Genomic DNA, 71,696 nt, shown 5'->3' with positions numbered 1-71,696 from the left:
TACCAAACTGTCCTATCCATCTTCATCACACGCTTTGCAGGGACTTAACAGAATATTTATAAAATCTGGGCTCCTTTGTGGTGCAATGCCAAACATGTTAAAGTATATGCTGTCATTTGATCAACTGCAGGACTACAGCAAGTTTGATTCAAGGGGTGGTGTCAACAGGTTTTTTTGAGATCTTCAACACCAGAGCAGCATATCTAAAAGCCATTAGTAATCCCGGTAAATCAATTCCCCAACAACATTTACTCTATCTGTCAGTGGATAACGACAAGTCATTTGCTCACTTAGGCTTACAAATAGGAACTATTACATGTCATGAAATGCCTTTTAAAATTGTTGTTATGGTGCACTGAGTTTGTCACTTTGTGAAAATCTGTGTACCACTACTGCCACTTTCTCTGCAAGCTAAGTTTGAAAAGATGCTGGGGGGGGGGGTTCCTTGCCTGCCTGGGTGGACGGGCTGCTCCACGGAGCTGGTGCAGAAGGTGCTGAATGAGGCACAAACACACGAGCTCTGTGATTTCCCTTTTCACGAGCTCCACTGCACATGTGTGCTCTGCTTTTCTGCAGATGTCTAGTAACAAGGTAAATGCTCACAATACCAGCAGTTAGGTCGCTGGTAGCGGAGTGACACAGCTACTAATGAAACACTTGAAATGGCCATTATTTTTACAGAACTAATGAGAATTAGAGTGGAAAACTCAGACTGAGTCATTCACACACTGATATATTTGTATAAATGAGATCTACCTATCTGGTCTGCTTCTATCATCTACTTTTGTTCAAGGCGGCTTGGGAGTCAAACTGAAAAAAAAAAAAGATTGTCTTAGAGTGAGAAATGATGTGCAGAATAATTAATCTTTTTTTTCCTTACTTGCTTACAAAACACATTCACGTAAACGAGCACTCTCTACCTTTTTCTTATGTGCATACACACTCTTGTTCTTCATTTCTGTCTAAAATATTACTTTCCTCAAGAAATTACAGCTATAAAACATTAGACTAACATCCATCAAAAGTAATCAGAAGAACTGCTAATCAGCTAACACTATCCATGCTAGCATCCAAATTAGCATCAGACTCATAAATACAAGTTAGTTTGAAACTACTGGCCCTGCAAGGCATGAACGGCTAAAAGGTCTTAGTTTGACATGACGCAGATTGCCATCAAAAAACCCACATGCTCTTCATCTTTATAAGAAAGTAAGTTATAATGAAAAAAATAGCACACATTCTAATATTTAATTGAGGGCAAAAGCATTTCAGCAAAATTTCCTCTTCACAAAGACAGGGATAGAGAAGAATTTAATTACAAAACTTATTGAAAACATGTTGGCCTTACTATTCTCCCTCCTCTGTCATGTTTCTCCATTAAGCATAATGAAAAAGCTTGCAGACCAGGTATTCTAATGAAAGTGGCAGCTTATGAATATAATATAAGCTTCTGAACATAATGCAAGCAGCAAACCATTTAAAAAAAAAAATCTCCCTTTTTCTCCATGACAAATTATTTCTACCTACAATGGCACTGACATGCTAAGTATTAGACTGCTAAGCATAATACGTAGCACGTAGAGCATTGCGACTTATCTTTGGGTCTGGTTTAAGAGGATGTAACATCATTGATTTCAAAGGAAATTTTTTCAAAGTTGCCTTTCATCTTACATCCTCACACCAAAATCAAACAGTAAATTGGTTCTAAAAAATAAGCACCTTCGAAAACAAATCTCTGCTCAGTAAGCCAAAGTCACCAACCTACTGAGATTATCAGAAGCACTACAAAATCCCACAGAGGCACCCACACTTTTCAAAGTTTGGTCAAAATCCCACTGGGGCATCTGAACAGGAATGACACTGGCAGCTCTAAAATTCTCAGTCTCATGAAGATGCCCATGAACATGTCCCATTCATTTCTGTAAAACTACAGGTGTGCTGCCAGTTAAGCGTGTGCCGGGCCACAACAGCATGTTGTCCAGTTACTGCTTGGTAATGCCAGCACATGAGTGAAATACTCAATTAAGTATTTAAAGAACAGATTTAGACATTCCTCCAGTTCATGTGCTATCCTAGAAAAGGGCACCAAACCTTAGGAAATACCTTTGTTATGCAAAGGATCCTGAGGTCAGATATTCCACAGACAGACCACTGACTATTCCCAATCACTACGACGGTGTGGCACGTTCTCTGTTGGCTATTTGCAATTCATGCTGTATCACTGATTACTTAAGACACCGAGTATTACTTCTCCTCCTAGAGAGCTTTCAAAATGGTTGATTAGCCTTTGTAGAAGTAATATTTTCAAAACTACTACCTTGCCTGGATATTTGCTGGTAAATATTTTTTTTCACAAACACACGTCCTTTCTCAAATTTTAGAAATTAAAAGAATGCAAAAGATAAAAAAAACAGCTTCAAATCTAGTAGGTCAGTATGTCAGCTTAATTTGATTTCAAGTAATAATGATTATCTATTCATAACAACAGCATGAACAACAAATGTAAGAATCATAAAAATTAATGTCATAGTTGTGGGACTATGTGAACCAAAACTGCAGAAAGAGAGGGTGCAGTGCAAAGAATTATTGCTCTAAGAAAAATTTGTTTAATATATTATTTTACATCTATAATGAAAAAAAAAAAAACAAAAACCAAACCCAAAACATTCTTCATTCTTCTTTGCTTTCTTTTCCCCCGAGAGTCCAAAAATTATTTCCTTATTTTGAATATTAATTTAATCCAAAGGGATGCTATATTTGAAATAAAGATGATAAAAAATATTAAGCCACATTGGGCTTTATGAAATCAGAGAAGGAACTCATTAAAGATTAAATCCTGCCTTCAAGGTAATTTTCAATTGAGGTATTAGACTTTGGGAATATGTCTTCCTACCCAATTCACAGAGCATAATTTTTCAGCTCCCATTTAGAAGTTACCCAACACCTGTTCTGCTTCTAGTGGGAAGGAGCACACCACCTCAGGTACCACGGAATGGCTATTGAGAGCCATCTTCCTAGCTCAGGCACAAACCAGTGCATGTGACCTTCAACGTCTTCCCCTGATTACAGGAAGAACCAGGTGCCTTGACACTTTATGAAAAACCTTTCAGTCATATTGGGAGTGAAATAGCTTTAAAAGTCATGACTTTGGGGGTATCAGTGCTTCAGTTCCTTCGCTGCAAAATGGGACTGACTGCACACTGTTCAAGACAGCATCTAAATAGATAAAAAAGAAAGTAGAAGAAAGACAATATCAGAAAACCAACCAACAATATTGCAAAAAAAAAAAAAAAAGGCAGAATATGTTATTTGCCTCAGTTCAGAAGGAATGAATAGCAGAGCTGGGAATTGAAAGCAGAAAGCAGATCTTCTGGCCTTAATTTTGAAAATATCTGTATCCAGCACTACTTTTCCCAAATGAGAATTGATGGAAAGGCAGCTGTTTGATTTCTTCTTCCTCTTAAGGAAAATCTCACTGTAAACAAGATGATAAAGTGAGGCAGGATCTAATCAGGACCAAGACAATGTCTGGCAGGGCTATCAGTCTTGATGCTCCAAGAGCTCTTCAAGGACTCAAGGGAAGGCATTTGCTCCCCAGTCCATGAGTCTGTCTCAAAGGTTAGCTTTGCCCAGCAGTTATGGTAATTGGATGAAATAAATCCCTAAGGGAGCTGGGAAGGAGTGTGGGTGGTAGAGAACGACTTATCTTCAGTAATAACTGATGTAGTTGGGCTTCAAAAGCCATGCTAATCTTCACAGAAAAGATTTTTTTAAAAGCGTTGCTGAAAAAAAATAAGTTTAAATTAAAAAAAAAAGATATGGAAAGCATGTCCATAATCAGTTTAAAACAGCCTGATTTTTTATGAGATTAGAGCCATCCTACATCTTACAACAGCAAGGAACCTAGCCTCATGACAACAAAAGCCCTTCACTCCTGTTGCATTCCAGAAGAATTGCAAAACCAGTAATATTATAAACTCACTATAACAAAACTATGTCTGCCAATTTTAACACAACTAATCAAGAGTCTAGAATAAACCAAGGTGCAGCCTGACTCCATTTGCATTGAAAACGCTGTATAGCACAGAGATCTTCCAATGTGTGACCACCTACTAAAACAGTCTGTACAGCCTCACTACTTCAGTGTCCAGACAAGTTTTCAAAAGCTTCTGGTCCTTCCATTGTTTTTCCCCAGAAGGGCCTCACAGGCACATCCTGTTTTTTTTTTTTATTTTAATTACTTGGGTTTCCTTTTTTTTCGCCCTGTATATTTAGAATTATAAGCAAATGTGACTATAGCTGTTTTTCTTCTCCCCATCACTATCTTTTGTGATATCTGCCAGATTTACATATCTCCTTTTCAGCAAGCTAAGGAGCTTTACAGGCTACTTGTCATCTGCAGATTTAGATTCAAAAGATCTGAATTCTCTTACTGTGCTTCAAATTAACCACAGTAGGACAGAAACACTTCATTCTGGAAAGGTGGACAACAAAGAGTGCAGAGATTTCACTGGCAACGAGATACTATGATATATTAGATAAATAGACTCAGGTATTTAGAGAGTATAGATAGAGTGCCCAGCTTTAAGAAACAGTTGATTTCTTCCTCTCTAAAAATTTCAAACCTACCACAAAATACAACCAAATGACAACGGCACTAAACTGCTTCCCTGCTTACAGGCGTTATCACAAGTAAGAAAAAGAGGAGACACATAAATAGTGGTAGATGTCCAGTGAGAAAAACTTCTCCAGATATTGCCTGAGAAGGGGGCAGTGCAAACCATCATAGAAGAGCGAGGCCCTCCCCAGAAGCACAGGTGATGCCGTCAGATACAAAAGTGAGGGCAATTCAAGACACAGTCCAGTTAGATTCATAATGAGCAGCTCTTCAATGCCAACAGAGGTCTTTGGTCATGAAGGATGGCGAATCTGGGCAAGATACATTTTCAAGAATAAGGCAAGTTCTGGAAAAAGATATCTGATAACACAGCATTTCTAAGAAAAAGCAAAAGCATTCAAAGGGATACAGTACTGTTTGCCATTTACTTTTCCACTGCTAAATGATGATGAATGGAGGTAAACCAACGGTGGTGGATGGGAGCAGACCAACTTGGAGGAATATGGAAATACAAAGAGTAACCAACAGCAAAGGGGAAAAAAAAAGAAAAAAAAAAGAAAAAAAAGAAAAAAAGGTGCCTTTGAGATGAATAACATGCCAGATCCCACGGAGGAGGCAGAAGGGAGCATTCCCAGAAAAGCAGAGAGAAAAGCATTACATTCAAAACTGAAACAAAGAACAGAGCTAATATTGCACTGTACCCATTGAGAGGTAATAAGATGTCATTTCCAGTGTGTATGATAAAAGAGGTCAACTGAAAGGAGTCAGTAGAAACTCAGAGAAAGCAGAGGCTAGCTGGTGACAGCAGGAGTAAGAATAACAGAATATGTAAATTAATTGTTTACTTTCCTGATCACACGGGGAGATGAGGAACTGATGCCAAGGAAATGGAATTTTATTTTTTAGGAAGAGATAGTAGGAACTAGGACAAACCAGGCTAGTAACAAAAAAAAAAAAAAAAAAAAAAAAAAAAAAAAGAAAAATGCTAAGTTCCTACGAACTTCATCTTGGATTCTGGCAGAGACCCAAGGAGGACCTAGAGACTGTTAAAAGGGTAAAATTTGATCTCTAGCTGTGGAGAGAACATCAACTAGAGCAACAAGATGGACTCTAATACAAAACTTAGCCTGGAAAAAAATACATATTCTACATGGATTTATGAAAGAAGACATGTCAAAATTAAATCATGCATTTTCAATTATTTTCCTTCTAGTAATCTTAGAAAATAAAATGAACACAGCATGAGCAAACAAAGCAGAACAAATACATTTTAAAACATGTAAGTATTAGTAAAACAATTTTCCGTTAGGTGGGGGGAGAAAGGCAGGTAGATGACATATTTTATGTATTTATGCTGTAAGCTGCAGCACTCAAAAGCTATCAAACCTCACTTTAAAGGAGTTACCTTAGGTCTTGAAGCCCTCCCCCAGCCCGGTGCACAGTCTGGGGTAGAATACCTTGTGGCAGCAGAAGTGGAACCAGTCTGCTTTGAGATCCCCGCTACTTCATTCAGGCTGCAAGCCCATAAACTGCTTTAGCTCTCAGTGGTCTGAGTTGACACTGGGTTTTTTTTTTTTTTTTTTGCTTTTAGTGTGAACAATGATAGGTGAGCAGTTGACCAACTGATGAGACAATCCACTGAGTTGGTGGAAGCAAGAGGCTGGTAATCCCCACTGGTGTTGGAAAGGGGTTTCCTTGCTGTTTACAAGCAGAGGGAAAAGTTTTCTCCCAGCTCAACATCAGCTGAAGCCCTCTTGACCCTGCTCTCAATGAAAGCTTGCCATCTCTGGGTTACATTGCACAGGACAAAACAGACAGGTCCCAACTCTCCATTGTGCAAAACCTTACGTACTTACATGAGCAAGAGGTAGCTTGCAATATTTCTTGAACATTAACATTAGTTAAAACAGAGTCTTTACTAAACCTGCATTTTTCCATTCAGGTGCATTATAAAGCCTCGTGAAAGTGGTGACCTCATGCTCCCTCTCATCTCTGGTGGGCTGGGTGCTCACCAGGGTTCACCCTTTCACGGCCCTGGCAACACAGACCCAAGCAGGCTCTTAGCCCACGAGAGAGAGTGGATGTGCAGGTCAGACCGTGCTTCCTCTGTCACACCCACACAAAAACCTCTGTTTTGGGCTGAACTCTGAAGTTTTCTTGTTGCTTGTAGAAAATCTGTGAAATTGTTTTCCCAGTAGCTTTAAAAGCTCTATGTTCCTTAGGAGGGCTCAAAGCACATTCAGTCATCCCTGGCATGCTTTAACCCATATATCCACATTAGAATAACGTCCTATTTAAAATTAAAAATGGCCAGATCTGCAGCTGTATCTGCAGATTTCTGACACAGCTCAGAAAAAATAAGAATAGTGCTGAAACCATCGCTACAGGATAGCATGTTGGCTAATGTTATAGAATGGTGTTGTCACATTTTGTATTAGAATCATAGAATCATAGAATGGTTAGGGTTGGAAGGGACCTTCAAAGGTCATCTAGTCCAACCCCCCTGCAAGGAACAGGGACATCCCTGACTAGATCAGGTTGCTCAGAGCCTCATCCAGCCTGGCCTTGAACGTTTCCAGGGATGGCACCTCCACCACCTTTCTGGGCAACCTGTTCCAGTGTTCTATAACTCGCATTGTAAAAAATTTTTTCCTAATTTCTAATCTAAATCTACCCCCCTCTATTTTAAAACCATTACCTCTCGTCCTATCGCAACAGGCCCTACTAAACAGCCTTTCCCCATCTTTCTTGTAGGCCCCCTTGAGGTACTGGAAGACCGCTATCAGGTCTCCCCGGAGCCTCCTCTTCTCCAGGCTGAACAGCCCCAACTCTCTCAGCCTGTCCTCATAAGAGAGGTGCTCCAGCCCTTTTATCATCTTCGTGGCCTTCCTCTGGACCTTCTCCAGCTGGTCCATGTCCTTCTTATGTTGGGGGTTCCAGAACTGGACACAGTACTCCAGGTGGGGTCTCACCAGGGCAGAGTAGAGGGGGAGAATCACCTCCCTCGACCTGCTGGCCACGCTCCTCTTGATGCAGCCCAGGATGCGGTTGGCCTTCTGGGCCGCAAGTGCACACTGCCTGCTCATGTTGAGCTTCTCATCCACCAGCACTCCCAAGTCCTTCTCCTCAGGGCTGGTCTCAATTTTTTTTTGTTTTGCTCATCTTGTTTTTTGTTTTGTTTTTTTTGTTTTGTTTTTTTGTTTGTTTGCTCATCTCTGGCTGTCCTATTAAGGATGAGAAATTAAGCAGTCAGAGACAAATCAAGTGAAAACTGCTGATTTAGAAAACTTAGCTGTACAGAAAGTCCTAACAGCTCTAGCCCCCATACCATCTCCTTGTGAGGGAGCAAAAAAATTGACCTTGTAGTGACATACAGTGGTCTGAAAAGAGTATTCTTGTCTTTACAGACAAGAATTTATGTCATGGACCAGAGATAAAATACAGAAAGGGCCAAGTTGTCAAGGAAGTTCAGTAAAATATCCTTTTGCAGAGACCTGCTAACCTCCTGTGCTACTATATCTGGAAAGGCTGTTAGGTAATTTTGGTGAGCAAGGATGAAGTGAGTGCGCTACTGCCAAAATGAAGACCAGAGGTCTTACCTAGTGTTCGGATGTTTTCTACCTTTTCTAGTTCTTATGATTTTAGATCTCATGTCTCTAGTTCACAGAAACCGAGGGACGTTTTTTTTTTTTTCATTTTCTTCCTTTTAAAAAAATCTTATTTCTACCTAGCTGCAACCAGTTTTAATATCACGATCAAATGTTAAGTCCTTCAAGGGGAGGTTTCTGTATAAAACAAGCTAGTCTAATGCTCAAATGAATGAGTACAGAGAATCAATCTGAGGAGTCAATATTTAAGAGGCTTGATGGACGGCACTTTCGGTTATTAACTCTGACTGTAGAACAAGATGTTTTTGCTTAAGAAATTAATACATGGCCTTCAGTCTCTCACACATTTCAGTATCTCAGAGAAGAGAAAGCTCCACCTTATTGCAGCCTTTCAATACTCAAATGGAGCTTATAAGACAGATGGGGAGAAACTCTTTAGCAGGGCCTGTTGTGATAGGACAAGGGGTAATGGCTTTAAAATCGAAGGAGGTAGATTCAGACTGGACATAAGGAAGAAATTTTTTACAGTGAGGGTGGTGGAACACTGGAACAGGTTGCCCAGAGAGGTGGTGGATGCCCCATCCCTGGAAACATTCGAGGCCAGGTTGGATGAGGCTCTGAGCAACCTGATCTGGTTGGAGATGTCCCTGCTCCTTGCAGGGGAGCTGGACTAGATGGCCTTTAAAGGTCCCTTCCAACCCAAACTATTCTGTGATTCTATGATCTTTTTTTTTTCTTTTTTTTTTCTTTTTTTTTTTTCCCAAAAATGGTTTCCATTCTACAATGACCATGTGGGAATTCCCCCTCATCACTGTCATAAACATCTGAAAATATGACAATATTGTAGTACAATGGCATGTAGAAATCACAGCTTCAACCATGGCCTCATTGTAACAGTATATTCACAAAGTCAAAAATATTCCCTGTTACCATCTTGTTGCAAAATTAGAGATTGAAAGTAAATTGTAGAATATAGGAATGTTGAGAATCAACAGTAGTTACAAAATTATAACCTTAAATTAAGGAAACTGTAATTGACACCAGTTTGCTGCTAGGACACCCCTACCTCAGAGAACCCCCTACCTTTTCCATCTCGATCTGGGTATCGAGGATCCTAATCAGTAGAGATGGGTAGGATTAATAAGATAATTTTTGTTAACTATAGAACTGTAGATACATAGGTTAAATTTTATATGAAATCTATTTGTCCTTAGAGGGAGTGGGAATCTTAGAGGTATTACAATATCCCGTTTGTTAGAAGTTAAGTCTAGCATGTCTGGGGTAGTTAAGAAGCGTGTTAGAACAATGGTAGGTCCCAAACACCACCTGTGAAAATAGGCCCTGAGCCATCACTTTGGAGCCAGAAAGTTTCAAGGACAACTTGTGCTTGAGACCTTGTGCTCAAGACCATATATGGAGATTTCAAGGAGGAGTTCGACCAGCGAATTCAAGGAGGGGGCACTCTGACGACCCCCAAGACCACCAAAAGACCCTCGACTCAAAAGACTGAGCATGCGCACGTGGGTGGGGAAATATTACAATGACTTCCAGGAAAGTTAATGTTTATGTATAATATTTCTCAGAAATCTAGTGAATATGTGTAACAGGTGTGTATTTAACCTTCGCTGTTGATCGAACAGGTGCGCACACTAGGTAGAGCGATCCCCCATGTGCCCAGCGCTGCAATAAAGGAGTGCCTGCTTCTTAACTTCTCATTCTGTTAAGGAGTTTTATTCTGGATTTCGGTAACAATCTAAGTATAGGAAAAAAAGGAAAATGGAGAAATAAATAATCTAATTTTGTAGCCAAGGAACCAAAGCTCTAGGACATTCAGAAACAGCCCCTTGGAACAAATGAACATTTTTAACAGTCTTCAAACAAGACTCAGTCTTATGTGTCACAATATCCAAAAACTGCATTTCAATTTTCAGACATTTCTGCCCCACCTAACAGAGTCCCTGAGCTGAGCACCACATTATACACTTTTTCCCACCCTCAACTCTCTCCAGTATATTAACTTCAGTGTGGTTGGATCACGCAAAGAAGAATAGATCCCATATCCTACAATGGCCTCCAGTATGCCATGAGAAACTACTAGAAGAAATAATAAAATTAAAAAAAAAAATCTCTGCCTTAAATCTTTTTCCTTCTGCTTTTCCCATCTCAACAGGTCTGTTCACTTGCCCAAGTTCATCTATCAGTCCTTTGATCTTCAAAGCAGCAAAACATCCAAATTTGTCTCTGCATTGTCTATCCCTATTCAACCAAGGAGAGAGACATACATTTCACATTAATGTTTTGCTTAAATCATATTGGTGCCAATACCTTTGAAATGTGTTCAACAAGCAATAGAGATTTAATTTTTTTCCGTATTAATGACAGATACTTGATAAAAGATGCTGACTACTAAATAAATACATGACAAAAATTCCCCCTCTTTTTATCGACAGTAGAGGTGACGATGCCCGACTCTCCTTATTAAAAGGCTTTCCCTGGCACACAAATTCATTGACCATAAAGCACTGGAGAGTAAGCTTCTGGACTGCTTTTTAAAAGCGACAAGAATAGTAATGTACTTTAGCATAAGTCAGAGCAGGGGGCGGGGAACATTTCTTTGCTATTTTAAGTTTTGAAAAACTTTTACTGAGAAATCGCTGAGATCCCATGATATCACACAAAGTTCAAAGGATTATGATATTATAAATTTTCAGAGGTTATTCCAGTATTTGTCCATGCCTTTGCCACTCTGGCAAAACATTACATAAACTTGGCTAATAAAACATCTCTGAATAAAATAACTTAGACATGTTGTGTAGAGAGAGAGTTTGGCAGCTACATTCCCTAAGTATATTATTTACTCTTGGCTTACTCTGTTATAGGCTTGCAAAGGAAAATCCAACTTTCCTACCTGTGTTTCTTCTCCAAAGCACAAAGTATTGGGTAGTCACGCAGGGAGTTCAGACAGCGTGACTGGGAACACAGGCACATAAGGATGCTAGCTGACCAACCTCTATCTCAAGAATAGTTTTTCCTCCACTACCCTTACAGGAAGGTCACTTCAAAACCTCATTTTTTTCTGACAGCTGTGTAACTTCTAATTTTCAACCAGACTACATGTAGTAGTAACAAACACCCGTTACTTTTTGCATTACTCCTCTGTTAGTACAAACAGCTCTGTTCCATCCTGTTGCCTGCTACTCCTCCATCCCCAGACAGATAAATGCTCCCAAATTTGTCCCAGCAGCAAATTCCAATAATGCATTCTTACTTTTCTGCCTATGTCACTAAACAAAACATTAAGTAAAAATAATTACAAAAGCAACAAATGAAAACCAACTAGCACATTTTCTTTCAAAATACCTGTCATAGTTTAGCTCCGCTCAGGACCAGACTATACAGTCTCTCTCTCTCCCCCCACCCTCAGAGGGAACAGGAAGAGATAATATAAGAAAAAAAAAAGCTCAAGGTTTGAGATAAGGACAGGGAGAGATCCTTGAAGTCACCGTTACAGGCAAAACAGACTCGAGTTGGGAAAACTATTTTTTTATTATTAAAACCGTAGCAGAATAATGAGAAAGAAAACAAAGTAGCTTCCCCTCACCTCTCCCTCCTCCCGAGCTTCCCTTTATATTCAATTATTTCTAACCCCCACCCCAGCCCTCCCCCAGTCCCCCTCAAGCGGCACCGTGGGGAGGAGGAGGGAATGGGGGTTATGGTCAGTTCATCACACATCGCTTTACACCGCTGCTTCCTCCTCGGGGGAAGAACTCGCATTCCTCCCCTGCTCCAGCGTGGGATCCCTCCCACGGGCTACAGTCCTTTATGAACTGCTCCAGTGTGGGTCATTTTTCCACCGGGTGCAGTCACCCTGGAACGGCTGCCCCCGCAGGCCCTCCTCAGGCTGCAGGGACACAGCCGGCCTCACCGCGGGCTGCAGGGGGGCGTCTGCCGGGAGCGGCATTACTCCTCCCCCTCCTTTACTGACCTTAGTGTCTGCAGCTGTTCCTCTCACAAAAAAAATTTCACAGTCGGCTCAGGCAGACGCCTCTCAGGATCTCTTCATATCTCCTCTCCTCTCCACTTCTTGCAGCCGGGCCCAGCCGAATCAGACCCAGTCAGCTGCCCGGCGGGAGGCCACAGGGTGAGGCCTGGAAGGCCCACAAGGCCCGTGCCTCCCCTTCTCTGCCCCCGCTTCAGTTTCTTCACATCTTCTCTCCTTTTTTTTTTTTTTTTTAAATTTCCCCCCTTCTTAAATACTTTATCGCAGAGGCGTTATCAGGGAACATTCTGCTACCAATTGGCTCAGCCTTAGCCAGCAGCGGGTCCGCCCTAGGCCTGGGCGAGTCCACTGGACAAAGGGGAGACAACTTCTAGCAGCTTCTTACAGAAGCTGCCATGGTACCCCTCCTCACTAAATAAAACCAGCACAACTCCGTGTTACCTCCCCACTCCTGTTCTCTCCAGGACAAAATCACAAGAACATACCCAGATTGTCTTCCCCCTTGTGCACCATCTTTAAGGCCCATTTGCATCCTGAGGGCTCCTCCCCAACAGTAAAATTAAACATTGCTTGGTGTTATACAAGTATTTTGAGCAACCACTGACTCTATTGCACAATTTTGCTGATAAACTGTAATGGCTTTGGAAAGGAATGTACCTTTGGCATTACAAGACATCTTTTCTAAGTCCAAATCATTCCTCAGAGATAAATAGCTGTGTGTGCCTGCATACATTCCTTCCACAGGCCAAGAAATCAGAGATTTTTCCAAGTGTAACTGATAACAAACACATCTATTGGCCTGAGATTTATTCATCATGTTATACCTATAGTTTCAGGAATGCCATCAACTAGCTACCTAGCAACCATGAAAATCACAGGGTCAAATAATTTGTGCTGATCAGACACCAAATCAGTTGATTAGCTCAAATTAATTTGGAGTTTGATTTCTTAATTTTTCAGCCACCTGTTCTCAACAAGAAATGGGTCAGCTAATACCGCTGAATTTTGCATAAATCTCTTCCTCTCAGGAATTAAGATCCATACTGCTTGTTATATATACAGGAATAAGAAAAAAAATAAGAAAATCCATGTGCAAAAATCCTTAGACACAGGAAATTTTCTTGGAGGAACTGCAATATAGCAAACGCTGCAGTAGCACATGAAGTTTCTGTGCACACTGAGTAGAAAATATTCAACGGTATATTTTTTTTAGTCAGTAATTTTTCATCCTTTACACTTGGCCAACTAGAAAAAACAAAGCTTTATATTTATGAATTTGCCCAAATGCTGTTTTGCCATGCTTTACATTCACAAACAAACTATATTTTAGCTGTCTTTCTAGTGGAAACAATACATGATTTCTGCAGGCAAAGTTTCAAAGCTATAGCAGAGAGATAAAAACTTGCAAAGACGCCACAGAAGCATTAGAAGATTGAAATTCTTTGTCCTCTTCTTCAAACACTTCAAAATAAATGCAATCAAGTTGAACTTTGCATGGTCCAATAAACTGCCAACAATCAAATGGCCACAAACTCCCACAATTACAATCCCAAATTTTGCACAATTCCCTCTCTAATATGTTAAGGTCCTACAATAAAAGGAGATCATATAGGGGAGGTTCAGTTTTGGCTCATATCTATATAAGTTTTTTAAAAATCATTACACTGAAAGCGATTAAGATGTTTCAGGCATATATACAGATGCCATATACCAATTCTTGGCAGCACTGCTCATTCTTACAGGGGAAAAAAAATCTGCAAAACCACAATATATATTTATTTTAAAGATCCAGCAAGTTTTAAATACTAATTTGTAGAGAAAGTAGCAATGATCCATAGGTCATTAGAGAGAAGTCCTCTCAAATGCAACTTGGTATGGGGAATATAAGGTGGAGATCACTGGAAATGCACAATTAGCTGGGATACAATTGCCGGTCTACAAGGTCTGAACGGTGCTTCCTCAGCTCATGGTAGTGAAGAACCACTTGCACAGAGTCCCGTTGAGCTCAGTGTTGTGTTTCAGCAGCAAGTCACCTTAGTGAGGAAGGAGAGATGTTTCATTGCACTGAATTCACTCAGGAGTCAGAGAATTCAGCTGGTAAATCCTGGTCAGCCTCTGGTGATAACGTGCAAACTGCAGCAGAACCAGGACAAGCTCAGAGCAGCGTCTCGGTACGGCACTTGTCTCACCATTAAATGTTAAACCATCACTTCATGCTGGGTGAGGCTGAAGATCTCGAGTAAACTGAAGTAAGGGTTTTACCATGGGCAAAAGCTAAATATTCTCCTCTTTCCTTATTCTTGAGAACAGCAAAATCCTTTTTGCTGACGCTTTCCCACAGGGCTCAGAGAGGGGCTGACACCAGCCTTGGGAAATGTCCCCACCAGCAAATACAGCCTCACAAGGCTGTGACCAGCCTAAAGCAGAGCCCACACAGAGAAATGCTGACAGCTTTCTGCACAGGTAGCACTACCTGCTCTAGCTAATACATGTAACTAATAGTTAATTGAAACCATTTATAATAAAGGGAACACACTGAGAAGCAGGCTTTGCCAATAGAGCTGTGATGGTGAAAGTTTCAAAGATAAACTAAGCATCCCAGTCATTTTTCTGAGGATTGTGCCTGTCTTTGTAACAACAACCTTGTGCTAACACCTAAGATTTCCATATCACACAATCCACTGTCATTCAGTTTGTCACCCAACATGGAAGCACTGAGAACCCTCAGCTTTCCATTTGCTGCCAGAGAAGTCAAAAGGTGGCTGCAGACCCCACAAGAAAAAATACAAAGAGAAGGAGGAAAAATTAGACTTATTACTGTTAACATTGCCTCTGTCCTGTCAGGAGAGAGGACAAAAAGCTCCTGCTACTTACAATAAACAAAAGCTGTTTTTAAAAGTTATATGGAAAAATGGATGGATGGTTATTTCATTGTCTGAGTGGCAGAAAAAGGGGTACATGATGCCCTGTAAAAGGCATAGGTGTTACAGGAATCTGAAAATATGAAGACTACTAACATAGGATATAAATATTTAGGTACCTATATAAAAAATCATTCATTTATATGATTTTGCTTCAGGTCATGGTAAATTCAGACTTTGGAAGAGAGCTGGGACCATGTGCCCTCCTGGGCTCTCTGACCTGCACGACAGGTTTACAGCCAGCACCGCCAATGAGGACATACCAGCATTCCTGCTAGCAACTGAAATCTCTCCACTCCCTGAGTGGCACTGCATGATCCCCTCTCCCCACTCGCCACACACCCCTGGCACCCCGGAAGAGGCAGATGAATAACCCAAACACAACCCAGCTCAGCTGCCAGGAACAAGCACAGCAGTGACTCGGCCTCATCACAAACTGCCCCCCTACACCAGACACGCTCTCACAGCATTTCGGGACTTGACATACCTCCCCTGTTTCAGACTCCGCCTCCATTTCTCCCCCAGCTTCTTGGAGGACACCAAGCAGAGACTGGGGTGCGTGCAGCAAGGCTTCTGCCTCGTGCTCGATGTCTGCTGGGACAGCAGGGACACTTTGCTCTTCCGAAAGCAGATCTAGGAAGGAAAAGCACGTGCAACAAAATCACTTCTTGGAAGTAAAAGACAGCTAAAGCCAAACCCACCCAAAGCCCTGCACTGCCTATGTTCTCGGCCCTCCAGTGCCCTGTCTGCAGGCTTGGACTTGTCTTGCAGAGCAAACCGTCTAGGCCCCGAGAGGCAGCGGCCGCACAGAGGCCACGGACAAGCCAGGCTGAGAGGACAACACTGGATGCCCAGACCCGCCACAAGCAACGCCCAGGTTTCTGGTGTCCCTGGCCCCAGCCTGTGACAACCGTCAGTCCCTCCTCTTACCTCTGCATCTCGCCATGGGGTCTGGTGACTCTTCGGCTGCTGGGCTGGCAAGCTCCGTTGTCTCCTCCACGAAGATTTCCCTGCAGTTCTCTGTCAGGAACTCCACCAGCACCTTCACCTGCACACATCAAGCCCCTGGTCTCAACACAGCTGCCTGAAAAGGCACCAAGCAGCCTGACCTTGCTCCTGCGCAGAAGGCTGTGGCTGTGGGGCCGCTCTTCCAGGCAGCTACCCCAGCAGCATCTGCTCAAGACAGGAGGCATCCAGGGACCTCTGAGCAGCCCAGCTCTGATGGGACGCGAAGGCTGCAGCCGGCCCGTCCATGCAGCGTACCTTCTCCGTCTCCTCCAGCATGGCCTCCAGCAGGAGCTGGTCCTCGTTGGGCGGGCTCAGCAGGTTAGGCCCAACGCAGATGGCCAGGTTGCTGCAGTTCATTCTGCTGGTGGCTGCGTTGTGGCCGATGTGCTGCAGGAGGAACAGCAGCCGCTTGAGGAGGAGGAGGTTGGCCCGGGGCAACTTCTCGGCCACCCTGAGGGAACACGAACACCAGCTTAACAAAGTTGCCCAAGGCAGCCCTCCCCCAGGCTTGCCCAAGGCAGCTGGCAGCCAGCGGCCATGTTGCGCAGCTTTCCAGCTGCTCTCAGCCAGCGGTCAGGGCTCCTGCTCAACAGGCAGGCTGCTGCCCACGCTTACGCTTTCAGCTCGGAGATCTTCTCCTCCTTGGTGCTCTTCTGCATGGCTGCCATCCAGTCCTCATAGAGGCTGTTCACCAGGAGCTTGGAGGGGATGCGTCGCAGGAAGTCCTGCAGCGCCAAGGGCTCCAGCTGAGCCTCCCAACACTCCAGGCCAAGCAGGAGCTCCTCCAGCGGTAGGGCAGAAGGGCTCACCTTCAACACGACGGCCAGCAGCAGCACAGACTGGCTTGCCAGGTCCACGTCTGCACCACGGTCCATGGCCTCCCACAGCTCCTGAAGCGCGCTCTCGCTAACGGCTCTGCGGAATACTCCCTCCGTGGAGGGCCCTTGCTGCTGCAGGACAGCCAGCAGCTCCTGCAGGAGAGACAGGAGGACTGCTGTTTGCCTGAGGAGCTGCCTTCCAGCAGCGCTGGCCAGAGCACTGCCCCACACCTGGCTCCTTGCTGGGGCTGAAAAGCCCAATTCCCTGTCCCCGCAACTCCTGGGGACACCCAGCACCTCTACCCAGCATCTGGAGGACTGGGGACGCCCTGTCCAGGCTGGCTTACCTGGATGGGCTGGGGCAGCGTGCCGTCCTCCCCGCAGAGGGCTTCCAGGGGCTGCCCAAAGAGTGCCCTGCTGCAGCCGGAGCCCGCCTGCCCTGGTGCCTGGGCAGCCACCGGGCTCTGCCACAGAGCAAAGGGCCAGGGCAGCCCCCTCTTCCTCCTCCTGCTGCTCCCTCCTGCTGCAAAGGAACACCCAGGAAGAGCTCGTCAATGGAGACTGCAGGCCAGCGCTCCTGGAGCCTGCCGTGCCCCGGCCTGCCCTGCCTGCAGCGTGGTACTGAGCAGGGTGGCAGGACGCGCAGGGAGCCAGGAGCCCCAAGCACAGCAGGCCACCAGGACAGCCCAGCCCAGCCCTCAGCATGCCCTCCTCCAAGCTGTGGGCAGCAGCAGAGGCTCTGTGTTCCTGCAGAACCGTGTCCAGCGGCCACTGCACAGCGGGCATCCTTGCTCCTCCAGCTGACCTCCTCCCTTGGGCTGTCCATCCTGCAGGGCAACACTCAAGGGACAAGTGAGCACAGTTCAACCGCTTGCAGGAGGTTGCCTTTCTTCCCAAAACTCACCTGCTGAGCAACACAGTGCCCCTCCATCGCTCGACAGGACCCTCGCAGCCTCTTGCTTGGGATCAGCCTGCAAGAACCAGGCTGCGCTTAAAAAGGAGCCCGGTAGCAGAAAGGGCTACCGGCGAGCTGCCACCCGGCACCAGCAGCCCGAGCGCCGGCAGAGCTGGGACCCTCTGCCCTCCCAGGCTCTCTCCCTCTCTTCCTTCCCTCCCTCCTGCACAAGCTCACCCCACTCCCTGCACACCCCTGGCACCCCGGCACAGCCAGAGGCAGGGGAAAGGCAGCCGTTCTCACCTCTGCCTGGCCCTCCATCAGCCTCTCCAGGCTCCTGGCGCTCAATGTCCTCCACTGGGCAAGAGAGAAGGCGTGGAAGATGGTGAGCAGCGATGCCTCTGCTGCTCAGCTGGAGGACCAGCGCTCGGGGACAGAGCCCAGACCAGAGAGTCACTCACGGCATGGCGGCGCCTCAGCTCCTTCTTGAGGACCTTGAGTGAGGGGATTCGGGTCACTCGCGCTCTCTTTTCTCCATCTGCAGTCCTGTGCACCAGGACGGGACAGGGAGAGAGCTGGCTGAGCCCCCAGCCACCTCTTCTCTCTTGTCAAGCAGCTCTGCCCGAGAGCTGCCTGCAGCCGTGGGGCACCTCTCCCCAGCTGGGGAGCTGTGCTCCCCCGTCCGGCTGCACCTGCAGCGTCCTCCCAGCTCACCCCAGGAGTGTGCGCACCCACAGCTCTTTCAGCGCCGGCGAGCTGCAGAAAGAGGGGAGAACCAGCATCAGGCCCCGCTGCCCCCCAGTCTTTGCAGGACGAAGCCCCGTGGAGCAGGACACAGCTGCTGCCCAAGCCCTGGCTCCTTCTGTCCTGCCAGAACAGTTCCTTTTGGCCTTCCCTTCTGGGGTCCAAAAGGGGACCAGGGGAAGCACCACATGGAAATGCCCCCAGCCCTCCCTGCCAGCGGGCTGCCTGCTCCCTGCCCAGGCTCTGCACAGAGCCCAGAAGCCATTCCCTGGATGGCGTGGGCATGGTTCGCAACCTCTCCTGCCCGGCCGTGTGCCCTGGCACCATGACTTACTCAAAAGTGACAAGGCAGGAGCCGCTGGGCCAGATGAAGATGAGGGAGGTGCTGTCCTCATTGCTGCCTTCCTCCTCTTCTTCCTGCCACGCTGTCTCGTTTGCGCCGCTCAGCACCCACAGCTGGTCCAGGGCCAGGCGGAGCTGTGGGCGCAGGGTGGTGCCACGTCTGCAGAGAGGAGAGGCAGGCAGTCAGCTGGACGTGGCCTCTTGGAGGTCCCCCACCTGCCCTGGGCACGGCCATTGGTGCGTTGTGCAGGTGGTGGTCCTGAGGGCGGGTGCCAGGGTGTCCCTGGCCTTCTCCCGGGGCCAGGGATGGGGGAAAGGCAGCTGGGCTCTGAGGCTCTTACTGGAACTTGGCCATCACCACTTCCTCCTGGAGGAGGAGAAGGCGCCGCTCATGCCTCTTGCGGCCCCGCGTCAGCCGCACGTCCGTGCTCAGCACCGGCTCAACATCGGTGAGAGCCTCCCTGCAGAGCAGAGAGCAGTGGGCATGAGAAACGCCACTGCTGCAGCCGCAGGGCTTGGCCATGCCCGTGTGCCACCAAGACGCAGGTGGAGCTTACCTGGAGCCACAGCAGCAGTTGGCCTGGCCCATCCCACCCGGGACAGGAGGACCCTCGCCGTGCACCAAGGACGTGGCTCAGCTGCCCACAGCGAGGATGGGAAGCTGGCCGCTGCTGCAGGTGCCAGCTCGCTCCTGCTCGGCCAGAGCCTGACTCCTCCCAGCGCTGCTCCCTGCCAGCACAGCAATGTCCTGCCACCTCCGGTGCCTTTTGGCTCCAAGTGACCAACATTCCGAGCCTAACGGAAAGTGGGAGGGGCCCTGCATGCGCACTGGCCCTGGGCTCCGCCCCACTCCAGCCATGTCTGCCATGCACTGGGCAGCCTGCAGCAGGACACAGCAGAGGGGAAGGACCACCTCCCTCCACCTTCTCACAAGGCCCCTTGCCTTGGCCTTCACTGCTGCTTCCTGGCCTCCAACTACTCTTGCTGCCACTGGGCACCACTCCCTGGGCCCCCATGCTCAACCACTTCTTCCACTGCACTGCTCATCAGACCATGTGCTGGTTGCTTTCTTCCAGGCTTCAGGCACATCTCCCTTCTGGAGGGGCCTTGCAACTCCGCCCTGAGCTCATCCCCTGCCACCCGACCTAACAGCACCCTCTTACACTCAGGGGACCTCTTCTTTCTTTGGGCCTTTCCCCCAGCTCTCCAGGCCCCAAGATGTCTGAAGGCTGCTCTTGCTAGGACCACCATGCCCCAGGAGGACGGGAAGAACCTAGACCAGCTGGAAGTGCTGCCGTAGCCTGGTAAAGGCCAGGGGAGATTGAAGACGGAGCAATGTAAGGCCCAACATGTGACCGTACAACGAGCCCTACTCTTCCGAGTAGCCTGTGTGGGGCTGTGTGTTTGCGGCTGGGCAGAAAACATCTTGCAGAACCCAGGGATGTGTTAGTTATTGCCGAACGGTGCTTGCACAGCGCCAAGGTTCTTCTGCTCCTCAGACTGCCCCGCCAGCCAGCAGGCTGGTGGTGCCTAAGATGTTGGGAGGGGACACAGCACAGACATCTGACCCCAAGTGTCCAAAGTAATATCCCACATAGTAGAAGTTTTTGACAAGGAGCTTGAACGGTATCCTTCGCAGGATGTCCTCCAAGTCTGCAGGCTCCAGGCGATTCTCTGAACACTCCAGGCCACCGAGGAGCTCCTGTAGCTGCAGGTCTGATGTGCTCACCTTGAAGACAATGGCCAACAGCAGCGCAGGCTGGTTTCTCAGTCCACATCTGTGCCATGGTCTGGGTCTCCTGCAGGTCAGGGACAAAAAAGTCTTTAATCGTCAGTGAGAGCCTTGCCTCTGCTTGCTGCCTGGGCAAGTGCATGCCAGAGCACCTTTGCAGATCTGGAGCTGACCTTGTGTTATTCCCATAATATCAACTCTTCCCTGCTTGCTACTGAAGGGAGATGTGGCAATGCTCTTACCCTATAACATGTTCAATTGTGCCATGTGTAATAAGGATTATGTACTAACTGTTTTCTGCAACAAATATTGTCCTAATTAATTCACAAGCCCTATCATAATTTTAAATGATAGTCTAGTGTGATATTTTTGATTTTTAAAATATATTAATGCATTATGCAAGATGCATTACCTCCAAGTACTTACTTCTTCCAATAAATAATGAAGACACACACAAAAAGTCCATATTTATGACACCGCTAGGACCAAAGTACACTGGACCTTGAAATTGCTGTGATACTTGCACGGAAGAGAAACAAAAGCATATACAGTTTTTAAAGGGTCTCTCATTTGACCTGGAAAGAAATTATGCACTCTGAGAAAAACACAGGCTAAGAACTCACAACACTGGGCTTCTGTATGAAAAAATAATGAGATCCTGTCAAAATGGGTGATTCAGATGACTTGAAGAACTACTGTCAAAGGTATCAGCAAAAGTGGTTCCAATATGATATCGTAAAGGTGCGACTTAACAAAGTTCGATGGCAAGGTTCCTAATTACTCCATGGAAAAAACATATGAAGGAAAACTGAATAACAGTTGAGTTAGAATGATTCACACATAGGCTGGAGATAGAAAGAATAAGGAGGGCCCTTCCATTCAGTCACGAGATTCAGAGTGGATCCCCTTGTTTTCTGAACTCCTGATGGAGCTTAAGTGCAGCTAGGTCCATCCTTAGTCTCAGACTTGGACAAGAGTTTATGTCTAATGGCATTATCTATACAGCGTTTATAATAATTAATATTGAATAGTTACATGGCTTAGTAACGTTTAATTAGTATCAATTCAACATGCAATCAAAGTTACCAAGACAAAATAAAAGTTACCGTACTACAAGGTTATGCGCAATATCGGTCGCTTACCAAAGATCTACCATTGGTAAAAGGTCTCTCTGCCTTGAGGAGCAACCTTGAGAGGTGTCTCAGCTCAAGGGGACATCACTGCCCTGCAGCCACACTGCCTAGCAGGGAGAGCTCAAAGAAGGCCCTCTTAGGCCTTCTTAGGTCGTATTTATAGGATAAAGTGGTTGGCTCATAGTCAAATTAAATGCAATGGAAAAGGTATGCATGAGACTCTTTGTACCCACAATTAACTTTGTTCCTTGACAAATAATTCTTGGAAAAGCCACCTGCTATTCCTGCATTAATCACATGATCAGTGTTCCAAGCTCATATGCATTGATGCGCACTGCTCCTTTGTGGGTTTTCAGAGAACAGGTTGAAACTAGAGGAGTTCTGGGTCCAGGTACAGCTCAGACCCTTACCTTCTTTGTATCCTTTACCAAACTAGTGCTAGTTTGGTTAAGGGGTCGAATGCACCTGTCACAGACCCCAATTCTTTCTTCAAATACCCCATCAAGCTGCATAGCAGCGTAGTGACAGGAGCTGTTTTTATGCCATAGTCAAAGGCAGTGTGTGTGCAGTAGCTTGTGCCAACAGGAGGCTGAGCCAGGATATCAGAGAAAAAACTAACACTTTAAACCTCCGCTCATGCTGCTAGCTGGAAGCATCCATCTCCCCGATTACTAACACATCCAACTTTTCTGTCACTTAAATTAGGTTTTAAGTATGTGTAAGTGGGATATTCACTCACCAGCTACATTTTCAGGGACTTGTAAGGCTTTCCCTCTCTTTCTTGCTTTTTCCCCTCTAACACCACATACACCCTCCAGACAGAAATCAAAGGTTGTGGGGAGTAGAGTCGCTCTTGGGATCCCCCTTGCCTTTGGCTCTCCAAAGTCCCGGTGCAAAGCCATGAAAGCAGACAATTCCTAAGGTTACGACAGCATAAAACAGAACATCACTGTTCACAAAGTGCTTTCAGCTGTCTGAAGGCATTATCCAGGCAATGTTGGATTATCTTTAAGATGGCGGTACCACCACCAGCCCAGGCAACCTCTTGTGCCTATTTGCACTTCCATTAGAAAGGAAGTTAGGGAAGGGACATAAAAATATAAATATTTTCTGACTTCCTGCCAGTTAAATGCATGAGGACGTTTCAAATAAATTTTTGGAAAAGAATACCTGCAACATTGTGGGAGGACTTGAAGGAACATGACTGCTATCCTCGATTTGATTTTAGGAAAAACATACGCTAAATTGTAGGAATTAGTTTTCTCAGCTAATATTTTGACATTTCTACAATATGGTCAAATTAAAGTGATAATAACTGTGTTTGGCTTGTTTATCCTGCATGATGTCTGAATGTATACTGACACTCAGTGCGTGTACGTTAATTAGTGCAGATTTGCATGAGATTTAAGCATTGGTTGTGTAGAAGCCATGAGATAGAGCTCAGAATCATCTTACCAACCTGATTTTTAATTCATCCAGATGAACTAATAGTTTTGTGTGTTACTAAGACATTGTCTGAAAGTATAATAACTCCATTCATGTCCAGAGTTAAATGAACTCACTTTGGTGTTGATACACACAAACACGCACCTGATGAGGAAACATGGATTCACACCCTGGCAGCTCAATAAAAGGAGCTAACCCTTAAAGTGAGGCTCTGCTCTGAAGACGTGGCCATTCCACCCCCTTGTGCAGCAAAATCCACATCATTTCACCAAAGAAAGCCTATTTTCTTCTAATGACCAGCCCTGTGCTTGCAGACTTGGGTATGAAAATCAAACCATACTCCTTCCTTTTCAAGTTTATTTATACAGTACCCTGTGTGGTAAATTAGAGACTATTTTATGCCACCAGTCTAAATCTCCAGATAATTTTTAACCCCCAGTCTAAATCTCCAGCTTTGGCCCAAGTGGAATGGTGCAATGCCTCCAGGTCAGGGTTCAGGCTGGTGCTAACGCTGGTCTTTCCTACAGGATTGTTTCAAATTATTGCTCTGGTTATTTCCTCCGCCTTGATTTATTGATTCAGCAGGTGTCATCTCTGCTAAAAGTATGTTCTGTCATCCTTATTCACGCAAATAATGCATGATTCCAGTGGTTTAATTAAAAATACATTGTAGTTTAGTCCCACTTGGGACCAAGCAATGCAATCTCTCACTCATCCTCCAAGGGAATGGGGGAGAGATAATATAACAAAAAAGCTTGAGGTTTGAGATAAGGACAGGGAAAGATCACTGAAGTTACAATTACGGGCAAAACAGACTTGACTTGGGGAAACCTATTTCAATGTATTATTAATAAAATCAAAGTAGGATAATGAGAGAGAACAAAAACAACTTTCCCCCATCCCTCCTCTCTTCCCAGGCTTACCTTCATTCCAAATTATCTCCACCTCTTTCCCCAAGCAGCACGGGGGGGAATAGGGAATGGGGATTGTGCTCAGTTCATCACACGTAGTTTTCTGCTGCTCCTTCCTCCTTGAAGGAAGAATCCCTTGCATTCCTCTCTTGCTCCAGCATGGGATCCCTCCCACGGGCTGCAGTCCCTCATGAAACTGCTCCAGTATGGGGTCCTTTTCCACGGGGTGTAGTCCATCAAGAACCAGCTGCCCTAGTGTGGGCCCTCCATGGGCCACAGCCTCCTTTGGGTGCATTCGCCTGCCCCAACGTGGGGTCCTCCACAGGCTGCAGGTGGATCTCTGCTCCTCCGTGGACCTCCATGGGCTGCAGGGGCACAGCCGGCCTCACCATGGGCTGCACCACTGGCTGCAGGGGAATCTCTGCCAGGAGCTGCATTACTCCTACCCGTCCTTCTTCACTGACCTTGGCATCTGCAACTGCTCCTCTCACAAGAAATTCTTCACAACCGGCTCAGGCAGACGCCTCTCAGGATCTCTTCACGTCTCATCTCCTCTCCACTTCTTGCAGCCGGGCTGGGCTGAGTCAGGCGCAGTCGGCCACCTGGCGGGAGGCCAGAGGGTGAGGCCTACAAGGCCTCTTTGCCCCTGCTTCTACTTCTTCTGTTTTTTTTTTATTTTCCGCTTCTTGAATACATTATCACAGAGGTGTTATCACTGACACCAATTGCCTCGGCCTAGACCCAGCCCAGTCCACCAGACAAAGGGGAAATTTCTAGCAGCAGAAGCTGCCACTGTACCCTGCCCCCCGCCCCCATCCCCACACACCCAGCTACACAAAACCAGCACATAAGGTAACAGATTAGAAGAGAAAAATCGTAACAGGACAAAACAATTGCCAAAAATACCTCCATAAACACTGATCCTTTTCCTTCTAAAGCCTACAGAAAAGCTGACATATATACTCAAAGCTGATTAAAACATTCAAGAAAAACAGTATCGCAGTCATGCACCCTGATTCAAGAGAAGCTGCTCAGCTTCTCTAGAGACCTGCTGAAGTGGCATTGCTTTTGACTTTATGTCCTGCAGATCTGACTGGCAAGAGCTGTATCTATTGTCTCCTGCATAGAAATCTGTAAAGTGTCTTGAAGAGATTATCACCTTTTCTTAGGGAAATCTCAGATCTAGCTGCCGAGGTTCACTTTGGATTTTTCTTTATTGGACAAATTTTCAAAGTTATCTTTAAAAGAAATGTACAGGACTGAGGCCGATTCCAACATCTTCCAAAATAGCAACCTTACCCCTGACCACCACAGTCTGTTTTCTATCTAGTCTTACCCAATAGCCAAGGTTTTGTGTATCAGCAATACTGGATAAAGGTTGTAATATGATGCCCACTCAGTTTGCTTTTAAAGACTCTACTACTTATAAAAGTAATTCTACCCTATATCCACTCATAATTAGGTTGAGACTAAAACTCATAAATATATCATGTAACTCACTTTCTTCAACTGGTTTGGTCCCACAGAGCTAAAAAAAAAAATAAGTAGCAGTAACAAAAATGAGTTTCTGTTAACACTGGAAAACACACCTCTGACAACACAAGATCCATTGATGAATGGAATGTCATATTTTACTATGCAGCCTGTAGACCTTTTAAATACTATGCAGATGCCAGACTGAACTAAAAGAAGCAGCAGAAATTAAATTCTGCAAGCATTGAATTATATCTCTTGACTGCCAGCCAGCTGCCATTTATTTTCAAATTAAAAGGCAGTATGGCAATGCTCAAGCATCCAACCACATGCAAAAACCAAAGGAAACAAAGTTTGTCCAGCAGGTGACTGAAAGAAATGTGCATATTGTGAGTTTTAATTCATTATTTTTTGCAAGCGACTTAAAGATATTATACTCTTTGCTCATGAATTCAGAAGATACATATATTTTCAGCCATCATCTCACGCCCTTTCTTACCGTATGAACAGCTGCAGCATGTTATAACATAGCATTTTAAGTTAAACATACACTGAAAAACAGAGGAGAGTTCAGATCATCACAGCACATTGCAAATGAGATTCTAAACTGGCAACTGGCAATTAACATATGCATATAACACATTCTAATATAAAATCTGTTCAACTTAAATGATACACAAGGACCTGGAAGGGAGCTAATTGCAATGTTTTATCTTATGTGTTTTTAAATATGCCATTTTTTTTCTTATTTAAGCCCAACCCTTTTTTTTTTTCTAGTTTCCAAAATACCACATGAGGGCATGAACATTGGTGGGTGCATGTCAAGATTTACTCTTTCTAAAACTTCTGGCAGCAGTATTTCTTGTGAATGGAACACATTTCCATCTTTAGCAGATCATTTTGCAACATCCTAGCACAGAATTAGCTATACTCAGGATAGTAAATTATAAATTTTTACATTCCATGAAGATAAAAGCTAGTATTAAATCCAGGCCATTCCTTTAAAAAGTATTCTATAAGTTCACAGTCACCTCTGATTCCGCATCTCAGGTAGATTCTCCCTGATTCTACACAGTCTAAATTAATTTTCATTTTTAAATATTAATATATTTTAATATAATTTATTAATATTAATATAATTTATTTAATATTTAAATATTTTCTCTATTTCCTCGAGCTAACACTTTCCTACCTTAATGATAGTTTTATATCTGGTGCATAAAAAAAAATTTCAGGAGATATGCTCCTTCTCCTTTACTGTGTCTGGGTAGTGTGACTTTTAAGTTACTCCAATCCATTTTAAAAGCTGCGCTACCTACAGACAGCTGGGGGAAGGAAGCTTTTCAACTTAGTCAGAGCCTTCTAGAAATCATTATCTCAAATAACTGAAGAGCTGGCTGAGGCATGTTTTAGGTCAGGATCTTAATGCTTTGACTTGTGTCAGAATTCGTGAAAAACTTACTTCAACTCTGATATTTTAAATCCCACCAAAGCAGTCCCCTGTCCCACCCCCAGGGTGGGCTGATGGGCAAAGCGTCCACTTTGCTCCATGGTACTGTCCTCTCTGGGGCTCCCATTTATCAGGGGCAGCTCAGTGGGGTGCAGCCACATCTCTGAGCTCGCCAGCTCCTGATGCTGAAGGAATGGCCAGCCAGGGAGCAAGGAGTAGCTGGCATGAACCCAGTCAAGATCTGAGTGGCCAGGCACAGGATTTATATGAGAAGTGTTAGCGTTAGGATCAGAGAGAGCAGAGGCAAAGGAAAGAGCATCACACAACTCTCCAAGGGGCAATGATACAAACTGATTCCTCCAGGAAAGGAGCTGAGTGTTTGTGCCAGCACATAATCCTCTAAAGCTACCAAACCCAAAGGCTCCAGACATGGGAGAGAGATGCTGTGCAGCAGGCTCACAGCATCCAAAGCAAGGCAGTGCTAATAGTTCACTACCAGCACCCTAGGTCAAGAAGGCCCTGGGTAGCAGAACAGGGTAGAAAAATGTTCAAAGGAAAGTATCAGAGCTGAGGAAAACACACTAGCATCTAAAGCATTTCCTTTTTTCTTATGAGATGCTGCATGAACAGCACCTAACTAATATGACTTGTTTTAAAACTAGTAGCATAAGGAAGCAGGTTCTGATAACCTCAAGTCAGTTGAGTAGTCCTTCTGCCTATATAGTCCCAGTGAAATTAATTATTATTTTCAGAGAGCAAGGTATTTCTTTACATAGGAAAGACAGAATCAAAACCTCAGGATTTTTCAAACGCTATGTGGACACACACAATCTATCCTAGCATTAAAAGAAAAAAAAAACATAAGTAGATTAACAGTGAGATTAATGAGAGAATGTGGGGTTTTTTGCCGCAGACAACATGATCAGAGGAAAGGGAAGGAGGCAACCGCTGGCCCTTCCTAGCTCCATTACAAGGTAAAAAATGCCTGGCAGCAGAATACTGCATTGTGATAGTCAAAGCAGTAATTCTCTTTCTCTCTTCCCCAGGAAAAATTCCTTTTACCCTAAGGAATGCAGTAAACATAGAAAATGATGATATGATAATGATAAGGTGAGAGTTACCAAGGAGGTAGACCAATCTGCAGACAGAATTAATACTTTGTCTCTAATTGAAAAGCCAAAGGATACTAGGCAGTCACAAAGCTTTGCAATTTAAATAAAGCTGCACGTTGTGAATGTTATCTGATACCAATTATTGACAAAGGACCAGTAGAGGTTCATAGAAGCAAAAACTTTCTCTGTTATTAGATGCATTTCAGCATGGAAAATTAGATGAGTCAATATCTAATTTGGTATTTAATATACCATTTGAACATTATAAATGTAAGCGAATGTTGGCATTCAGGGATGATAGTGGTGAATGAAAGCAAAAATTACTTATAGCAGAACGCTGCTAATTTGCATATCATTAATCTTCATGCCCCGTAATTCAAATGCCTAATAACAGTATTCTCTCCCTGTGTCTCAGCAACAGCTGAATAACGGTACTGTACTGTAATCTCACATTATGCATTCAGTTCTCTTGGAGGCAGGGCTGATAATACCAACTATTATTGAAATTGCTTAGTATTGCCTGCGTAGAGTCACGCTTGCAGCTCCTTATAGAACTGTGCCTCACGTTAGCCAGCTAGATGGATGTTGAGTGTCTTCCTTAAAGGAGATTTTTTTTTTCCCCAGATTAAAAGCTTGAGACAAGATAATTTACTTGCTTTTGAAAATGTGGGCTTCTGAATGGGAAATGTGTTTTTCTTTGCTGATCTTTTTGGAGAACTGCTACTTTCTGTGTTAGGGTGGCAGCTTGAACAGGGCAGTAGGTGCTTCTTCATGATCCCATATTGTTCTTGCCATCGGTAGAACAGCTACAGTAGGAGAGCTAAAAAAGTACCGAAGACTCTTCCCTCATCGTGTCTTGCGGGCTTTCCAGCGCAGAGCAGCCAACACGTGCACCATCTGCTTGGTGCTACCAAGTGTGTTCCCACCTCAGGAAGTCTTTACACCTGTTGCGAAGGACAGTCAGGCTGTGTAGATGCCGAATGTGAAGTTTGGGATCTGGACCCTGGAGTGGGCTAGGTAGGAAAGAAATCATCAGTGGGAAGGTAGAAACAGACCAAAACAGGGACAAGTGGGAGGCAACAGTAGAGAGGAGTCAGCCACTGGGGAAGACTGAAGCACGGGTGCATGTTAGGTCATGATTCCCTCCAGCATGAGGGGTGGAATCACAAATATCAGGCTTGCTGTTTTCCAGTGAGCATACCTCATCTGTTACTGGTTTTGCTTCACGTAGAGCATAACCACTTGCCGCTGCTGCCCTTTGTTACCACAGCATCGTTAGCCCTAGAGCTCCGTGGTGGACCTGCAGCCCTGCTGGTGGTCTGCGTCAGCATCATGCTAAGGCTGCACGAAGGAAACAGCTTTGTTTTCTTTTCTGCAACTTCAGATAATACACACAAACATCCTAAAAATAATGTTATAAAAGCCAAAGAAGCAGGCAGCCAGTAGTTAGGATGTGTAAAATTGAAGGCATAGAGGGGGATCTGAATTCATCTCCCTTATACATACACACAAAGATGCAGTCTTTAAATATCTGATCACAGGCAGGTTTTCCACAGGGCACCTCTGAAGGGCTCTGCGTGCCAGAGACACCACACAGACAGCCCTCCTGCTTCCACTACCACTGTCCCCAGCTGTTTACTGCCCACTGCTCACAGTTTCTTCTGAAACCAGACCGATTAGTTTTCATATGAGGCCTCCGTGATATTATTGCCAATGGTGCAATTTATTTTTAAATAAATAACCTCTACCCAGTGAATGAATATAAGAATTAATATATGCACAGAATAGCCTGACTCCAGCTGTGCTTAGCACGTCTCCAAGTCCAGATCAAATAAGGACACAATTAGTGACCACCCCTGAAAAGCTGGCTTTACATGGCTGAGTATCAGATAGGAACAGATCTGGGCAAGGAATAGATGTTTGTTGGTTTATTACTATTATTATTATTATTATTATTATTATGTTGTCGTTGTTGTTATTAACATTACTATTATTAGTACAATTACTACTACTATTATTATACTTTAGTGGGCAGAGACACGATTTCTATATATAAATCAATATTATTTGGTTTATCCAAAATTTTATATACAAAATCTTTCAACAAGAAAAAATTAATATCCAGTCAACCTGTGCTATTTCTTTCAGATAGAAACAACCTATTTCATTTTCTATCAGGGTAATTATTTTACAGACCTTTTAAATGTAATTTTGTATATGTCAATTTTTAAATGAAAATCCTATCTCATACTAAGAAGTCAGTAAGTTTAATTTAAAAAATCCTGGAAGGAAAAAAAAAATCACAATTCCGAACAAAACCACAACACAAGAAGGCAACATGTCTTGATGTCTCCATCAAAGGATGCTCCTTATCCTTCAGCACGGGTTTCTGATACTCAAACTCTCTTCTGTGCCTCAGGTGACAAGAGATTCAGTGTGAAGGTGGCCAAGGAAAATAAGAATTAATGGAACTATAAATACTGAAGTTAAAAGACTCTTATATTCCTACCGAGTTGAATATCACTGCCTCTTTTTGGACCTCTGTAACCTAACACACTCCACGTGTTCCAAATGAATAAATAAAAATACATGTTTGGTCACACACAAATTGCACAAAGGGCATACCATGGATTAAGTATCATGTTCACCCCAACCTCTAGATTAGGGACGTAGTCAGCTGAATGACTGTCAGGATTCACCAGACAGACTGTCATGCTGACCATGAGTGCCTGAGATTTCTACCGATCATTACAGTAGTGAGAAGAGCCTGAAAATTTAGGGGGAGAAGAGACCCCAGAGCCCTCTTCTGATGCCTGGGGCTCCCAGGTTAGAGTGTCTGAGATTGTAATTATATTTGTCAGTATTAAAAAATTTCATTCCTCCTTCCAAGCCATTTCTACACAAAACTGAGTCAGAAGAGAGAGCTAAACCAAGATATTATTTCTGTGGCACATTTATAAATACTCTGTTCCATAAGACAGAAGATTCAGAAAGCACTCCAAAGGATTGCCCTCATTAAGACATAAGACATCATCGTGGAAACATGCCTTTTGCTGTTGAAGTGATTTCCCTGGATTACAACTGAGTATACGCCAACGAGTTGGAAGGGTTCCCATAGCATGGGAGTGAAGTATTTGAGGCATGAAAGTTATGCTTCAGCACATGTTCCTGCTTAAATATACTCAAAAGGGACTCCTCTCGGAGATGGAGAGCGAGCGTTATTGATAGTACTGCAGTGATAGTAAGTAGACATCATTTGTTGAATACCAGCAGTACCTTTCATTCTTATTCAAGTATATGAAAATTAGAAACCTACAAAAAACCAAAAAGTGAATTGAATGTAAATAGTTTCTGATGTCACCTGAAAAATCTAAAAAAAAAAAAAGTCATAAGTAGTAACTCGAACTGCTAACAACCTTCTGAAGGTCTATCAGTTCTTCCATTTTACAAGATAAGCAAATTGAAGTACCTGGGGTTTTTTTTCATGAATTTACTGCAAATTAGAAAAGAACCTGGACAGAACTTGGTCCCTAAGCCCTTGAGAGTTAACAGGCTTTGAGAAAGCTTTTTTTTTTAAATTTTATCTTTCTCACTGTAGAGGCTGAGCACTGGTGAAAACAGGACCAGACAGACAGAATCCTCAGATGATCGGCTTTGATCATGTTTGGATCCTTTTGATGTTTGCTACTGCTAATGCTGAAGTCAATGAGTGTTGAAGTCTGTTTTAAGCAGATACTGGAGAAAATATCTATTTGTATCAGAAATTTGATGAAATATCATGATTAGATCAGCTGTAATAAGTGATTCTGATTCCAGGCACATTTCAGCCTCGCTGCCAGGGTAATTTCTCTCTATAGAATAGATTTATTCTTCTGTTGCACTAACAGAAGACCAGAATAGGAATAAGTAAAGGATTAAGTCACTGTAAGGCCTTAAGGTGTCTTACAGCAATCCACTTCAAAAATCCCATTTCCAGCTAAATGAGCTGTAATTTCGTAATTAAATAGTCAATCACAGAATTTAATCAAAAAGAAACATTCCACTAAAATATCTTTTTTTTTTCCTTTCTCTTTAACACTCACAGTCATTTCTCTTTCATTTATGGGCTTTTCTTTATCAGTTGGCAGGTGAGAGTAACACACACAGAATTTGAATTTTTTTCCCACTGTGCAAAGTCTTTAGCACCACGTCCATGTGCAAATTCAACCCACTGAAACAGGTTGTGTACCACAAGGGGCTGTTTGTCTTCCATTAGACAACCCAGACCCCTCACGTAGGTAATCAGTGGGCGCAATACATGAATATTTAACTTGGTGCTTGCAGCTCCCTTGGTTCGGTATTGCAACATGCTACCAATGACCTTTCTGTCAGGTGCTCAGAGCAATTCTTGTCCTATGATGTAATTTAGTATTTTCTATTACCCTTCACTATTCTGAGAATACATATTTTATAAGTCTCACCTCTTAGATGTTTCATTCGAAGTATGAAGTCTCTTGTGAAGTATGAATGAAACCATAGTAATGAAGTTTTGGAGAAAGGAGCAATAGTAAGTTAAAGTCCTGGTGGCATTGGTTTCTTGAGAAAAATTGTGCTAGCTAAATGTATTAGACTTGGCCTAAGAAAAAATAAAAATTATATAAAGTAACAATAAAGATAAACAGTGTAGAACTGCTAAGGGGAATATCCCTAGAGGAAGTGGAATAGAACTGAGCAAAAGAAAATTACTATAAAATATCCAATTAAAAACAGAACAAGGGCACAGTATTCCCCAGGGAATGGCTTTGTCCGCCCTGCCTCAAACATGTAGCACAGAGCAGCTCAAGGGATTGTGTCAGGGAACAATTCTGTCGCGGTAGGGTACAATATGTGTACCTACATATGAGGAGTTTATAGATTTATTCTATGGTGAAGTCTCTAAATAGGCCATGTTCAGAGGTGAAAAGCCTTGGGATAAGCTCAGTGACTAGAAGGTAGGTGTTCTAAGCATCTCTGCTAAAATAAAGTTGGATAGGGTACAAAATCAATGTAACTCGAATAAAAGCTAGAGGGAGAAGTAGGAACAATAATCCTCTGTCTTCAAAAGGTTGCTAGTAAATAACATGGACATAATATTGATGACCTACCTTATGGAAAAACTGTGCAGACCAATTAACTGGCATTTCTGAAACACTTTAGAGGTCTCAGAAAAATGGGATTTGTTATGCAAAGTGCTTTACTTAACAAATACAAATGATAATAGGGAGTTTGGCAGTGGTTAGCCACTCGAGGGAGTCCTCCATCCTTGCCATTTGGATGCTGAAGACAAGGACTGTAAATGGGAGCAAATGAACACACTTGTAATAGAAGAGGAAAATGCGTGTGGTAATGAGCCAGCAAAGCCTCAGCAAAGCCAAGAGGAGTGGTGATGTGCGGCTCGGTGACTGCCACAGCACGGCAGGGACTGGCTGGAAAAATCAGCCTCATGCTGTGCCAGGAGGAACCAACTCTCTGGAGCCCTAGGTAGCTCTCATTCCACACAGAGGATTTGGGGTGGTGGGGGAAGATCTTTGTGTCCCCAGCAGTCTTCTGGCAGCAAAATGTGCCAAAAGAAGAGATTCTGCAATCCCTTGTGGGACATAACTTGTTCTCTGGGATGTTTCCCTCTGTCCAGGTAGACAGTGAGCCATATTCCACGTCCTTTGTCCACGTGGGTTTGGGAACCTGACTCTGAAGCAGGTATGCAGAGTGAAATTGCCTTTTCTGTTGCTCTTTAATAAGGAAAGCCAAGCAAACATAAGAAAAGCTAACACAAACAGACGGATCAGACTTCATTATCACCATGTTCACTTGATGTGGCCACTCCTCAGCATCAGCTCTCCCTCAGCCCAAACAAGCTGTCACCCACCTCTTTATTGTGACCTGCCTGGGCAGGCTGTCCTTGCTGACCGCCCTTGCTCTGGTGGGGGTGCTCCAGAAGCCGTGGAAGCATCACCTTTCCCAGAACATGTTACAGACCATTCTGATGATTCACTTGTTGATAAAAACCACATTCACTCAGAAAAGTGCTGCCCCTAAAGTATGGCTTTAGCAAGCAGAAGGGAACTATGAGTCAAAACTACAGTTTCCAGCATACAGTCACTGGCTTTCCAGCCCAAGATACCTTGGGCCAACAGCACTCCACTCACCAGATAAGATACCTACACACAGGTGTATCAGCAGTCAGATTAACCATGGTTATGAAGAGTGACGCTGGTGCAACTGAGGTGGCCCTAGTTCACTCCATGGTACAGTTAGCTCTTAGGCCTCAGTTCTATATAAGAATAAAAAAATAAGAGGAACACTAATAGGCAGAATGTTGTGGAAGTCTCAGCTTTCTGGTGCAGAGCACTAGCCATAGTCCCTTGTCCAAACTATGGTCTTTTGGGAATGTTAATTTGTCTAGAAAACAGTTCACTTTCCAGGCTGCAGAGGAGGCTCAGAACAAGTGTCCCAGCACTGCCCAAGCTTCAACACCAAACGGCCAAGCTGGGGACAGTGAAAACACACAAAGGAAAACCAGGACTCCATGTACAGTCACAACCCAACCACATTCTTCCTACCTGTCCTTCTCCTAACATCCTTCTCTTCTGGAGTCCTACTTTTTTGTATTGTCAAGCTGCAAAAGCCTGAAAGCCTAGTGGAAACAAGAAGTCCTCACACAAACCTACATCTCTGCCTCATTTCCCATGCTCCACCATCCTGGACCGCTCAGTTCAGATAAGTGCACCCAAACAAGACCCTTGCTCTTGTCTCCTCAGAGCTACAGGCCCCTTTCATTCTCCTATTTTTTTCACTTAAACAGCAAAGAATAACATAAACTATATGTTTAATGGCTGTCTGCGTCATTTCTTCCAGGAGTGGCAGCCTCCCATCCCCTTCCTTGGGCATCATGAGCCATCACTGATGTTTCTGCTCCCCCTTAAATACATGTCAGTGGCCAAGTCCCTTCAGAGATGCTGAGAAGCCAGATGTGTCCCCTCCATATTGCCCTCTTGCTACTGGAACTGGCCTAGAAATTTTTATTTTCGCCACAGAAGTCCGCTTTAGAAAAATCTTTGACCAAGAGCTTGAGAGCACCTTAAAAAGAAATATTCAAATATTTTATTTTCTTTAGACCTCCTCCTTTCATGAAGGAGAAGGGGTTGTAAATGAAAAACTTCAGTTCCCTTTATTGAACGTCTGGGTTGCGAAGGGAACAGGTGGTGAGAGAGGGGGTTTTCATTTGTCTCCAGGGAAAGAAAGGGGAGGAGCAGGGGAAAAAAAAAGCTAGGAAGAAGACAAGTAAGCAAAGGTAAAAATAAAGCTATTTTTCATTATTTTATATTAATTTTCTTTTAATAGGCAAACACAACATTTCAAAGTAAGTTTTCCTTCAGAAGCCTTTCATTAAGAATAACCATATTTCTGTGACACTACCTGTAAAATTTTTTTTTTCTTTTCTAGTGATTTGTAGCTAGTTTATTTATTTGTGATATAGCAGTTTAGTTTGCTATGCTCAATTAAACTGGCTTATGGCTTCTTTCTTTTGGTTTTTATAGCTCTAGCATCAACTGATCTAGAAAGCAATTTGAAACTGGAGGGCAAAATAAGCAAGTTATAGCCTAAAAATAAGCCAAATAAGCCATTTAATATCCAGCCATAAATATGAGAATATCCTTCCTTTTCACATCACTGCTGTAAAATGGAAATATTACTTTCTGTCAGCTATTGACCATAAAAGGTGCACTTTGGGTTCAGGCGTCCTTCTCTTAAGTATTCACATGACAGCATCGTTTTGCTTCACCACATCCAGTTGTGTACCAGACCTCTGTCAGAGGACTCATTTTTCTGATTCAGAAACAATTTTCCAGCATAATTACAAGATGTTCTCCATTAGAAAGATATATGTGTATGACCAGTTCCAGATATATTGGCTTTTCTTTTTTTTTTTTTTTTGTGTAAACAAGCACAGCTATACAAATTCCAGTGATGAATCGCCTTGTGGCCAGCAATCCTCTGAAGCTTGCTGCACAAAGCATTACTCACCACTACTTTCTAAGAGACAAAGGCAGATGGTTTAGACTTCGGCCAGCTTGAAAAAAGACGAAGGCACACAGGAAGAGGGCTGCTGGGTCAATGTGTGCTAGGCTGCTTCTGCTGCAGCTGAAGTTTGTATATGTACTTCTTTCCTTTGCAGAGAGACTCTGGCACTTTCACGTCATGAAATGTTGATCCCATGTTTATCTATCTCTTGTAGGTTTTTTTTTTTCTGTGGGGCAATGCTATAATCCACATGCTTCCCAGAAAGAAATCGGTAGCAATAAGCAAGGCCTCCAGTGTGGTCTATGAAACGTCAGGTACTGCCATCAAATCTATGCATGGTCAGGACTGCAGTAAAGGAGATAAACTTCATATGCATTTGTTTCTCAAAAAGAGTACTTCATCATAAGATGTCTTTGCCTATTTTAATTGGTTACAGTTTTACAGAAGAAAGGGATATCAATGCTGACGTCATTTCGACCTCATGGCAAAGAGGTCAGGAAGCACAGCCAGGGCATCCCATGTATTTAATGCAGGGGAAATATTCCTGTAGGATGTGAACCACACCAGAAAAAAAAAATGTTGTGCTTTGGCAACATCTGCCTAACACAGTTAAATTATTTTTTAACTGAATAGTTGGTTACTAGAAAGAACTACTGAAAGCAGGGTCCACCTCAAGGCAGTGAGTACCTTTAGGAGTCTTTAAATAAGGCAATACCTCCATTAAATTACAAGTACTTCTGTCCTTCCTGGGTAATAAAGTGCAAATCTCTTCCAGCTGAATCTTCTCTCTCCCTCAGATCTAGGGAAGAAAAGTTGCAGAGCATCTTCCAGCAGTCTGAAGAAGAAAAGTATTTGTGGAAAAATAATAACAACACATATCTCTGCCCTAAATCTAGGGATAAGTCTAAAAAAAGTCAATTCTAGTCAAACCACCTGTTGCTGACCCAAGGCACAAATTGATAGATAGTAAAATCTTGGGCCTTTTATGGAATTGGTACCAACACACAACCAGCCAGTACAGAACAGCCACATAATGTACTTGTGATGAGACACTCAGCTGAAGCTGGAGGCTCTCCTGTTCCTCATGCCGTGTAAGCAGTGCCAGAGGCCGGAGTGAATTCGCTCGGAGGATGTACACCAGACGGGTACAACTTGGTTGCTGTGCTTTTGCAAAGACCAGTGCACACACAGCTCCAGGGCTAAACTCAGGCACCTGAGGCTGGACCCTATGCCCAGTGTGGATGCCAACACAATGACATCTTTCCACTAAGCTATTTTATGTATCATTATGAGAGGATTGTCACTTAGAAAATAGAGGCAGAAATTCTCAGGAAGTCCTTTCACATTTTCTCAGCGTGTTCGAGCACTTATAGCACCTATAGTGCTTGACAATATTGGGCAGTTTGAATACTGAGACTAAACCTGGTGTCCATAGCTTGCACAGGGCGTATCAAGCTGGGTTGTTACACTGCAAAAAAAAAACCTAAGTCAGTCCTCACTGGTGCTGTTCTTGATTTATGGAACATTTCTCTGTTACTTTGCTCCCCAGTGTGAGTGCTAAAACATGATGTTTTGTTTCAGTGTTTTAAATCTTAGCCACTCAGTACTGACAAGACACAAAACTTCAGCCTTTCATCTGTAAAGACTTTCTTAACAAAGCTGCAAGCTACAAAGCTACCATTGTCTGTCTTAACCATTCTCTTGCATGATTTTTTGATGCTTAACTATCTTCAGCTTATTTGTAAAGCCCTTTCATTTATCAAGTCCATTTCCCCCAAGCAAAGAAATGCTAAGAGTGAGCCAGGATGAAAGCAGAGGAACAGAAACCCTTGTTCTAGTAACACCACAGCACCTGGGGTTGAAACAGCTCTGAGGGAGGGACAATTCTCCCTCTAAAATACTGACAGGGTGAAGGCAAGGTGCATCTCTTCGGCCCCACAAAAGCGCTGGGAGAAGTTCAGGACAGCAGCAATATTGGCAATTCCTTTTCTTGCATCCCCATTTCTCTTCCCTTCCCTCAGCCCCCATAGTACCAGAGAGGGAAGGAAAAGACAAAGTCAGGCAACATAAAAAAAATCTGTATCCAGATTCTGCATCTCAGTGTATTTGTTGACGTGGTCTAGGATTTGGTGCAAAGCTTAAAGGACGGTGCAGGGGGATGACAGAAAAGAGGGAAAAAAACACTCACAAATAACTTTATAACGGCATTAAACACTGAGTGGGAAACAAAGGTTGGCAGCTTTTGTCCCCTCTATACCTTTTTTTTTTTTAAATAGCAAGCCAAAGTCAGTGGAGTATCCTTTGAAAGGAGATACACCTGGATATTTCTATTAGGAATTACTGGAAGCAAGTTGCTAATGCTATTATTTTTCTAGGCCCATTATCTGAGATTTGCTCTCACTGTTGTTTTTGTAGGTGACCACTGTTTTTTTTTGAAAGATTCATGATCTTTCATGTGCCAGTGCACAAGCCATCTCATCTCTGAAGGGTAGGAGGAGATTTTACCCAAATATGCCTGTCCTCCAAATGTCTTTAAAGCACTCCACTGTAAAGCAACTCTGTTAGAGATACCGTTTTACATTAGTACTTTTTTCTTTTTCTTTGCAAGTAAAAAGAGTATCTCTGCCTTGACTTGTAATCATGGAGCAATGTGGATTTGCAACTGAGTATAATCTTTACAGTAAGCCTGGTATCTCTCTCCCACTCTCCAGAAAAATTCTTTAATTTAGCACGTGTTTGTTCAGATTGTCACTTCACATATCAGAAAACTGTTACTGAAATTTCCTATTTACTGGATTATTTGCAATTTAATCATTATGTTCATTTAGGCACTTTGAAACAGAGTTTTGTACAGAATTTAGCATGCAGAAAGACAGATGAGCACACACACTCCCCCCCATACACAGTGTCAGACACTGCAGATACCCAATTAAAGAATATTTTAAAATGAAAAATAACAGAGCCTAAAAACATCTGAAAAAGAAGTTATTTAACTTGTTTCTGTGTGCGCTCATCAAGACTCCTGAGCTGGTGGATGTCCCTTGCCCTGTGCACTAGGAAAACTCATATCCCACCCAGATAAACCCACCAGGTTGGCTCCCCAGAAGAGCGCTCTACGTGCAGGCCCACAGCAGCTCTGTCTTGGAGAGCTGGTTATGTTCTGAAATGGCTTCACATTCATCATGCTCCAGGGACGTGCCAGTGGCTTTATAGTAGATGCCTTCACCCCAGCCAAGCCTTGGGAAACATATAAGCCTTGGCAGCTGGTTCCTGCAAGAGCAAAAACAAATGCTGGCTTGTGTGACAAAGGTAGAAACTTTTGGAAAAAGCCAGAATTAAAAGAAATAAAAATTAAACCAAGTAGAAAACAAGAAGCAATAACTTTAAGAGCCATTTCAGAGGTGGAGGGAGTTGCTGGGGTTTTATCCCAGGTCTCTGAAGCAGCAGAGCTGCTTTCCAGCATAGGTGGGTGTTGTGGAGCGGTGGACTGAGCCTGGCATCTTCCCTGCAATCTGACCCAACAACATTAATCACACACCTCCATGAACACGTGCTCCTGGTTAGAAATGAGCCTACTTAGGTGAGGAAGATGACAACGGCCGTTCAGGGAGGCGGCTGGTTGGGGAACAGGGGCGGGAGGGCTGTTCCCCAGGGCTGCCTCCATTCATTCCCCCCAAACACCACCATTAATTGGTTCCTGAGTCAGGAAGCCACAACAGGTCATCCTGGCCAAAACCAAGGAAGGATTTGGGCAGCACAATGCCCAAGGGATGTGCTAAACATGCGCCACCTCTCCGGCTGCTCTCACTCCAGCGCCCCTCCTTCTTCCCCCATCCCCACCCACAGCCAGGCCCACAGGGACCCCCATAGCAGAGGCATCTCCCCAGAGTCACCTACCCAACCACAGGAGCAGTGCCTGGCCCTGGCTGTGGTGCTGTGATGGCAGGCTTCCCTGCAGAGACCACCGCTGGCCATACCTGCTTGCAGCACGTGGCAGCTCCCCATCACCACTGCCTGGCAGGGCACAAGAATCACCTCATCCAGAAACACTGGCTTTCCTTGCTATGAAATCAATATAGTTTGCAAAGCACCTTATTAAAAAAAAAAAAATTCTTATTAGAGGGCAGCACGCCAAAGTAACTGTTAAAAGATATCCTCACAGAAAGATAAATACAAAATTAAACTCGCAGCAATTGCATTACTACCACTGTCAAATCACAGAAAGAATAATTTTGGAGAGGAGCATACCTCCAGCTATTGGTTAATTTTCCAGTACAATAAGTCAGGCTATTTGCGGATGGATTTTGCCATGTTTGATTATCAATCAGTTAAAAATCAACCCCCTTCCCTGGGAAGTACTGGTTGTCCACAGTCATTTCTGCAAACCTAATGCTAGCAGGATTTCCATAAACTGTTTGCTTCAGCTCCCCGATAGGCAATTACTTCTTAAACCACTAATACTGGATTTGCTTGTGCGCTTGAATGAGAGGAAATCCGAGATACCGGAAAGTAATAAGGAAATATCCTTGTTCATGCTCTAATACTGTTTGCTACATGCAAATATGGCTAAGTACGCAAAGAGGTTGTCACTGAAAAGTCAGCGCAAATGTCTGCACTTAATAAAAAATAGCTTATGAGCAGAATTGAAATGAACATTTCATGCTGCTACTAGGATTGCAAAGGAGCGTTTCTTGATTGGACTGGCTCCAGGCCAGCAACAAATGGATTTTCTAGAGCCACCAAGTTTATAATAGATTTTGTTACAGAGGAAAGTTGTGAGCAGGAGGTGGGATTGCTTCCAACACGCATGTCCGTAGCTCTCCCTGTAACAGGTCAGCACCCAGGCACCCACACTCATCCCACCCTTGCGTCCCACGGGTGGAGTCTGTCACCCTCGCAAGCGCTCGGTGACGATCTTGCTTGGTCTGGGAGCTGTTCTGGAAGGCATCCAGGCAACATCCCCATGAATTGCAGACTACATGTTTTGAAAAGGATTTTCTGAAATGCTCTAATCTGGCTTAACTCCCACTGAATTCACAGTTCAGTTAATGGTGGGCGTCTTGAAAAAAAAGCCTTCCGTGGGACCCAGAAAGCACAAATTTTGGACAGTGACAATGCTTCCTCTGGGTAGAGAGGGTAGGAGGAAAGGCACTGCCTGCCCCAGCATGCACTCCAGCTCTCCTTGCACACGGTCGCCTCTGAGAGACCTTCTTCTCTTCTGCCCTCAGTACTGTGTGGTCATTTACTCCTGTGCAAAGCTGCCTGTCTGTCACCACTGTTATGTGCTGCAGCACTTTGTACCCAGTTTCTGTAGGAATAAACTCACAAGGAGCAAGGCAGTGAGAAGTCAGAGAACAAAGAATTTTCCAGTTCACTCAGTAAGGTTGTTTGCTGATGGATTTTTATATCCTCAATTGCCAATTCATTAAAAAGTTTCTTTGGAAGTACTGGCTGCCCCCCATCATTTCCCCAAATGACTGTTTTATGAGCACAGTATGTAAGTGCCAGTTTATATGCGGTAGGGCCCCAGCAGAGGCTTAGGTCTGAGACCACCTTTGTCAGGCTCTGCACCAGCAGAAGCAGTGCAAGATTAGAACCTTAGTAGCTGGCATAAGCTGATATTATGTGCTCGCCCTGCTGGTAACTGAACCCTCTTTGATCTGAAGGACCCAAACTTGAAGGTTCCAAAACCACCCAACTTGCTCTGCTGGGTCAAGGTTTGGGCAGGTTTCTTGCCTGTATTACTGTGTCCTCTTGCAGTCACCTTCTCCTTTGAACTGCTGAGAAAATATGAATCGTGGCTGTGCACCTTCCAGCTTCCCCCTTCAGTCCCAGCCAAATCTTTTCCTCCTCCAGGCTACCTGTGCCCTCTTACTCTCCCTCTCCAGGTAACATGTTCCCCTGCAGTGTCTTGCAGCCCTTCGGTCCACTTCCCTCATTGCCCTGCCACGACTCACATCTGTCACAGGGTCTTTGCTGCTCTTCACAGATCGTATCCTCATAGAGATGCTCATCACCTCCCCTCAGCCACAGAGCTGTAGGCTCTGGCGGGTTTCACTCTCCCTGGAAATCCTAAGAGATGGCAATGACCATGGCAAAGAGGTATGGAAAATGGTAGTCCCCTTGCCCCACTGGGGGCACTAGCAGCTCCACTGGTGATAACGAGAAATGGCAGTCAGGCTGAGCAAGACAAAACTGGCAAATCATAATTAATAACAAAATCATGATAAAACCATGCCAGCTGGCAACAGCGTAGTCTGTCAGTGGGGCTGGATTTGCGGGGAGGAAACCTGCTGTCGTCTGTTTTGAAAAACTCCAAGGCCTGTAGGAATTGTGTATAGAGAGGATGCCAGCGCATCTCCTCCTTCCCCCACCCTTGTCCTTGCCAGCACAAGTCTTACCTTGCACCTACAGACAAGTCATAGCATCTGACACAGTGCTAGCCACCACTTTAGCCATGGTAGTGTCTGGACTAGTGGTCTGCAGAAGGAAAAACATGAGATTTAGGGCTCACTCTGAAGAACTCAGTAATATTACTAACTCTTATCCTCTGAGTTTGGCACAGATGGGTTCACAGAAGACACACCTTGGCAGATGGATTTCACATGCAAGATGTGCAACAAGGGAAAGAAATGTGAAATGTATAGCGATTCACAACTACAGATACTTTTTTTTTTTTCTAAGTCCATTTTAAAGACACCACTACCCCTTGGAATCACATAGATGCACAGTCTGTAGGACTTTATGCTCCTTATGTATCACCTGTAAACACTATCCTGTGACCCAGTCCTTGGGATGCTCAATAAATTACCTCAGCTTAATAGCAAGCAGGTAACTTGACAGTAGTTTCAGATTGTCACCCATCCAACAAAACCAGAAGAGCATTGCAAGAGCAGGTCACTTGGGTGTAAAGCCTTAACCTGCTTGCTGAGTGTACCAGAGCAGTCCAGGTGACAGCCAGCTCAACTGAGTACTTTTGCATAGATTACACTACGCTGTTTTTGAGAAACTTTCAGAGAAGAGGAAAATATGCAATGATATACAGAGAGAGACCTGAAGAAGCTGGTCCTTCCTAGGATCGATCCCTTTGCAATATGAGCACGCTTAATATGATTAAGCTGTACACAGGTATCCTTATTAGTACTTTAACATCCATGTTTGGGTATGCTCAGTTCTTACTGTTAAGATTAAGCAGTACTTTGGTTATTGAATCTGTCTGATCAAAGCTGGTACCAAAGCTGGTACAGGAATGGACTATTCTGTGTAGATGTTAAAAGTTTGCAGAAACTGTATTTTTTTTTTTTTGCAATAAATTCTGAGATTTTCATGTTTCTCTCATTCCAAAATAAAGGTAGGAATTATTTCAAAGAGTATATTATAAAGAGAATTAAAATATAATTTTATACCAACTGGAAGGAGATTGTGGATTTGGAACATGAATCAATTTTATGCATTTTCAGATTGCTTTTTCTACTCACACATTTGAGACTCCTTTCCCCACCTCCGCTCAAGAGAAGAAGTAGGGATACAACTTCTAACATTTTTTTATTATTTTTTAAGAAACTTTTGGTATAGCAGATGACATAAAATGTGTTAGCTGCCTACTTTTGCAGAGATGTGCAGTGAACTTCAGTAACGTGCTATGAGCTGAATTAAATTGTCTGCCAAAAGCAAGCAAACTTTTCTAGACAATCTGTTATTTGACACACTGCAATCAGTAAAGCCTGTTGCACCATCTGCTCTGTATAAAGTGCACGGTACATGTTTTACATGGTTTCTAAACTTAGCAGCGAGCCAGAGTCAACATTTCTACAGTGGGGATCCCCTATAAGAAATTCTGTCAACAGCTCTTGCCCTTTTGGCTTCATGTCCAAGATCCTAGAAAATCCCTTTCCCTGTAGACTTCATTGTCCTTCCAGACAGACTCTACACCGTCAGGAGAAACAAAAGTCTTTTCAAAGCATATCTTGCTGGAGATCTCATGAGTAACTTTAAGGACTAAGAAAGCTCTGAGATGAAACCTGTGTCTCTTCAGGATCTGTAATACTACTAGGATGCAAGCTTTACAGGTATTTGCTTATTGAAATTATGTGCTTAAATTCCTCTTACCTAAGATACAATAATTTGGAAGAGTCTCAGTGTGAGAGCTGTAGTCCTCTTGTCTATGCTGTAATTGTCACAAAAATAACCTCCAAGCTTCACCTTAGGAAGTGTCCTGCCTTCAGTCACTGTTTGCTATTGATGAAGGCCATCATCATGACAATATTTCTTATAGACAAGTATGTGCAGACAATGTGCAGAGTGCACGCAGAGCAAACCGGAGGTGTCACAGTTATGAAGTATGTCCTACACATACCTAATTATACTTGCACACTGCAGACCTGACACGTTCAGGAGAAGTTACACTGCTACACACACCAATACAGCAGAGGGTACATTCCCACTAGTGCCAACTGGAAGACCGATATCCAGACATCACACCCATGACCACAAAAAATCCCAGCGTACAACAGCGTCAGAGGAGTCTGATCTGCTGGAGTTCTCAAACATTCAGAGATTTTCAAAACCTCCCTATTCAACATTTTCCTGCCAAAAAGGGAACACATCCAGGAAAACTACACACAGACACACATATCCTAGCTGCCTTGCATCAAAAGGTAAAATAGGGGTGGAAAATTAGCTCATTACTGTGATCTGGATGTAATTCTGCATCCCTAACATACTGGGTCAGTCAAAATGCTATCTTCTATCTTTGATTTTTTTTTTTTTTAATGTTGGAGGAAGGACAAAGGAGTTGTTCTTGCATACCACTGAGAAACATTTTAAAATCTTATACACAACAGACAGCTGGTGTTTCCAGATTTTTTTTTTCACAGCTTTTTTGCATTGCAAATATGACTTCTCTAGAAGACACCTTCCCAGTGACACCCTAGCAGCTTTGAGCAGGGAGGCGGAAGGAGCAGGCGCTGTGGAAAGGCAGCTGTTTGACCAGTTGGGCCAGGAGCACAAGGAGGGCACAAGAAGGAGGAAAACTGGAGGGGGCAAGGAGTCAGAATGCCAAAGTACTGGAATATGCAGGTGAAAGAACACATAGAAAAGTTGGATGCTAAGAGGTGGCCGTAAATTGAGGTTGATTTTTTTTTTTTTTTTTGCATAATTTTAGTTGGTGTATCTGTAGAATAACCTGAGAAAATATATAGATCTGATTCTACTAAGGCTTCTTTATATTATTATGACAGTATTATAACTTAATGTGATCCAAACTGTCTAAACTCTTATCTATTTCATAACAAAATTGCATTCTTTAGAGGCATCTAGAGTTGTATCATGTGCTTGCAATGGTATTTCTAGTAAAAACATCCACAACAAGATATACTGTGAAACTTGTGGCTTTTTCTCTATATATATTTTATTTTTCCTGGCTTTTGGTCCCTAAAATCCTGGCTAGCACTGTGCTTACAGACTTTAAAATATTTATTATGCTCTCTGGCCTGGGGCTGGCAGCTGGATTATGCAACAGGTGGTCCTGAAAGACATCCAGGCCTGGGACAAACTGGCCCCCATCAGCCCCTGCACATTTCACTGAAAGTATGCTCTGCAGTTTAGGATCCTGAGATGCTGGCTGCCCTGGTATGAAAGCGATGATTGAATGTGATGGTTGACATTTTTGATTAAAATAAAATGCTTCCACGATGGGAAAATTTGGCTTTAGATGGAAAAAAAAAGAGGAGGAGGGGGAGTTAAGTATGGAAAAGATGAAAAAAAGATGGGAAAAGAACATACATTATATTGTAGGCATTTCAGTCCATATATTTTAACTTTCCCTTTACCATCATGGGCACAACTCCACAGTCGGGCTCCATTTCCCGAAAGAAACTAAACCACTCAACTGCCATGGAGCACAGCATAAGGAAGAGCCCAGCGCAGATAGTAGCTGTCTACAGGAGATAAAGCCTGATGGTCACCTGGAATACAGGTGAAGGGGACAGCATGAAGCATCTGAACTGCAATTCCCCAGCATTTCATGACAGCAAGATTTTAGGACCTAAATTTAGGTAGTTGTCATCCAGGCAGTAAATCACTGTTCTACAGATAAAATTAATCTGGTTTTGACCAACCTCCTCCTTTCTCCTCTAACATTTATCTGTTATTTCATATTATTGTATTGGCTTCATGCCAAGGTGTATGAAATTCAGTAAGTACAGCCTAAGAAAGGACATCAGTAGATAAAGTCCTTAAAAACTTTAATTCTAGTCCGTAGCTGGAGCAAAAATGGCTTAGTGGACTCCAGTTGTAATGGAATGACATGGAGGAGAAAGGCTTAGAAATCTGGAAGCACTAAAGGGAAAAGTCAATAGCAAAGGTGCCCTAATGCACTTTGTTCAAATCAAAATGACAGAGAAACAGAGGTCGCTTGTTGTGGGTTTTTTTCATTTTAATATTCCAGGATGGAGAGGACAGGAAGGGCAGGGATGTTCCAGTCTACAGTTTTGCCCTCTTGATTTCATTATCTCTAGTCTCAAAACTCACCTCTCTCTTTGTGTCCTTCTCACCTTGTCACTATCCTAGAAAATTTCTAGTAGCACAAAAAACCCATCCATCCCCACAGCAAGTAAAAGGGTTCATATATACTATTTTGTTTCCTCCAAAGTAACACTTTCATCTATTCTTTATTATAATATTAACTGACTAGAAAAAAAAAAAAATCACTTGTGTAAAAATTGACAATGGCTTTTATCCTTTGGGGAAATATTAGAAGTCTGAAAGACAAAGAACAGCAAGATCCCTTCACATAGACACAAACACACACGTGCCCTTTGAGCTCATGGAGGGGAAGAATTGCAATTAGCTGCTTTCATGGTTTGAAAGTCTAATTGCCAAAGAGACTTCTGGAAGCAACTGTGTGGATGTCTCTCTGCAAGAAAAAACACAATAGAAACCATAGGAAAAGAATAAGAGGAGGAAAAAAATGAGAAGAAAGAAAAGGATAGACACTAATAGTTGCCACCTCAGAGGTGTATAGGTGCTGCTCCCACCCGCCAAGCGCATTTTGGGGCTGCCAGTGTTTTCCCTCTGGAGTTTCACCGGCCGGTTCCCAGAAAGGCACACCAGCAAGGTCCTGGTTAGAGGGCTGTAGCCAAATGAGGGCATAAAATGTAATTCTCCTCCCAAGGAGGAGAAGAGGTTTTGACTGCAGGGACAGATCCTCAGTTTGTTCTCCTAGGCTTTGCAGCCAGTCTTGGTCCCTTGATCCCATTAACAAAAACTTTCGTGCATCTGCTGCTTCCCTTTAAGTCATCATGGTAACTCTTCCCCTTCCACCTGTGGTTCTCTCCACAGACCCTTGCCACTCCACCTCTGGAAATACATCTTTGTAGTATCTTGGAAAGATAGGACAACAGACAGATGACAGCAAGCAGAAGTTAGAAACACTTCAGATCTGTTCCACATCTCGGCCGTTGCCTTGCCATAAAGCCACTGTGCCACTTATCTTTGAGACAAGGATAACAATAGAAGCTCCTGTAGGGCTCTTCTCTGGCTCAGAAATTCTTGGACCATTTACCAGTTATTTAAAAGATAAACAGCCTGCATGTTCTTCCTTGGAAACAGAGTAAGACACAGTCAGTCAATGACTGCTGGAAAACTGAACAGTTGTCGCAGTTAAACTTGCATACCTAGCTACACAGCACCATGAAAAAACCCAACACCTTAACAGTCTGCCACGCTTTTCCATCACAAACAGCTTACTACCTAAGATTTAAACATGAAAATTGTAAACTTAATTATGTATCAATGAACAGGCTTGCATAGAGGGAGCTTAGTTTATTCAAAATATCATAGTTAATTTGTCAGCTTAAACCCTAAGCGGCTTTGTTTTTAATTAACTTATAAGAGAAAAGGGAAACAGGTTATCTTAATGTAAGACAAAAGTAACATCTGAGAACAATAACATATATTTCTTTTTTCCCCAGTTTCATGTTGTCAGAATGTTCTTTTTAGCTCTGTCATTTTATATTTACGATTAAAAGTATGCCAAGTCTGTGACTACATCTCAAATGTAAATAGTGCACTTGTGTATTCTACACCAATTTATAGAGTGGGTGCCTGTATGATGGATTAGTAAAATTCTGTAGCGTGTTTTAGGAATCAAACACAGGCTCTTTATTAAAGTGTTGAGAGACATCAAGCATGTTATAAATTGGCTCGCAGCATAAAAAACAGATTAAAACATTCATTTTTGGTCTCGCTGTATTTTTGATTCCAGCACATTAGCTGTCATTTTTTCCCCTGTATGTTTTCAAAAGAATGACTTGTTCATAACAGGTTTAGGCAAGCTGGTGTTGGGAAGGGAATATGATCCTTTCATTTATTAAATACCAAGAACTAGACTTCCCCTGCCAGGAGCTTGCAGAAGTACAAGCACCAGATTTACTTATACTGGAGGAGTGAACCAAAAAACTCAGTACATGCACATAAAAATCCAACTGTTTTCTTGAGCAGTAGGAACATCTGACCAGAGCAGCACCAGCTAATCCTCCCACCATTGACTCTTTCATAGCCTCCAGGTTATGCCTAAAGTCACACACTGGAAATGATTTCTGGTCATCAGCACCAGGGAAGACATTCAGGTTGGCTTCCACAGTGAAAAACACCATGCTGACACCGTATCACCACAAAATGCTCTCCTACCCACTCGCCCCTGCGATCCACGAGCCACATCCTGGTTTTATCTGCTCAATAATGATTCATTCTACAATCGGCTTGCCATGTTACAGTAATGGTGGCTGGGATCTGTGAAGCAAGAACAAACTTCTGAGGTTCCCCAGTTGATTGTCTGAAGCCCATTAAAGAATAAAGCAAGATACCTATGGAGACTTGCACAGGAAAAAAAACAAGACTAGATATAAGGGAAAAATTTTTTACAATGATGGTGATAGAACACTGGCACAGGTTGCCCAGAGAGGTGGTAGATGCCCCATCCCTGGAAACATTCAACGCCAGGTTGGACGGGGCTCTGAGCAACCTGATATGGTTGGAGATGTCCCTGCTTCTTGCAGGGGAGTTGGACTAGATGACCTTTAAAGGTCCCTTCCAACCCAAACTATTCTGTGCTTCTATGATAAGTATTTTTTACTTCAGTCATTCAAAATAGCACACACAACTGATATGCTAGGGAAGAAAGCTGATCTCTCTGTAGCTCATTGGCACCAGACATTGGAATTTTCTCTGTAAAAACATAAAATAATTACCTTGTTAGGTAATTATTGGTGCAAAAAGGAGTAGGCTCAGGGCAGTTTGCAGAACTCTTTCCTCCAGCAGCTGTGCAGTATTTACCATTTTCAAAGGCAGGACTCAAAGACTTATCAGCATTGCTATCTAAGGATCTTTCTTAGGCTGTGTGATCCACAACTAGACACAACAAATTCTCATCTGTAAATGTCAGCACTCGCGCTAGGCGATCTTTGGTTTCTCCATAACACACAGATGGAGGATCACAATCAGAGATCAAATTTCAGAGTCACTGACGACAGGAAATTAAATGAGTTTAGAAGGAAGTCAAAACAATATCAAAACATCTTTTTTTTTTTTTAATTAGATCTCAAGCTTTATGCAACACAAACATGATATAATGTTAAGGTCAAGGGAGCAGATGGAGGTTTTGAAGGAATTCTGATTTAAGACCCCTGAGAAAGACCGAGGGTGACAGCTAACATAAATTGTGGCCAGCCTCGCTGCATCCAGAGGGGGCTGCTGGGATGCTTGGCGATGGTTATTGGACAAATTCAGCTGAGAGAGTTTCAGAGGAGTTTGAGAGGCCCCACAGCATGAGCACGCTGTCAGAAGTGGCAAAAACTGAGAGTTTCACTACTCCCATCCATGATGGCCTCTACTTCTACTGGCTGCAGAAGCCGCCAGCACCCACCCACCTCTTATCGGAGAGAAAGCCAGTCATGTTCGTCACTCCTATAACCCGCCTGACACAGGAATCGGCATTCCCAGCAGTCAGACGTTACATGAGGGCTGCAACAGGCTGAAGCTGGCCACTGTTTGTCAGTAGCTTAGCAAGAAAATAAGGGCCTCTTTCCACAGCTGCACAGGAGACTCCTCTGTTACTGCACAGTCTCACACCAGGATGTTATTCTGGCTCCTTTTTCCACATTCAAGCAGGCAAATGGTGAAACTTTTATCAAACACTTGATAAGTTTAGATTTCATTTTTGCTGCCTATTCAATTGGGATCCAGTCCATATCGTCTTGTCTGACAACAGCTGGCCACCTGTCTAAAGAAGTTTTTGAGCTTGAGCTTCAAGCATGTCTGCAACCTTCTCAGAGATGCTGTGATGGGTCTTGCACCTCTCTAGTTTCCAGAGAGAATCAGAAGCAGGGAAGTGGGGAGGTTGCAATGACAGCTTCCAAATTAATCTCCAGAAGCAAAGAATCCAGAGCCTAGAATAAACACACATTGCGCTTCTTTGCAGCATTAGTGGGGCTCAGAGAGAAGAGACAAGGCTGGAGCAAGAGTTACAGCCACAGAATTACACGGTACACTGGCCCTGGACACACACATACTTACAGTTACTCAGGCTGTATATGTGAAACCTTGCATGAATACGTAATGGCATATACCATCTTAATACAGCAAGTGTCAAACACAAGTGCATGCACATTAGCAGTGGCAAACAGAGCTGGGAGTCCAAAAATCAGACCATGACACACTAGGAAAAAAAAAAAGAAAAAAAAAAGGGAAAAAAAAAGCCTAAGCTCTTGGCCTTCCTCTTCATGTTTCTTTGGTCTTGTGTTTGGAATATAGGCAATACAGAATCCGCATTGTAGTCTTCATATCTCCCTTCACAATATCTGTGGATACACAAACCAGAAACCACAAAACCAGATGGGAAGGATTAGCAATCCCTGGAACAGAAGTAGACTGCAACTGCCAAAGACAATCTTCCACCTTTCCCCAATTATAATGCAAACTTAGACAATCTCATTGTAACAAGAAGCAACACAAGAACGACAGAGCTAGCAAATTATTTGTTTATTAAATGGACTTAAGGAAAAGGGACCTTTACTGGTCATTTCTTGCTGGAAGACAGGATAAATAATGCACAGTAAGAAGTAATTCTTCACCAGCAGAGAACAGAGTAGATAATTTAATGAGACTTTACAGCTTTAGTTTTTTATTATTCTTCTATGGCAGGAATCATGCTGGGAATTACCTGACACTTTATTTTTTGGTTGTAATGTTTCCATCATATTTTGCTGCTGTTGGCTGTTTCTTTTTTTTTTTTTTTTTCATTTAGTTTTCAGCTTCCTTGTTCTTGGCTGTACAAACTGCTCTCGTATTTAATAATGGCAATGGAAAAGAGTAACTGATTTAGAGGGTTTACTGTTCTTCTTACAGTGCTTAAATCACTGGGAGAAAGACTAACAATGAAACACCAGTAAATGAGATCCTTGAACAGTCTAAATAGTGTACTGTAGTAAGTACTCCTAAATCATATTAAATTCAATCACTACCTGAGAATTTTCCTAGTGCAGCTAAAGGATCTGCAGATCTTGGCACCAAGATTTCTTATATTGACCAACTCTGGATCTGAGGCAGTGCAGAATAGCCAGAGGGGAGGAAAGAAAGCATGAGTTCAAATCCTTTCATACTGCAGGTGAATCTCAGCACGGAGACCCGAGATCACACAGATTACTCTTTTCAAAGCTAACATAAATAGCTTTCCAAACTCCTAGCTCTGTGCAATATGGCAAAAATCCCACAATTTGTGCATGCCTGTCATGCAAACTGCCAACAGCACCAAAGCATTAATGGGGAAAAAAAAGAAAAGGGAGAAAAAACAAAGAAAGTAATAAATTGTATCCTTCCCTCTCCATGAAGGTTGGATGAGGCTCTGAGCAACCTGATCCTCTGGTCAGGGATGTCCCTGCTCCTTGCAGGGTGGTTGGACTAGATGACCTTTGAAGGTACCTTCCAACCCAAACCATTCTATGATTCTATGAAGCCGTGGGTTATGTACTAAACACATGTAACGACTTGCTTATGAGTAACTAATAGCGGAAGAAATAATGCTTTCTATTTTTAACAAAGAATTTATTTCCTTATTCAACAACACGCTTTTGATGGGGTGAGGTGATGTGCCCTGCACTTTGCAACAGGTCAGGCTAAGCAGTCACAGCACCATCCATTAATGTAGCCACATCTCTTATCCCACCAGGAGCTGGTAAAAAAAAATTCTGTGGACCATTTTTTAAATTGGAAAATCAGTGGTGAGGCAAGAGAGGAGAACTCGAATGTACATTGACTCAGCGATTAAAGCATTCACTTGGGTGCAGGAGATCAACATTCAGCTCCCAGGTCTGAGCTAGGCAGAACAGCAGCTTAAAACCCATGTATTTCGCATTCAGGAGACTGAGCCACCAGCTCTTCTGGGTTTGAATAGAGCAGTCGGTGTTTCTGATTTTCAGGACATACACTGACATACACACACTCCAAGGTGTCCTTCCACATGAAACAAGCTTGTTTTCAATGCACTAAAACTTTTTATGAGATAGGAAAATAGCTTTCCCTCCAGCTCAGCTGCTGTAATTTCCCTAGAAGCTGCCACTGTTTTAAATCCTTAACAAATACTGACTTATTAAAGAGTTTAAGTTTAGACTAAAGTTACTAAACTTATAACAATCCAACATTTTTACTATAGAAATAAAGATTGTTCAAAACATTTCTCAGCTTTATTGCTGTTGATTCTGCATGAGGAGCTATGGGTCAGTCATTAGGTGAAGTGTGTCAGTGTCACGCTGCAGAACCTACTTTCTTCAATTACCCCAACTTTTCCTAAACCAGGATATTAGCAATTCTATTCCAGACAAGTTTGCGTGATATGACTCACCTTCAGAGTTCACGGAAAAATTCAGAAGACCTCCATCTGTCAGTAAGTCCAATGCAAGGTTAACGTTGTGAAGCTATTGATAAGAGAGAGAGATATCAATGTAACAGAAAATATTTTCCACCTAACGGTGGGGTTTGGAAAAGTATTTCTCTAGTAGCTGAAGATACTGATTCAAAAATATGTACTCATATTCATCTCCTTAGTTTTGATGGAGTGCTTTTCAGAATTTCTACCAATTACCATATGAAATCGGATGTAAAATCTGTCTCCAGCAAAACGTATCCCATGAGGTGGGCAGAAGAATTGATTTATTTAAAAATAGACCTTGCATGTGAAAGTCTTGTGTTAATGGATGTTTCCATTGGCAAAACAGGCTAGATTCATAACTGGATCTATTAGATGCATGGAATTTATTTATTTATTTATTTTTTTAACAATGCCCATATGCTTACCACATTTGGAACAAACAAAAATACATAAGGAAAAAGTTCTTTATATTTAATTCAGAATTACAAAGATTGGAAATATTCAAATTAGCTATATTGGTGAGCTAGAAGTTTATCCTTTAACCTATAAAGATGTCTACACACAGTAACAGCAGTGATGATATACTCAATATTACTTGTGAGAAATTAAGCACACGTCTATGAGGGAAGGCTGGGGAATTTTTCTGGTTTTTTTTCCTCACTGTCTTTTTTCTCCCTTCCCCTCATAAAAGCAGCATCCCATGCACATGCAGTAGTCATGAATGACTTTTTAAAAGTAAGATAACATCCCATTACAAGCTTCTAACAGCTTAAGGGCAGTTGTTTACTTGGCTACTAATTAGCAAGCTTCCTTTCTCTAATGAAGTAAGAAGACCTGAACAAACTTCAGATTGTCTCTTCATACATTTCTTAGGCTACTGAGCAATTTATCCTTTGGGAGGCACATCATAACTGCTGCCGTGCGGTTCCCTATTATCTTCTGACAATAAGCACGGGGTCCCCCATGCATAAGCCAAGCAAAAACGGTGTGCTCTGAAGGAAGTGAAACAATAGATTTATGTTGTACCTGGTTCTCTGATTTACCAGTAACTGAGACTGACAGTTTGGATTTGGGCTTGTTTTCTTCCTCTGATAGTCAACAGCCAGGAGAGCTTAAGCTCATACAGACCTACACAATTTTCTGTTTGCAATAAATAAATCGGATGTTTCCTTAGTGAACCAGCATAGATAAAAGGGGCACATTTCCCTCTCTGTAATGTATGAGATTTGCAAGGAATGGTAACATGCAGATTTCAAAATAACTTTTCAGTCAGAAATACTGGTAACTACCAAAGAAAGGCAACCTAGAAAAATAAGTTGTTTCATCCGGTTGCGCTTCCAGACTCAAAGGAGCTAGACAGTTCTCTAGGATTTACAACTGGACAAAGGTCAGGACATTTTGGGGTATTTCAGCTCTGGGCCTGTTTTTCAAAAGTACCGAGTTCACCCAGTTTTGATAAGCACAAGGGCCCTCCTTCATCATCTTCATCTCCTGACTGCACAAAGTTCACCCCTAATTTCAGCCTGACCTATTTTGTGATTATATTCTTTGTCTCAGAATACACACCTTTCTCTACACATGAGTGCCCAGCGCTGGACTTTCTTTACAGTTACTTGTAAATTTCATTCTTTGGTAATAAACATCAAAAAAAAATTGCAACAGATCTACCTATGCACAGTGTTGTCTTCTTGCACCTGTAGGTGGGTCACCTCCCAAATTTCTGCTCCTGCTTTCCTGATCCCTCCTGTCCCTTTAACAGGGACTCCTGCCCTCCCCATTTCTTGTTTCTGTTTCCTCCTCAGTATCACTGTTTCCATCCCAATTTCCCTTCCCTGCAATTCATGAAGTGTACATATCAGTTTTGAACCACAACCTTTCAGCTTGAATGAAAGTTGACGCACTGCACTGATCACAACGGTGTATGTGGTTGTCACCATTTTTATAACACAAATGACATGTTTTAAATCTCAGCAAAGGTTACATTTTCATACTTTACTGTACCAATTAACATCTAAAATGACAGGGAGTTAGAAAGCACAGGGGAATTGAAAGACGTATTTTATATACAAATGACAGTTGAACTATGGTTGCTCAATATTTTTAGTTATATTGTCATCCTGCTTTTCATCTTGTAATGAACATCAGAGGAGAAACAAATGGTAAATACCAGTTTGGCAAACTGTTCAACAAAAAGTCCAGTGTGTGGAAGTAACTTGGTGAAAATGAAACTACTAGGATGTAGAGAATTGTACTAAACCATTACCCAAACCCATTCTATCCTTCTCTGAGGAAAGTGACCAGCGACCTGCACATGCAGGGTAAGAAAAAAAAAAAAAAAAGAAGCCTGAACTCTGATTTGTACCTGAAATGTAGGGGTATCTCACTTCTTGAGAGAGATCTGTGAGGCTTGAATAGGTCTGATCCAAAAAGAAAAGGGTTATCGATGAAATTTTAAATAAAAACATATTCATTGACTTCCTCTGAATAAAGTTAATTGAAATGTTAAAAAGTTATTTCCAAGCCAATGGACCAGAGCAAACAGTTCTGAAAACTGAGTGAAGGAGGAAAAAGGAAAGAAAAACAACTGCAAGGTAATGCTTTGATTCAATCCTTCAAAATATATTTTCTCCATTTTGAATCATCTTAGTTTAAAAAAAAATTCAAATTTTCCTAATACCTTAAACAGCCATCAACAGATAGCAATGAATTTTTGACAAAATTTGAACATAGGTCTCAGACAAATGCGCTTGTAAATGTTTTGATGAAAAGCTCCACAGGAGTATTTATTAAGTAATACGGTACCTCTTAAAATTTTCATTATCAATAAATATTGCCCAGGGAAATTAACTGTGGTGACATCAGGAATAAGATGGGAGCCTTGACTGTGCGGGGAAGCTGTAATGCAAAACCATGCCAGAGGAGAGATTCCCTTCTCAGGCAGCTCTCAAGCAAAAAGGATCTGACACATTTCACCTTCAGAGATCTGAATGGATATAACCCAGGAAAAATAGCTATGGTTTCAAGCTTTTTAGAGCTATCCAGTGACCCAAATGAAATATCCCTACCCACACCAGAGACAATTATAAAATATCTCACATATTACAAAATATTTCCACATCCTAGATCTGTGGAGGAGGCGTTTGCACCGGTAGCCCAGCACGCACTACCTTCTGGCCGATGAAGCACTGATGAAATCTGCCTGGTAGAGGTTGAAAAAAGAGTCAAACAAGGCTGGCTGGGTAGGTTACAGCTCCCAGCCTTAGGGGAGGAAAAGATGTAAATTCTCAAGAGCTTTCTAAGCACAAAGGGGGCCTTCAAAATGTTCTGGTCATGTCTTGACTAAGGTATATTTTTAGGACAGCGTAAGGAAACCTATAGAGATCCAGTTCTGTTATGGTGTCAACAATTTAAAAATGTTGTTTGCAGGACAGGCTTGCAGGAGACAGCGTACCAATTCCCCACCACCCAGAGACTCTGTCCTTCACTAGAAGGCGTCAGAAGCATGTACCTGCCTAACAAATGCAAGTAACGATAGTTTGCCTCCCATGAGGGAATTAGTTTGGAAGAAGACACCAACCCGTTCCAAGGTGTTTTTGCATCCCTGAGTGCATGCATTTGTACTGCCCCAAACCACCGTCCTGCAAACGCTGTGCATGCACGTGACTTCATATGCAGCAGCAGTTAAAGCAAGGGGCAGAGCTCTTCACTGACATACAGAGGCACTAAACACATGAGACGTTCGAAGCCTCAAGCTCTCAGTAATTAAATAACAACCTACCATCTCCGTGGTGCTGGCTGGGGTCAGGAAGAAATCCCTTAAATTCAGAAAGTAACCCTCCAGTTGTCCAGTTAACAGAAGTAAGATAACTCCATCTGCAAACTGGATGAAAAATGATCTAAATATTATTTATTACCTTGGCTTTTAGTAAATTACTCTGACAAATGCCATTCTAGCAATTGAGGAATTTCAATGATCCTGTGGCAAGCAGACAGCCTAATGACTCAGCTCTCTCAACCCCTTCTACACTGAACTTCGTATTTAGTTATATAAGGCTCCCAAGTTCCTATTAGTAAAAATACAACCTTGTAAAAGGACAGCTATTAAACTATTCCAGATGCGAAGAGACTTCAGACAACCACAAGCGACAAACGCTTAACTATAAATAAAATTAAATTGTGCCTAGTGCCTGATATTTACTGCAAAACACTTGCAAAACTTTCTTTCTCACAGTTGCCCACCAGCAAAACCCAAAAGAGCACTGGAGCACAGCTCCGCTTTGCATCTGCAGGGCAAAATGCTTGGGGATTGCTGCTACATTGAGGTTTTGAATGCCTGGAGCAAAGCAAGAGCTGCGGGCTGATTTATCCTGCAGTTATTGAGTGTGCGTCTGCAGAAGCAGGGAAAGAAAAAGCCACAAGGGATGTCCCCAAGCTCATTTCCCATCACTCTCTCGCTCCCTGGAGGGGTGCGGGGAGGATGCTGTGGGTCCCCAGCTCTGCCCAGAGGCAGCGGAGGGGGACAGCAGAGGTGTGATTGTGCCTCTCTTCACCGGCGCCCAGGGAGGTGATCCCAAGGTGCCTGATGAGCACTTCTCTTGCAATTTCACAGACGCTTGATGTTCAGAGGATGGGACTTCGAAATGTAGTGAAACTCAGGCCTTCGTACAATGAAGAAAATCCAGCATTAAAAATCACTAAGCACCAGGAATCGACTTTGGTTAAATTGTCAGAACACCCTTATTTCCATCCTAACAGAACGAGCATCCATAGGAGTTTGGCAGACTCAGAAAATCACTCCCTGTAGCATTACAAGGGAGACAAGGGCAGCCTTCAATACAAAGCTATATTTTTTTCATTACTTATGAGCTTCGGAAACTTCAGAGGCTGAAGTCTGATATCTTAACCTGAGGCTAGAAATAATTGTTTTGTTGCCAAGTTTCAAATTAGTACAACAAAAAGGAGGAATCCTAATGGGGAAAGGAAACACTCAAACGGCTGACAAAACATGGTTAACATGCAGCTTAGAGCAGGCTACCTGAGATTCGATGTCTTTCACATTTAATCCTAATTTTCCAACATGCTGGTTGACAAATTGCAAAAACACCTAAAGGAAACAGAACGGGAGGAGAGGGTGGAAGAAAAAAAGAACTTTTTTTTTTCAGTGAAGTCATGAATTATGCATTACCTTACAAATTTTGATGTCTATTAAAAAAGTAAATTACCTCTTTTACAGCATCCAGTTTATCTGGAGCACGGCTAAATAATTCATCAAAGGCATCACCTTCTGTATCAAAACAACATTAATTGGTATTATTTAGAATAACTGTCAGATCAGAGGTTTAAAGTGGCATCAGAAGGAGAAAGGTGTTCACATCATATAAGTCAAGGAGGAAAAAAAGTTGTAGCGAGAAGAGGAAAAAATCCTGCTTTTCTATTTATCAGAGGACAAGGTGACAGGCTTCCCTTCAGCCTGACTACGTCGGAGAAAACAATTTACTTCATTTAGCTCTGTAATTTTTGCCTGCAGAGGTTCTCAGGATTCATGCTGCCACCAGTCTGAGCAATGGCTAAGTTTCTCATCTCTACAGTTTATCTCTTTTCAGTTTTGTGTTTTTAACCCTGAGCCTCTGGGATAAAATACTGTAAGCAGCGAAGAGGAGCTATACATTTTACTGTTCTTCCCCAACAGAAATGTCAGTTACATCAAATTTGCAGGGAAAAAAAAGCCCCCTTCCTTCAAAAAAACCCCACAAACTAGATATTGGGTTTGGAAGCACTGCCCTTCCTCTGAAAATTCATGGAAATCAAAAATGACCAGTGCTGCCAGCCAGTTTAAAGAGAGGCACCGAGCCAGTGCCAGCAGCACTGTGCCAGAGAGCTAGCATGAATTTAAAGATTTCTGAGGAAATTAGATTAATCAAAATCCCTGTGAATGCCCACCCTCACCTCCATTTTCTGCCCAGGTTTAGCAAAAGCAGGATACATCCTCATGGTAACCTAGCCACAAGGCTTTTCTGTGGCCAGGAACAAAGCATTTGAAACATCCTTAAAAATCAAGGGTGCTCTGGCAGCAGAACTAAATGGGGAACCCGTTTCTACGGTGCAGGAAAGCAAAGGCAGCTTTGCTTAAGGAAGATTCCTTCCAAAACCAAGCAGCAGAGAAGGCTCCGCTGCAAAAGGGTTTCCTCCGGTTTCTCCCTTCTCCCTGTCAGAGGGCTGCTGCAGGAGCAGTGTCAGGGAAGTGGTGAATCCATCGAACAATTCGCTAAGCAACAGCCCGAAACCCTGCACCGGTCTTGCAAACTAGAGAGCCCTCTTCCGGAGCCAGGCTTTGGGATTTCTCTCTTTGTTAAGCACGCTGTGTCAAAAAGAGAGAGAGAGCGAGAGAGAGCAAGCATTTTGAAGAGTGATTTGCAGATTTCCCTTCCCAGCAGAATCAGGCTGCTGGAAGAAACACCTAATTTCGGTGGGGGTGGGCGGTGAGGTTCAGAATTTCAGCTCACACTAGAGACCACTCAGCAGAATAAGCGATAATATATATTAAATGGTACATTTAATACATATTCGTGCTTCTGCAAAGGATGAAAGTGCTACCACAAAGGGCACAGCAGGGAATTAGAATGGTTGCCTCGATCGACTGGGGATGCAATGCGCTCCTTTGCAGCAATGAAGAGAGCTCACATGGAAGCCGGAGCAGTGCCCAGACCTTATGTAGGCTCTGGACATGTGGACATTTTTCACCTTGAGTGTTTCACAGCCCTAAGCGCAAAAACTCTGGGGACATTAGTTTTACTGAGCTATCATCCATAATGGAGTACTGGTAGATTTCCAGATCTCATTTGCCAGCTGTGAAAAGGAAACTACATTGAAACAGGTAGCAAGAAGCAGCACAATTCTCAAGCCATTACGCTCATAAATAGTTCCAACAGTGAATGAGGTCAATGAGTAAATCCAAGATATACTTTGCCCCCAGCCAGATCTCTGTTGGGTCATCAATCCCCCGTTTCATTTCTTGTCTCAGCTCCCTCGCATCTGTTGTCTGTAGTCCACAGGCAAAGTGACCACTCAAAAAAGTGGTCAAAGTGAACACACATTAACTGAAGACATTGGGAGAAAAACAGTAGGAGAAATCCATGAATCTCCATTAACTCCAGTGGGAGGATACGGATTTTATAATGAAGTAAAAATGGATCAAAATGTGGTGTGTAACAGCACATAACAGCGAAACACTGAACTTGGCAATGCCAGTACTTACTTGACTGTGCTTCTAATTTCTCTCTAAAAGTGCAATAAAAAGCAAGAATTAGAAAAAGCATTCAGCAGAACCAATCTTATTCATAAGCAAAGCTTAGCTGGGTCACCAGCTATCTTGTAAAGCAGGAGATACAGTACAAAGTGCCATTAACCTTATGTCAGAATAACTTTCCAACAGGCATTTATAAGTACACTATATATCTGTATAGGCTCTTGGAAATATATGAGATTTTAACTGGCCCACAGACCAATGAACATTTATTTTATAAGTACAATCCATAATAACCTATTCCAATAAGCTGCTTATGATATTAGAGTTTGAAGATGTTCTAGCATATAAAAGATTATAGTAGGAAAATCTATTTCTAGTTCTTGGAATGATGTCTATATTTTCTTGGTATATAAATGGTATCCTACTACTTAACTCCTTTGATCTCACAAACTCAGTAAACTCAAACCTTTCTTTCAAAGTAAAATAAGAAAAGAGCTGACTCCTTTGTCTTTATTTAATGATGCAATAGCAATAAATTAAAAATAGATTTAAATCACTGTGGCTTTAGAAAATTTCCAGTTTAGTCTGGGACAGGTAAATTTACAGTAGTTGATTTTTATAATTATATTTCTTATTATATTCCATGGTAATGACAAACACTAAGCCTCAGAAATAGTCATATGCATTATTTTGGAGAAGTTTATATAAAGAGTAAAGAAGGGTATTATACCATAATATTGAATCTGAAGAGGGGGAAAAAAAAGGAAAGAAATCAGAGAAACAGTTTGCATGCATATGCATGCTCAGGTTTACACTTTTTGTCATCATCATGATCCCAGCTATTTTTTCTAAGGGGGAAAACACCCACAATATTTCCTTTCTGATTGACAGCATAAAAGCCAGATATATCCCCTCTTACTTGTTTTCTGTGATATATTCCACTGCATTTGCTGTCTTTAATCCTCTGGAGGTGTTCTGTTGAAAAGACAATAAATATTTTTGGTTTTGTCACACAAAAAAAAATCCGTAAGCATTAATGGGGCTTTCATGACCTGTTTGCTGCCTTAAATGATTACCAGAGGACATTTGTTCAAGAAGCCAAATACAATTAGTACGGGCACTTTGGGAGGTTCCTGCTCCCTCTGCTTTCTTCAGTTTTCAACCAGAAGCTAGCTATGGCTGCTCCATCAGAGGAAGCCAAAGGAGAAGCTCACGGTCCTTCAGTTGGTGAAGTTCCAAGACCAGCATGTTTACTTGGAGACTTGATGAACACATCAAGCTGCTTTGGCCAGGCAACGATTTCCTTGCACACCTCACTGCAGTAAGGACTCTTCAGTTTTACAGCACTGGAGGTGGTCACCTCTGCCTTATAATAACCTCATGCCATGGCATGCCACCCATCAATGAATACCCCCTGCAGAGGACTTAGGTTTGGTGGGTTGTTTAGATTTAGGTTGGCAATTCTCACTATTTCTGAAGCCACCTGGGATCATGGCTTAGGTCCTTGTATCTTTGTTCCTCTGTATGAATCTTAGTACTCCACAGAACGAAACAAAAAAAAAAAAAACCAGTGCTTCAACCCAACTGACAGTCTGAAGAGATGGGAGAGGACAGGCATGTCTGCTGCTTTATTCAGACACCTGGGAAACAGCTCTTATCACTGAAGAGTCTCTGAAGTTTGCTGCTCTCCCCTTCTAGGCAGTGAAAACCACCCTCTGTTTACATACTGAGTCAACTCCTTTGGGTTTGACTCATCGCTGAAGGGGAGCACACTCAGCTCCACCGAGGCAGGTCCTTTCTGCAGGTACATGTTGTAGAAAGGCCAAGCCTTCTCTGGTCTCCTTTGGGCTTCCTCAACATTTCCCACTTTTTGCCCTCAAAGCCTCTTCTGAGCTGTGCCTTCATGGGCTTTCGTCACTTTTGACCTAATGATTACTGTTGCCATCAGGGGCATCGATTTCTCCTACAGAGAATCAGCTCACTACCACAACCCCATTATCTACATTGTCACTCCTCTCTCTCGGGGGTAACAGCCCTTCCTGATGCTGCACTTTCAGAGATAATCCCTCTCAATTTCTGTGCAGCTGAGGCACTCGCAGCCCCATAAGGCACTAGACGGAGGGCCGCTTTCCTAAGAGTCTGGGTTGTCATGGATCAGATCCACACGACAGGAGCGTGGGCAGCAACGCACAATTTGGACTCCCTTTATATACCAGAGAGACCATTCTTCTGCTGAAGCGGTCAGCTGGGGCCACAACAGCTACCTTTGTAGAACCATGCCCCAGAAGAAGCTGTCCCTCCAGGACACTTTTAAACCTCCTTAAATGACACACGTAGCTCAAGAGCATGCTTCGTTTGAGTTCCAGTTATAACCCTCCAAAGAGGGAAGGGCACTAGGTCATGCCATAGAGACCATGTGCTGGGCTTCCAACACCACTGAATTGCAAACCCTCTGTCAAAATTGTAACACAGTGGTGCTATTTTTTGCAATTATATCCCAAATTGCAGGATATTTGCAGTCCCAGAGTTGACTTTAAGAAAAAAAAAAAAATAGAGGAAGAAAGCATGTAGATTTGTCCTGGATTCAGCTGGGATGGAGCTAATTTTCTTCTCAGTAGCTGCTGTGTTTTGGATTTAGTATGTGATTTGGTATGTGAGTAATGTTGATAACACACTGATGTTATGAGTTGTTGCTAAGAGATCAAGGACTTTTTCCAGCTTCCCAGGTTTCGCTAATGTGCAGGTGTAAGAAGCTGGGAGGGGTATAGTCAGGACAGTTGACCCTAACTGGCCAAAGGGGATGTTCCATACCATAGATGTCATGCTCAGTATATAAGTGGGGGTTGGCCAGGGGGCAGCTCTCTCTCTCTTGCTCCTTTTGCTTGCTGCTCAGTTTTGTTTCCATGATCACTGCTCGGGATAGGCTGTATCTGTCGTTGGGTCGTCAGGTGGTGAGAAATTGTGCATGTTTCATTTTGTGTATTTTAGTATCCCTATATTTTGTTGTTACTGTGGTTTTCCTTTGCTGTCCTAGTAAACTGTCTTCATCTCAACCCGTGCGTTTTCCCTTCTTCTCAATTCTCTCTTCCATCCTGCTGGGGATGGGGAGATTGAGCACGCGGCTGCGTGGTATTCAGCTGCTGATTGGGGTTAAAACACAACAAGATCTCATCTTGTAGAGAAAAATACCAAAATGTGATCCCAATGGAAGGGGAGTAAAAACTCCTTTCCCCTAAAGAAATAAATCTTCAGCATTAAACCAATGTCATGATTTATTAGTGCAGGCTTCCATGTTAAAACACTTAAGGGATAATAACAGCAGAATTTCTTCTTTTTCTTCTTTACAGAGATCAACAGCTGTTTTCAGTTTGGACTATTGCTTTTTTTTGATCAAGCAGAAAAGACAGTACAGTGTTTGTACCCTTTTAAAGATAGTGTATCTGAACTGAGAACAAAATGATAATCTAGTCCAGCCAACTCAGAAATTAAAAGGCATAGTTCACAGAAAACACAAGTATCTCTTTCAGAACTGCACACACATTTCTCTCTAATTCTAAGCAAATTAGAATTGTGAAAGGTCTCTAGGATCTACTGTAACAAATACTGAAATTATAATTACCTCAATGGTGATTGTTTCCACTTTAACATTTGGAGGCAAGGCCAGGCTGGGTTCAAAGTGCTTTGCTATTGCAACCAGAAGATGCAGTGTGCTCAGTAAGTCCTTTGCCAAGATAGCTATGCCATGTAAAGAAAGAAAACAATGTTTAGTGTGCAAAACAAGTCAACCTCTCTCTAATATCATAAATTCTCCCTGTACAGAGGATCCCAAAGTCATGGGGGGCCATAACACAGGTGGGACAGCAGATTGGGGTTTATATAATATCACTGTTCAGCAATACCACAACTTAGAAGTCCTTTTTGTGAGACATACACATGGACGCTGAGGGCTGTTAAGTGGTCCACAAGCCACACACTTTGAAGATGCAGCTTGCATGTCCTAGTCAGGGTCAGATACTCCTGTCTCACTTCTGATTCAACTACTAATTGAAAACAGGTTGTTTAATTACTCTTCTGGCACCCCTTTGCCTCAGAGCAGCCTTATAGCAGAGGAAACCCTGTGATGGATAGTTTTCTCATATTTCACTTCTGCACCTACATTCCACACTCCATTTCAGCTGCTTTTCTTCCAGTTGCAAACACTTAGACACAGCTTCCAGAATCACAGTGAGTTTCTGTCGCTGTTTTTTTTCTGTTAATGCGATCTTGTCAACATCCAGCTTGAGAGATCCTAGGTTTTCTTTGACAGAGAATCCGTAGGAAGGAGAAAGATGTATTTTAACACCACCATAGGGGGGGAAAAAAAATCAGAAACATAAATCACAGCAAAGCACACAAAGTCTTGTTTTAAATGTTTGATACCACTTCATAGCTTCCACAGACCCACATCCCACAGCTGTATGCCTTGTTAAACCCCTGCACTCTCAGAAAGCCTCAGTAAAATAAGTGAAGCTCTGCAAAAGGGAGAGGACTCAAGTCATTCTCTGCAGCATCATCCCCCAATTCTAGCATTCCACATTCCTCCTTTTCCTAGTGGAAGCTACAGGAATCTGACAAGTGAATCTTTCCTGTACACAGCATACAAAGGCAAAATCAACTCGCATATATCTCATGAGCTCATTGCTCAGACAAGTAAACTATGAACTAGATGACCTTTGGACTAGATGACCTTTAAAGGTCCCTTCCAACCCTAACTATTCTATGATTCTAAAATAAGCCAATCCTGTTCACACTGCTGCCCTCAGCCTTGCTGAAAAGGAGATAGGATTTGAAAGACATTCCCAAAGAGAGTGAAAGGGAAAAGAGAGATGGAGAAATAGAAATAGACCAACAAGCTGTTCCAGGAGGTTACATCTTTTATAGAAGCACCTCGTGGTCTAAAGCCTCTTAGATTTTCATCAGTTCCAGTTCCAGCTCTAGCTCAGTGCTTTAGACCTAGGACTATTTACTATTTTTTTTTAAAGCAAGAAAACATATAAACTATAGTGCCAATTCCATCCAATATTTCTGGTAGCATCACAAGTCGCCTTTGTGATCCTGGCCTATGAAGCCACCCTTCCCTTCAGAGGCACTGTAATTTCACACTTCAAAATTAACCTTTTTATTACATTAACTAGCAGGCAAAAAGACTTTATTAGAAGGAAAATAATTATATAAAAACAATAGTGGACCATCAGGTGTTGTTCAGAACTGCAGTTATCACAGATGGTTCACAATGCAGTGCTTTCTCCGCTAGCGAGAAGCGAGACTCCAGCAGATCACTGCTGTTGCGATCCGTGAGGTTTATTCTCTGATCTGGCAGTTGCTCCACGAGGTGTTTGTGAGCTAAACTCAAAGCAGCAGCTTACCCAAAAGATGATGAAGGACCAGCCCATCGTACAGATCTTCTTCCAGACTTTTAACCACTATGTGCTCCTCTTTCAGAGTTGTGTTAATCCAGTCGATCAGTAACTGCAGAGGAAAACAAAGCAGCTGGCAATTATATTCTTGTTGTTTAGGCAGTATAGCACTCAGGTCTATATTGGGTTTCACCTTTCTCTTTAGTCCCTTATCTCACATCTTGGTTTGCTTTCAACCGCCACTTCCTTTGTGCTTTTTAGTTGTTTTTTAAAGGGAAGTTAAGAACCAGTTACTTCTCCCTCATTTTTAAGTGAGATAGACATCTCACAAGTTATATTCCTACGAATTTTGTAGAAATAGATATACAGGTGGAGAGACAGACGCTATGCCCGCTTCCATCAGGAGAAGGGCTGCAGAGTGCACTTCCCATCCTCTGCCTTCATTAGACATCACAGAATTCACACAAATTCAACTGTCAGACAAAAGTTTGTAAGAAAAGAGGCTTCGCTCATTCTGTTGGTTGTTTCTTGTAGTCATCCATGTTACTAAGCACTCCTCTCTTTCCTCTTCTATTTTTGCTTTCTTTTTCTTTGTGCAATTTTGTAATAATCTGTCTCCAAATACCTTTTGGGGCAAGGGAGAAGCATTTTGTTTATTTTGTTTTCTTATGTGGTAGTCCTCCCACTGCCCTTTCCGATATCCTTCCTGCCTCTGCAAGGGGAAGCTGCTCAGGAAGCCGAAGGCTGGCTACAACAGGAAAGGAACCACATTCCCAGTTACATCCCTTGGCCCCCCAGCCCCTTCCTTGAGCACTGCGCTCCCACGCAGGAGAGCAAAGTAGCTCCTCAGCACTTCCCCAGGCATCTGTTTTATCCATGTGTGTTGATAGAAAGGGAAGAGGACCTACTGAAACAGAAGTGAAAAGCAGTAGCCCCAGCTGGCTCTTAACAAGAACCTCTTCTCGAAAGAGGGGCATTGCTTGTATTGCTGTTATTGCTACAAGTGAGCATCTGGAGTTTGTTGTGTGAATAATATCCTTCTCACTTGCTGTAAACAGAGGGGGAAATTCATAGCAGATCCCTGTAAGTTAGCCAACGTTAACAAAAATGTAAAAAGCAGCTTGGAAAAAAAAAACAACATATCTCTGAGATGCTTGAAACCGCACAAGAAACAAAAATGCTTGGCGCCAGCACTTGCCTAAACTGAGAAGCTGCCAAAGTGTTTGTAATATACTTGCTCAGCTATAGAAATAACAAGAACTTTCTAGAGCAGAAAGCCGTGCTCCTCAGCTAATGCTTGCAGGCTAAGACGTGGCGATGCTTTTTTTCTGTTAATCATCAAAATATAAGAAAAAAGCCCTGAAGTGCTAAAACTTGCCTTAATTCAGTCTAATTCTGTTTCATCTGAAACAGAGAGAGATAGAGTGGCACCCCAAACACAACGGTACAACCAGATGGAAGTGGGAAAGCAGAAAGCACTGCTGAGTGCAGATCTACGAGATCCCTCCTTTGCTATCTCGCCTCTAAACAGCCACATCCACAGCCTGCAGCTCACACAGCTCTGCCTTCAGTCCTGTTGTCAAGGCCTCACTCAGCTACAGAGCAGAGCGTTGCATCTAAAAATGAGTAAATATGGAAAGGAGAAAAGAAAAAATACTTCAAGAAGTTTGCTACTGGCTTCCAAATGTAACCATCCTCTATTTTACAAGCAGTTCGGTATTTATAGTAACTACAGTGAGCCATTTCACACTCCTTGGTTCCCCAAAGCCACCTCAAAATGAAAATGCAGTGGAACGGAGACTTTCTCCCAAGTGAGTTTCTTTGTTTCCCTTATTTTTCCCTTGAAGATACCTGCCTGTCCTCCCTTCCATCCCAATCTCTTCTCTAGAGGAGCCATGAACTCTTTAGATTAGGCAGGCAATCAGTGGCATCGATGGGCACCCAGAGGACTGCCTCCCTTGGGACCCAATTTCCACCTCCTCATCATCTGAAGAAAAGAAATTAGACAGTGAAGAAGATTGTTTCAGGTGTCTCTGAAAGGAAATGGATTAAGCACTGAAGCTCACAGAAATCTTCATAAACTGAGGAAAGCTCTTCATTTTTGGCAGTCTGGAAAGAACAAATTCAGTGTCTCTCTGTAGACAACATAATTGCATTTTGCAGCACCACCTTTCAGATTTTCTCTTTTGTATAAAAACATTGTGAAAGCCTGATACAAAAATGAAATCTTTTCGATCAACTGTGCACGGAGGTTTAAGAAAACGCAATATAGAAATGCACATGTTTATGGATTTATGAATGCCATCTAATACACACATCAGCAGTGTGTAAACCACACACTGATAACCAGCCTAAGCTGGTTTTCATAATATTTATAACAATCATCTTAGTATCTCCGTAATGCAAGAAGTGCTGGTCTCATAAGAGACAGGCCACTTTTCTTCCAGGAAATTTCAGTATGCTAGCCTTCCCCTGGGCTGGGCCATTAGAGAAACACGGTGATTGAATGCACAAGGGAGGTTCTCAAAATTACTTGGAAATAAAGTACTTTCCCGTTAAATAGGATTCATCCTTCACAGTTACCTCAAGCAGACAAGATACCATACCAACAACTTGAAGGCTTTTCTCCTGCATCGTGGGTGACTTGCCTACCGTTCATCCCTTCTCCCTCTGCTCTATGCTATCCTCGTCTGGCTGCATTGCAGCCGCACCAGCTGTCACATGAGGTAGAAGACAAGACAGAAGACTGTTGCAAATCAGCACAGCAATCCTAGAACTTGTTAGCATGGGAGAAGTGTAGGAAACTTGCACGTATCCGAACACCTCCGGCAAAAACGCTGACATGAGTTTGCTTTTGGTCACAGTTCACTGTTTCAGCTGGATTCTCGTTGCTATCACACCATCGTTACAATGAAGTAGCAACTGGGTACTTCTAGTGTGGCTCATCCACACGCCCCAAGTTAGGAGAGGTATCGTGTAAGAAGAAACTAATTTTTTCAACCTGCGCTCCACTTTTCACACAGCAGTGACCACTCTTGGGTGTTGTGGGCATTTGAAGCTTGCTCCTGTGTGGCCCCAGCCATCCTGGCAGTGTGCTTAAGCACAAGCTCTGGTTTACTCGTGTGGAGCCCAAGTGCCAAAAGCAGAGCTCATCCCCATCCATGGAGAGTGGGGGACTGGGGCCAAAGAGTTGGGTAATTTACAGGGCTGACATTAACACAACAGATTAAAGCAACTTGAGGTGAGGGTTAAACAAGACAGTAAAAGAAATAGTACCAGTTTTAATTCTTCCAATTTGGGATTGTTGCTTGAGGATGGTTTTATAAGTTTCTTCTTCTCACCTATGAAAAGAAGCAAACAAGATTCATAACAATTATCAGGTATAACTAATGCAAGTTTGCTGTAAGATCTGCTGTCAGATTAATATTACCCGATATCACTAATTGTCATATATAGAAACACAGTTATTTTTTAACTGACTCCTTATGAGCGACAAAATAGTATATCAGACTATTAAGACTGCTGTTGGAAAATATGCTTCAATGTAATTCAGATCAGTAAGATCTAGACAGACAATTCTGGAAAGAGGAAAACAAACTGGGTCAGATCCTTATGTATGAAATTTGAATTTCAGTTAAAGAACAAGCTAGAATTTGTGTTGCTTCTTCATGATCTGCCTCTAGAGAGTCAGCAGCCAAATTACACACACAGAGCTCACTCACTGCTGATAAAACCAGGGGACCACTGCCGAAAAAATATACGATTCCTTTGTATTGCACATTTTCCGCTTGGTTGTTCAGGTCATTCCTTGGACATTTTTCTGTCCTGGTTAATAAAGTTCATACCTTGAGCGATGACATTCTCAGCTAGGAATTGATTAAGTGCAGCAGGCTGTGTAAACACATTTGAGAAGGCTGAATCCATTGTCCTTTCTCACTCCCAATAAACTGGTAAAAAATATGGGGAGAAAAGGAACACGAGTAAAGGCATGTAAAGATCAAAATTCATGCTAAGAAGAAAACAAACAAACAAACAGAAAAGTTTTTTTACAGTTACTATTTTGTGATGGCTGGATTGCTTTTTTAAAAAAAAATCTGAAAACGTATTTAAGTGTATGTAAAGAAAAAGAAGTTAAAAAGGACTTTCCTTTTTTTTTCTGTTAATCATCAAAATATAAGAAAAAAGCCCTGAAGTGCTAAAACTTGCCTTAATTCAGTCCAATTATGTTTCATCTGAATTAGATTAGTAAAATCTATTCAATCTATTCAGCCTTCAGTTCCTAGGTATCAATGGATATCTGCTATCAATGACCAGTACTTACGAAGTATTCAATCAAGAATATAGTAGTTAAATTACTGAGAGAAGCTTATAAATACAAGCAGTTTCCTTTATTAGACCAGCTGGTATAGCTGTGGGGAAACAATGACATGTTTCTGGGTAGACAATCTCATCTTCATGTTACATTAAGTTACATGGCTTCTCAAAGATTTTTTTTTTTATTTTAAACACAGATTGGAGAATGACTTTCCTTCGCAACCCAGATGTCCTCAAACGAAAACGACTATACAGCGTCAAACAACACACTATACAGTGGTGAAAATACTGTGTTAACAAACGCAAAACTATGGGTGAGGTTTTCCAAAACAGCTAGGAGTCGTGTTGGAGGACAGCAGAAGTCAGAGAAAGGAATGGGGTTGTTGGCATTGTGTGGAGAGGCTGCATAGCCATCTATACATGCTGTCCTACCAAACACCCAGCTGGAGTTCATCCCTGTCACCAGCAATTATCTACGAATAAGAGGCTGGCAATGATACCTCCCACTCTTCTAGAAGCTGCGACTCAAACCACAGTGCAAGTGGAGAAGAATCTGATTTTTTAACTATGTATATGTAAATCTGTGCCATGCTGCCTACACAGACCACACAAAAGATAGAGCCAGGCTCTACAGGCAGCTTACATGGTAGGAAATGTTCCATTTTAAGGGCTTGCTTTTGCAATCTTAATATTGACGTAAAAGCTTTTCAGTCAAGTCCAAAAGACTAAAAAAGCTAGGATGCTTTAGCTTGGCAAAGACTAAAACTCAATAAAAAGTTACAGACAGTAGAACCTGAATAGTCTGTTTTCCAAACTATGTTATAGAATCATAAAATCATTTAGGTTGGAAAAGACTTTAAGATCATCAAGTCCAACTGCAAATCTAGCACTGCCAAGTCCACCACTAAACCATGTCTGTAAGTGCCACAACTACACATCTTGTAAATACCTCCAGGGACGGTGACTCCACCACTTCCCTGGGCAGCCTGTTCCAATGCTTGACAATCCTTTCAGTGAAGAATTTTTTCCTAATATCCAGTCTAAAACTTGCCTGGCACAACTTGAGGCCATTTCCTCTTGTCCTATCACTTGCTACTTGGGAAAGAGAGACCAACATCCACCCCATAACAGCCTCCTTTCAGGCAGTTGTAGAGAATGATTAGGTCTCCCCTGAGCCTCCTTTTCTCCAAACTAAACAACCCTAGTTCCCTCAGCTGCTGTTCATAGGACCTGGACTCCAGACCCTTCACCAGCTTCGCTGCCCATCTTTGGACGCACTCCAGCAACTCAACCTCCTTGTAGCGAGGGGCTCAAAAGTGAACACAGTATTCGAAGTGCGGCCTCACCAGTGCCAAGTACAAAGGGACAATCACTTCCCTTGTTCTGCTGGCCACGCTATTTCTGATACAAGTCAGGATGCTGTTGGCTGCCTTGGCCACCTGGGCACACTGCTGGCTGTCAATCAACACTGCCAGGTCCCTTCTGCCAGGCAGCTTCCCAGCCACTCTTCCCCAAGCCTGTAGCACTGCATGGGGTTGTTGTGACTCAAGTGCAGGACCCAGAAC

General features: G+C 42.9%; 2 protein-coding genes across 2 annotated transcripts; both read right to left on the bottom strand.

Moving 5' to 3' along the window:
* Window positions 1-14,922: 14,922 nt before the first annotated feature.
* Window positions 14,923-19,543, bottom strand: LOC104477322 (T-cell activation Rho GTPase-activating protein-like). The gene is made up of 14 exons (XM_086747940.1): window positions 19,512-19,543; window positions 19,296-19,415; window positions 18,947-19,114; window positions 18,583-18,624; window positions 18,330-18,414; window positions 18,172-18,225; window positions 17,878-17,944; window positions 17,321-17,496; window positions 16,965-17,126; window positions 16,771-16,880; window positions 16,411-16,606; window positions 16,078-16,195; window positions 15,635-15,780; window positions 14,923-14,988 (listed from the first exon to the last, which is right to left on the bottom strand). The coding sequence occupies exons 1-14, from the start codon at window positions 19,541-19,543 to the stop codon at window positions 14,923-14,925; spliced, it is 1,542 nt and encodes a 513-aa protein (XP_086604066.1).
* Window positions 19,544-49,808: 30,265 nt separating this feature from the next.
* Window positions 49,809-69,766, bottom strand: PARVG (parvin gamma). The gene is made up of 12 exons (XM_010126537.2): window positions 69,663-69,766; window positions 69,094-69,158; window positions 65,827-65,929; window positions 64,578-64,718; window positions 64,041-64,156; window positions 61,341-61,396; window positions 60,431-60,453; window positions 58,398-58,459; window positions 58,211-58,279; window positions 56,954-57,055; window positions 53,149-53,221; window positions 49,809-51,109 (listed from the first exon to the last, which is right to left on the bottom strand). Exons 1-12 carry the CDS (start codon window positions 69,739-69,741, stop codon window positions 51,030-51,032), a joined length of 969 nt encoding a protein of 322 aa, XP_010124839.1. The 5' UTR covers window positions 69,742-69,766; the 3' UTR covers window positions 49,809-51,029.
* Window positions 69,767-71,696: the final 1,930 nt, after the last annotated feature.

The sequence above is a fragment of the Chlamydotis macqueenii genome, chromosome 1 (assembly GCF_036417535.1).
Source record: "Chlamydotis macqueenii isolate bChlMac1 chromosome 1, bChlMac1.mat, whole genome shotgun sequence".
In the NCBI taxonomy this organism is placed as follows: domain Eukaryota; kingdom Metazoa; phylum Chordata; class Aves; order Otidiformes; family Otididae; genus Chlamydotis; species Chlamydotis macqueenii.
Note: the sequence above shows the minus strand (reverse complement) of the source record. Positions and strands in the feature narration are given on the sequence as shown.

What these genes read in the sequence shown, in the direction of transcription:
- LOC104477322 (XM_086747940.1), bottom strand. Translation starts at nt 19,543, where the DNA reads ATGGGCCAGGCCAACTGCTGCTGTGGCTCCAG. An exon ending in CGCTGCCCCAGCCCATCCAG is followed by an intron (nt 17,127 to 17,320) that starts GTAAGCCAGCCT and finishes TCTCTCCTGCAG; the next exon opens with GAGCTGCTGGCTGTCCTGCA. An exon ending in CGGAGTCTGAAACAGGGGAG is followed by an intron (nt 14,989 to 15,634) that starts GTATGTCAAGTC and finishes TGGGGTCTGCAG; the next exon opens with CCACCTTTTGACTTCTCTGG.
- PARVG (XM_010126537.2), bottom strand. Translation starts at nt 69,741, where the DNA reads ATGGATTCAGCCTTCTCAAATGTGTTTACACAGCCTGCTGCACTTAAT. An exon ending in TGAGAATGTCATCGCTCAAG is followed by an intron (nt 69,159 to 69,662) that starts GTATGAACTTTA and finishes TTCTTTTCATAG; the next exon opens with GTGAGAAGAAGAAACTTATA. An exon ending in GCTGAAATGGAGTGTGGAAT is followed by an intron (nt 64,157 to 64,577) that starts GTAGGTGCAGAA and finishes TACATGGCATAG; the next exon opens with CTATCTTGGCAAAGGACTTA.